Source organism: Homo sapiens, chromosome 4, assembly GCF_000001405.40.
Source record: "Homo sapiens chromosome 4, GRCh38.p14 Primary Assembly".
NCBI lineage: Eukaryota > Metazoa > Chordata > Mammalia > Primates > Hominidae > Homo > Homo sapiens.
This window is the reverse complement of record NC_000004.12, coordinates 62,410,042-62,482,130: the sequence shown is the minus strand read 5'-3', so window position 1 is coordinate 62,482,130 and position 72,089 is coordinate 62,410,042. Positions and strand designations below refer to the sequence as shown.

Sequence of the window (72,089 nt, the reverse complement as noted above, 5' to 3'; positions counted from 1 at the left end):
TATAAAATCAGCTTCACTGGAAAAGGATTCAAACTTCCTGAGTTTGACTTTAGAATTTAAGTCCAAGCCACACAACAATTTATATTGTTATAAGTTAAGGTCTCTGTGCCTGAAAAAATATTTGAATTTCCAGTTACAGTTTCATTTAGTTCTGCATTTTACTCTTCCAAATTTTGATTTGAGGACAGCAATGCAAATAGTGGTGAATATATTTAATTGTATTTTTCAAGAAAAGTATTTTTTGTAATTACTCTTTTATTCTAATATATTTTTTTCCTTCTACTGATCGTTTATTTATGCTTATCATATATGTAGTCTTCCTTTATGTGAGATACTAAAGATAAGTAAAAAGAGTCATAGATGTAGTATTCTGGAAAAATGCTAAAGTATTTCTCTTTTTCTATTTTATTATATTTTAGTTATTGGGAAGCAGAGCAATGGATGTTAAACGGTCTCAAAGAGAGGAGAAAAACACACAGAAACGTTTTTGCTGTAGTGCTAGACTGTAGCAATACAACATCAAAATGAATATTGACAAACACATTTAAGAAACCTATCGATTTCTCCACTTGATGTCATACGATGTTACTAGTGGGTTTTTTTTTCATTAAATTATCCAAATTCTGCTTCTTAGCCATAATAGCTTCTATGTTATAAAGAATTAGTGTAAATTTGCTTAACTAGCTATTAATATCATGTGTAAATATAAACAAAATATAGTCAATCCATTTGATTTTGTTGAAAATTTTGTTAATTGATAAAGTCTAAAGATCTATTTAACATTTTTTAAAATTTCCACTGCTTATTTTTTATATTTGTCATAGTATATTCTGAGCCATTTAAATAATAATAATTATCCTCATGTTTGCAATAATCCTTTCAATGTTTTCATACTACATATTATTATCTTTCTCAATTTTTTTCTTATTTACACGCATACATAATTAGCTTGGAGACAGAAAAAAACTGATACACCGAAAGATCACAATATAAAGAAGCTGTAAAAAGAATAGCCCACAAAACCAATAAATAAGTTAAATTGTCTAATTCAAAAAATTAATTCCATAGAATTGGGTTCAAACAGACAAAGCTAAAATTATCTTAGGGAAGCTTTATAATCTCCAGCTGTTTTGAAATGTCTAAAACCAGCTATTTCTGAAAGAGAATATGTGAATTTGATTCTTAAAACTTTAGCTTGACATTTTCGGATCCCAATAGGTACTAGGAGGAAGTCAACCAACAGATCCAATTAAGAGCAATAATGACACGTCCAATTCCCCACACGTGACCCACATTGTGCTTTATTTCTGGCAATAATGTGACTTGTAGCAATACAACATGGTGTTAGAAATTATGGGTTTTGGAGATAGTTAAACTTGACCTTCAGAGTCATTTCTTCAACTTTCTAATTTCATGTCTTTAAGACAAATTACTTATCCTCAGCCATCTGCTCAGTCACTTACTCTTGGAACTTTGTATTGATTTGAAGTCATTTTCCCACATTCCTGACACCAGGTCAGGCAGCAAATCCTCTTCCTTCTTTGCTAGGAATACCTCTTGAATTCTTCCCTTTCTATCGATATTAATTTCTTCTGTCACTACACTAGTCAAGGCTCTCATCACCACAAATCTAGATTGCTGCAGTAGGTCCCCAAACAGTCTCTTTCTATGTGGTAGATTTAATCCTTGTTCCCAATTCTTCAGTCCCTCTCTGGATCACAATTATGCTGCCACACCCTCTGCCATGTGACATTGTAGTACCACCAGAATGAGCAAAGAATATTTTCCCACCCCATTGATGCTTAGCTTGACCAATGAAAGGTGAAAGGAAGTGACAATAACTACTTCTCCACTGAGGCTTTAAGAGTCAGCAGGTGTTTTTTCTTGTGCTTGTGTCATTGCCATGAGAAAAAAAAAAAATGTCCCTTGTAAACCCTGGTCCCAGGATGAGACACTGTAGAGCAAATCTGAACCCAACCTGCAGTCAATAGCAAGCCCAGAAGATTTGCAATCTGAAAACAAGCTGCCTCAGCTGACCTACAAAACTATGAAAGAGAAGCTATAAATGTGTATTGTTTTGAGCCACTGATATTTTGAGGCTTTTTGTTATATAACAAAAACTGACTAATAGTCTGCCTTTAGGCTTTCTTTCCTCTGATAGAATGCACCCCTGCCAGTTTTAACCTCTTGTAATACTACTTGAACTCTCCCTTTAACTGCTCAAATGTTTTATTGTTCCCAATCACCTAATGAAAAATCCAAACGTTTTAACCTGATCATTCACAACCGAGCTACAGACTTATGTTCAAATACACCTAAAATTGAACCTATTCATTTTAGCATAAAGATGAATTTATTGTTCCAAAAGCATTTGTCATCAATTTTGTAGTCTACCCTACAGTTCATTACTAACCTCCTTTCTTAAAGCTCCTTCCCCATCCTTTCCTTTGAGTAATAAATATTTTAAAGTTTAAAAAATATTTATAAACATTGCTTCAGAACATCAAAGATATTTTGTAACTTTGTAGTAGAATTAGGCTGTTGATGTCTGTATAAGAACTAAGATGTTAGTCACTGCCTCTAACTCCTGAAATCTTGTAAGCTGCAAATGCCGAGTGACCTTTTAAGACAGTTTAAGTAACTTCCACACACATTCCATGTTTAGACTGCTCCAGGTAGATGCCATTCCTTTAACTGAGTTCACCAAGTTACCTAAATGTTTAAAATGCTACAACATGGCTGTATATCTGAAGTGAAAACAGAAATAACACAGAATATAAAGACTGTATATTTAATCTTAGTCCAGAAAATAATTTAGCATGACATTTTCTGTTTCAACTTATAAATCTAAATATTTTTGTTTTTGTTGTTTCTTAGTGTTTGGATCCATTCTTGAGACTCTCAGATCACCCAGCACTTACTGCAAATCTTAAACGTTTTCTTCCAAATCTCAAAGACCTACCCAACTGCCCCAGTCATGAATATGCTCTGCTATAAGATTTCTCCCCCTTAGTAGAATGATTCCTTTCATAGTCCACCTTTTATACAAATTTGCTGTTTATATATCCAAGTCTTCCAGCTAGACGTTAACCTTTGAGAAGTCAACCTAGACCTTTGTAACTTGAAAATGTAATTGAAATCCTAAGCATTGTTGGCAGAAGAATAGAAGAGAAAGAGCACAGTACTTGCACTCATGAAGACCTGAGGGCAAAATGTGACTCTACCAATAACCAGCTATGGTAGTGCTATTTATTTAATTCTTCACATTCTAGATTAATCTCATTTAAAAGAGTGGGAAATGGGGACAGTGTCTGTGCAGGTATTAATAACCTAAGAATTTTGGGAACGAGTATTTGCTTTAGCAACTAACCCTACTTCACTTACCTCGAACTTTAAAATGTATGAAGGTTTTCACATGCTAGGTCTGGTTTATTCTGAAAGCCCCCATGTCTACCAGGTTGCTCCAGTTTATGATTCAGATCTATTATGTTTATTACTTTTTGAACTGTTTTTCACTGCTTTTCGATGGGGGATTTTAGTTCCCCTTGACTATCTATCTCTAGCAAGTCCAATGAAAAATCAAAGAACTCAGATCCAACTGGACTGTCTCTAGAAATGTAGAACAGATAACCTAGCATCACAGCACAGAGCTATGTTATGTATCTTCCAGACTTAGAGAGTGAAATATATTCTAAATTGGAAGAAAGATTGAAAGGGAAATGAGCACACCATTTTTGTTTGATTTTAATTTAGATGGTCTTTCCTAGTGCAGATTAGAATTGACAAAAGTTATATTTTATCTAACTAGGTAACAGCCTGTAAGTCCAATTTAAAGAGGGTTGCTTTAAGAATGCTCTGTCAAATTCAAAACTCTGAAATTCGTAGTGTGATGCCACAGTGGAGGTTCGATAGCTCAGACTGCCTGCTAGGCACTCAGTAAATATATGACAACAATTGATTAAACTACAGATGCAGTTAAATGATTAAGCACCATATACCTCCTACGCCATATCTGTAATAAACAGCTGTTTGGTTACTTTCTCAAAAATCACCAATTTTAGCATCAATATGATGGCCATAGAATATATGTCATTTTTTTGGAAACTTGATGTTACGTTTTCAGGTTAAAAATGAAGTCTGACTAGCAGTCTCTGATCCAACTTTTTAACTTTCCCCTAGATGCCTGTAAGTGGAAAGGAGAAAATAATTTTACATAATGATGTCAAAACCAAATCACTAAGCTTACTGCCAAAATTAAAGAGGAACTTAAAGTAATCAAAGCCATGGAGCTTCATTGGCAAATTCAATTAATTAAACCACATTTGTGGCTCTATCAAGTGAATCAACACAAACTTGCTGTTTCTCAGAAGTAGGTAGGCAGGAAGTGGCTCCAGTCCACAGTTAATTTCTTGATCAGAAGGCAGCAGAACTGTAATCATCCGTGTAGATGTATTTTGGTGTTGGCCGGAATAACTCATAACCATTTCCTAACTATTAGCAGAATCTTTCTTTCTATATTTATTTGGAAGCTTTCATTCTCAGTCAACACTCTAAATTATAGAACACAGTGCCTCCTGGGTAGCATAGTTCCCCAAAAGTAAAGCACTAAAGAAGAAGATAAAAGGAAAAAAAAAGAAAAGAAACAAAAGAAAACAAAAGGCTATTTATTTGGGAGATTTTCATATTCCATGTAGTCAGTTGATTTAAATAAACTAATCTGAAAACATCAGGAAAGACATAGCCTCTGTCAATTAACGCCAAATGAAATTTTTGCATGTTATATAAGCTAGAAATTGTCCTAGTATTTGTGTAATACAGCTTGCCTTCTAGTGGTAGCAATACAATGACGAATTTACCAAAATCGTAAAGAACAGTAAGAAAACTATGGGTCACATGCATGTTTCCTGAGTGCAAATGTGAATTCTAAACAAAAATAGTTTCAAAACAAACAAATTTGGGGATATCAAAAAAAAAAGTCTACAGCATAAAGTAAAAAGAACATCATCTAGAAACTCAAAAGAAAAGTTTTTTATCAGGAAGAAATGTTATAGTGTAACCTTAACAAATGTTAGAAAACTTTTAAAATTGTCCTCAATATGCTATAAGGAGATATGACTGCTATGAAATAGAAGTAAGAAGCAGGAAGAATTATACACAAAGGCAAGCCAACATATGAGATTCAAAGACAATACTCTGGACTTAGAAGATAGCAGTTTGTCTTGAGGAAGGATGAAAGCCAAATCTTGAAATACCCATGAAGCAGTAAGAAAATTATTGACAAGAAATCATCATCAAAGATCTGAAGTAGAAAACACAGAAGAAATGAAGAAGAAAGATTTTGAAAGAAAATATAAGAACTCTGAAAGACAGAGAATGGAAATCTGATATAAAAACTAAGTGTTTATAAGGAATGAGCCAAAAATACTGAATGGAAGAAGAATTCAAGAGGATATAATTAGAAAGGGTTCTACCAACACTTAAGATATTAAATGTGAAACAGAACATCACTCCAAACCTAACTATGAGAAAAGTCTGGAAAACCTGTAATCCTTTTTTTTTAGCTCATCAGGGAACTGAGCTTGCAAGATAATAAGGAAAACCTAATTCCAAAGGGTGACAAACCCTTCCACGGGCTAAAGTGACCATAAAGAATACATGAGAGCCCCATATACAAAGAGTTTGTTTCCATTCTGCAGCCCTTTTCTAGAGGCCTCTATCATGAGAGGGAAAGAAACTGAGTGAACTCCCTTCGTGACACTGGCTTACAGGGCCTGCCAAGGTTTGAGAACGGAATGGTCATACCTAGAGAAGGACATCAATGGCTCAGGCTGCCCATAAATGCAAGGTGGTGATAAGCTGCTCCCCAGGAACAGGGTAGAAACCTGCCGGACCCCTTTCTGAAACAAAACAAAAGCAAGCTGCTTTTAGTGGTGGGGGGGCAAATTATCCACTCTTTTCAGGAACCTAATCATACTTTGACAGGAAAAGTTGACTATAGCAGTGGGAGGGGGAAGGAAATCCTCCCTTTCCCAGGTCCAAGGCAAAAACTGGCTTCCACTGATGTGAGTGGTAGAAGCTAACGCTATCTGCTGATTGAAGTAAGAGTGAATATCCTTTCACCCTAGGATCCAGACAAAGGTTGAATGCCTCTGAGAGAGATAGAAAAACCTGTCACTTCCCCCCAGTTCCACCCTGAAATAACAGGTCAAAGCCATCTCCTACTGGACATGCAGAAAATCTGCTTGTGCCCCAGAACCCTGCATGGATAAAACAAAAAAGCTGTTGCGACTGGAGCAAAGGCAGGAAATTCACTCACAGCCAAGATTTTTCTGTGACACAAGGGAGAGTTTGGATGCCATGGGTGGAAGAGTGAGAAACACAGCTGCTATATAAACCCTGCATTATATATAAGAGAGAGTTTGTCTGCCATGAGGGAAGGAGCAAGAATTCAGAGATGCCTCACTCCTGAGTGTCAGTCACACGAGACCTGCCTAAGACTGTGGCAGGAGCAGCAGAAAAGAGAAACACACCTGCCCCTTAAACAAGCCTTGCATCAAATAATAAGCAACAGCAATCTACCTCTTCTGAAGAGCCAGGAGCACACAGAGAGAACTCTGTGTACACAGGTGTGTAGGACTTGCTGAAAGCAGAGGTGGGAGCACAGAGTAAAACCACCTCTCACTCCCATATCCACTGTCTCTCACTCCCATATCCACTGTTATGGTTTAAATTATATCCCACCAAAACTCAAACGTTGAATCCCTACCCTACCTATCTCAGAAAGTGACATAATTGGAAAATAGGGTTGTTACAGACATGTTTAGTTAAGATAAGGTGACATTATACTTTAGCAAGAGTTCCTAATCTTGCTAATAACCTTATGAAATAGAAATAAATATAAATAACTAATAACCTTATGAAAAGGGGAAATTTGAAGATAGACACCTATGAGGACAGACCACCATGTAAAGACTGGAATTATGTTACCATAAGCCAAGGAACTATCAGAAGCTAAGAAAGAGAAGTGGAACAGGTCCTTTCCAGTGCTTTCAGAGGGAACATGGCAGGCTTCTAGCCTCCAGAACTATAGACAGTAAAATTCTGTTATATGAGTCATTCAGTTTGTGGTATTATTTTACATCCGTCCTAGAAAATTAATACACCCACACTAAGCACAAGGTAGCAGTGGCCCACTACTAGAAGAATTTGAATTTCTTAATACGCTAAGGGTAGGTATACCAAGAACAAAACCCCAACCCAGCTCCAGCTCAACTGCTGACTAGTTTAACACAACTAACCATAGTAATATCCTGAGAAGAAGAGGCGTACCCCCTGCCAGTCATAAATATTTTTACCTCACATTCTACTTTTATTTTACACATATCATCCAGTTTTCAATTAACTATTATGAGACATATAAAATGGAACAAATAGTATCAATTTTTAAGAAATAAAACCATCTACAAAACCAGATGAGAGATACCCCAGGGGTTCAAACTATGAAACAAGGACTTTAAGATAACTGTGATTAACATTCAAATAATCTAATGAAAAAAAGTGGAAAAATCCCTTAACAGGTGGTGAATTTCAGCAAAGAAATAGCAAGTATTAAAAAATAAGTCAGATCAGGCATGGTGAGTAATCTGCCTCATGCCTGTAACCGCAGCACTTCGGGAGGCTGAAGTGGGAGGATCACTTGAACCCAGGAGTTCAAGACCAGCTTGGGCAATATAGCAAAACCTTTTCTCTACAAATCATAAAAAATAAAATAATTCAAATGGAAATGTTAGAAAAAAATCAGAGATGATAAATATATTAACAGGTTTATTATAAAGCTTGGCATAGCAGTGGAAAGAATTAGTGAAATTGAGTTAGATTAATAGAAATTATTCAAACTGAAATACGGTCTTGTATTGGTTAGAGACAGAGATATGTTCTGAGAAATGCATCGTTAGGCAATTTTGTCATTGTGAGATCACAGAGTGCACTTACCTAAACCTAGATGTAATAGCCTACTACACACCTGGGATGTATGTTATAACTTATTGCTCCTAGGCTTCAAACCTGTATAGCAGGTGACAATAATGAACAATGTAAGGAAGTGTGACACCATGGAATTTATATATCCAAACATATCTAAATATAGAAAAGGTACAGTAAAAATATAGTATTATAATCTTATGGGACCACTGTCATACACATGGTTTGTTGTTGACCAAAATGTCATTCTGCAGTGTATGACTATACAAACAACAACAAAAAAATCAGCAACAGCAGAAAATGAAAAAATAAAAAGTAAAAAGGAGCAGAGCATCTAAGACCTGTGAGAATATCAAAGTGTCTACAATATATGTCACTGGAATGCTGGAAAGATAGAAAAGTGGAGTAGGAGAAACTTATGAAGACATAATGGCTGTCTATTCCCTCAATTAGAAAATGATCACTTGCAGTCCCAGCTAACTGAGAGGCTGAGGCAGGAGGACAGCTTGAGGTCAGGGGTTGGAGTCTACAATGAGCTATGATGGCACCTCTCCACTCCAGCCTGGGTAACAATGTGAGAGCCTTTCTCTGAAAACAAACAAACAAAAAATAAAAATAAAAACAAACCAGAGATTCAAGAAAGAAGCTCAGAGAATCCCAAGCACAATAAATACAAAGAAAAACACACCTGGATACATCAAATTGCTGAAAGCCAAAATGAAGAGTGAATCTTGATGGCAGGAAGGAAGGAAGGAAGGAGAGAGGGAGGGAGGGAGGGAGGAAAGGCGGGAGGGAGGAACAAAGAAAGATGTACCCAGTAACATGAGTATATACATTCTTTTCAAGTGTACATAAAACATTTACCAATACAGACAATAGCCTGGACCATAAAACAAATCTCAATACATGTCAAAGGACTGAAATCTTACAAAGTATGTTTTGTGAACTCACTGGGATTAAACTAGAACTCAATACCATAAAGATAACTGAATTACTAAATAATTAGAAATTAATCAATATACTTTCAAATAATTTATGAGGCAAAGAACAAATTAAAATATAATTTAGAAAATATTTTGAACTACATTTAACTCAAAGAAAACCGTACATACCAAAATTTGTGAGACATAGTAAAATCGTCAAAGGAAATTTATCCATTAAATATCTATGTTGGAAAATTAGGTCTCAAATCAAAATCTAAGCTTCCACTTTACCAAAAAAAAAGTATATAAAGCTGAAAATAGGCAGAAGGGAGGATATAAAGATAAGGGAAAATATAATGAAATTGAGTATATATATATATATACACGCTCAAGAAAATTAATACAACCGAAGGTGGTTCTTTTAATAGAGCAATAAAATTGATAAATCCTTAGCCAAATTGATAAGAAATATTACTGATCAAATAATTCAAAATATTGGGAATGAAAAAGGAGATATCCCAATTGCTTACGCAGGCAATCAAGGGAAAATATGGGAATGTTTTGAACAACTGTATGCTAAAAAATTCAACAGCTTAGATAATTTGGTCAAATACTTTGATTAACATAAACAAATAATGCCCACTGAGTAAGAAATAAAAAATCTTATTATAACTTTATCTATTAATTACATTTTTAGTTCCAAACAGAACCTTCTCATAAAGATATAATTTGAAAAACAATATTCTAAACTTCCCTAAACTTTTCAAGTACACTGATTTAAAACACTCTTCATGCTTCATCTTTAACTACATAAAAGAGCTACAGCTACGTAAGACAAAAAAAAAAAAAAAAAAAAAAGCTGTACATTGCAAGTTAAAAAAAAAAAAAGAGAAAGGTACATAAAAATTGTTACCTAAAAGCCAAATCTAGCTAACCCCAATGCTTGTCATCTGCGATACTAAATGTTAGGCATACATGAAACAATTTATATAGAATTTTAGAAACAAAATTAGCTTGTGGCTTAAGAATTTCATACAGAGCTACAGCAGAGATTGCTGGTTATACTCCAATATCATTTTTCCTTCTTCTATAGTGTGGTAGATAGTAAAAATATCCCCACATATTTATCCTCCTTATAGCCTTGCCTTTCACCATATAACTTACTAGTGTCCTCCCTTTCTTATTCCGGGGTTGGCCACATAACTTATGATTTTATCCAGTCTGTCATTGATGGGCATTTGGGTTGATTCCATGTATTTGCTGTTGTGAGTAGTGCTGCAACGAACACATGCATGCATGTGTCTTTGTAACAGAATGATTTATATTCCTTTGGGTATATACCCAATAATGGGATTGCTGGGTCACATTGTGTTTCTGGTTCTACATCTTTGAGAAATTGCCACTATGCAGCCATGAAAAAAGAACAAGATCATGTTCTTTTCAGGGACATGGATGGAGCTGGAAGCCATTATCCTCAGCAAACTAGCGCAGGAACAGAAAACCAAACACCTCATGTTCTCACTTATAAGTGACAGCTCAACAATCAGAATACATGGACACAGGGAGGGGAAAAACACACACCATGGCCTGTTGTGGGTGGGGTGAGGGGAGGGAGAGCATTAGGAAAAATAGCTAAGGTATGCTGGGCCTAATACCTAGATGATAGAGTGATCGGTGCAGCAAACCACCATGGCACCTGTTTACCTATGTAACAAACCTGCACATCCTGCACATGCATTCCAGAACTTAAAATAATAATAATAATAATATTTTAGTGCATTGTCCAAATAACCAGAAACTATGCCTTTATAGAGCTATATCCCAAAGAAGAGTGGACATTGCTTTTTGTCTTATGGAATGGACTGAAACCAGATAAAGAGAATCCCACAATATTTTTGAAGAAGCTATAAAGGCAAAAGCATCGGCAGCCTGAACTAAAAAAGACTGAGACTATTAAAAATATAAAAACTCTCTGGGACTCCCAACTTGCTAAGAGCAGATGGCAGGCTCAGAAAGCTGCTCAAATGCCAAGAGAGCAATGTCTTTAAAAGTAGCCAAGGAGGGTGATGAAAAAAGGAATGTATGAAAGGGGATAACCAAGAATAATAGAGCAAGATGAACAGAGAGGCCAACCCCAGGAATCAGAACCAGAGACTAATTTGTTAGGGTTGAAACAAGAGATGTCATGTGCTCATTACATGATGTGGTAAAGCATTTTGGCAATAAATAACAAGAGTTTTAAAAATGGTTATATGCTTTTATCCAATAATTTTATTTTTTGTTATGTTTCCTAAGGTAATAGCCAAAAAAAGTGAATTATATGCAAGATTTTGAAAGAAAGAGTCGTATAATACTAAAATGTTTAAACTTACACATCAGCTATAGGATGAAATATTATTCACTTAAAAACTATTATTAATGTTAAATGGTAAATATGCTTACAATGCAATATTAAACGACAAAAGCAAGAAGACAGCAAAATTGCTTATGTGGTATGACTCTATTTATTCCTTTAAGAATATTATAATATGCAAATTTAGAAGACCAGAAAGAAACATGCATGTAGTAACATTGAATGGTGGCCGGGCGCGGTGGCTTACGCCTGTAATCTGAGCACTTTGGAAGGCCGAGGCAGGCGGATCACGAGGTCAGGAGATGGAGACCATCTTGGTCAACATGGTGAAACTCCGTCTCTACTAAAAATACAGAAATTAGCCGAGTGTGATGGCAGGTGCCTGTAGTTCCAGCTACTCAGGAGGCTGAGGCAGGAGAATCACTTGAACCCGAGAGGCGGAGGTGGCAGTGAGCCGAGATTGCACCACTGCACTCCAGCCTGACAACAGAGCGAGGCTCTGTCTGAAAAAAGAGAAGGGAAGGGGACGGGAGGGGAGGGAAGGGGAGGGGAGGGGGAGGGGGAAAGGGGGGAGGGAAGGGGAGGGGAGGGGGAGGGGGGAAGGGGGGAGGGGGGGAAGGAAACATTGAGAAGTTATCTTTACCGTGCCCATGTGTATAAGTACTAGAAAGATCACTACACCTACTTGCTATTCCTAACTGACTCATAATGTGCTGTGGCATTTTGCTTTAAATTCAGTTCTTTAATGTGTCGAAACAATGACTAAAAAAAAACTTTATTTACACCAATACATGTTGTGAATATCTAGAAAAAATAATTTCAGTATGTCAAATATTTAATCGGCCAAGAAAGAATTTTAGCTCAGCTAGTAATTAACCCATTATTTTTAATATCATGGATAAGATTGGTTGTTTTGTTGTGATGGTGATTATTTTGTTTTGTTTTTAAAAGTCATCATTAAAAAGATGGGGAGATCCTTTCCCACTAGAAAAAATAGAAGGTGTGGTTTGCTTTAGTGTTAGACAATGGGAAGAAAGCCAACGGTCTCTTTTACATGGAAAAGGAGCTCTATATATTGACTTGTGATCGCATATCATAAAAATCATTAAAAGTTCATAAGTTTTACATTAAAAAAACTGAAATGGAGAAGTGGATTTTTAAAAGTAATTATAAGGGGATCAGTTTTTGTTTAAGATTAACATCAGAAGAACAACAAGAATAAATCATGATATATTGAAAAAATGAATAGAATAAACATGGGAAGGAAATTAAAATCCCAACAAGGGTAAACACAAGATCAATCAAATTTTGTAAAAGCTGAGACAAAATTAAAATGAGAAGCACACGGTAACTTCATAAAAGTTTCATTCATAAAACTCTTAGCAACTTTTGTCACAGTTGAAAAAAAATCTCATTTTTTTTTTCTTCTTTTTCAACTTTTAGTTTCTAAGGGCACATGTGCAGATTTGTTATAAAAGTATATTGTGTAATGCTGGGATTTGGAGTATGATTGAACCTGTGACCTAGGAAGTGAGCATAGTACCCAATAGGTAGTTTTTCAACCCTTGCTTCCCTCTCATCTCTTGTATTCCCCAGTGTCTACTGTTCCCATGTTTATGACCATATATAGCCAATATTTAGCTCCCACTTGTAAGTGAGAACATGCAGTATTTGATTTCCTGTTTCTGCATTAGTTCGCTTAGGATGATGGCCTCCAAATACATCCATGTTGCTAGAAAAGACATGATTTTGGGGTTTTTTTAATGGATGCATGGTTTCCACAGTGTATATGTACCACATTTTCTTTATCCAATGCACCCTTGATAGGAAACGGGGTTAGTTCCATGTCTTTGCTAAGGCAAATAGTACTGCAATGAACATATAAGTTCCTATGTCATTTTGGTACATTGATTTATTTTCCTTTGGGTATATACCCAGTGATGGGATTGCTGGATCAAGTGGCAGTTTTATTGTTGTTGTTGTTGTTGTTTTTGTGACGGAGCCCTGCTCTGTCGCCCTGGCTGGAGTGCACTGGTGCAATCTCAGCTCACTGCAACCTCCACCTTCTGAGTTCAAGTGATTATCCTGCCTCAGCCTCCTGAGTAGCTGGGATTACAGGTATGCACCATCAAGCCTGGCTAATTTTTGTATTTTTAGTAGAGACAGGGTTTCACCATGTTGGTCAGGCTGGTCTTGAACTCCCAACCCCGTGATCTGCCCACCTTGGCCTCCCACAGTGCTGGGATTACATGCATGAGCCACCACGCCTGGCTGGTAGTTTTAAGTTATTTGAGAAATCTCCAAACTGGTCTCCACAGTGGCTGAACTAACTTGCATTCCTACCAGCAGTGTATGAGCATTCCCTTTACGCTGCAGCCCTGCCAACATCTGTAATTTTTTGACTTTTTAATAATAGCCATTCTGACTGGCATGAGATGGTATCTCACTGTGGTTTTTATTTGCATTTCTCTGAGAATTAGTGTTGTTGAGAATTTTTTCATATGCCTGTTGGCCACTTGTATGTGTTCTTTTGAGAAGAAGATATATCATTTGCCCATTTTTTAATAGGGTTGTTTTTTACTGCTTGATTTGTTTAAGTTCTTTATAGACTCTAGATATTAGACCTTTGTCAGACGGATGCAAAGTTTGCAAATATTTTCTCCCATTCTGTAGATTGTCTGTTTATTCCATTGACAGTCTATCACAGAAGCGCTTTAGTTTAATTAAGTCCCACTTGTCAATTTTAGTTTTTGTTGCAATTGCTTTTAAGGACTTAGCCATAAATTCTTTGCCAAGGTCGATGTCCAAATGGTTATTTCCTAGATTGCCTTCTAGGGTTTTATAGTTTGAGGTCTTATATTTAAGTCTTTAACCCATCTTCAGTTAATTTTTATATATGGTGATAGGCATGGGTCTAGTCTCATTGTTTTGCATATGGATAGCCAGTAATCCCAGCTAAAAGGGAGTCCTTTTTGCATTGCTTATTTTTGTCGACTTTGTTGAAGACCAGATGGTTGTAGGTGTAGGCCTGTATTTCTGGGTTCTCTATTCTGTTTCCTTGGTCTGTATGTCTGTTTTTATACCAGTGTTGCTGTTTTGCTTAGTGTAGCCTTGTAGTATAGTTTGAAGTCAAGCAATGTGATGCCTCCACCTTTTTTTTTTTTTTTTCCTTGCTTAGGATTGCTTTGAGCATTAGGGTTGCTTTTGGTTCCATATAAATTTTATAATTAATAGTTTTTTTTTTCTTTTCAATTCTGTGAAGAACTACATTGGTAGTTTGATAGAAATAGCACTGAGTCTGTAAATCACTTTGGGCAGTATGGCCATTTTAACAATATTGATTCTTCCAATCTGTGAGCATGGAATGTTTTTCCATTTCTTTGTGTCACCTATTATTATTCAGCAATGTTTTACAGTTCTCCATGTAGAGATCTTTCACTTCCCTGGTTATGTGTATTCCTAGGTATTTTATTCTTTTTCTGACTATTGTAAATGAGATTGCATTCTTGATTTGTCTCTTAGCTTGAATATTATTGGTGTATAGAAATGCTACTGATTTTTGTACTTTGATTTTGTATCTTTAAATTTTACTGAATTGATTTATCAGTTCGGGGAGTCTTTGGCGAAGTCTTTAAAGTTTTCTAGGAATAGAAACATATTGTTGGCACAGAGAGATAGTTTGATTTTTTCCTATTTGGATGCCTTTTATTTTTTTCTCTTGCCTAATTGCTTCACTAGGACTTATAGTACTATGTTGAATAGGAGTTGTGAGAGTGGGCATCCTTCTCTTGTTCCAGTTCTCAAGGGAATGCTTCCATCTTTTGCCCATTCAGTATGATGTTGGTTGTGGAGGAAATGGATAAATTCCTGGAAACACACAACCTCCTAAAATTGAACCAGGAAGAAATTGAAACCCTCAACAGACCAATAATGAGTTCTGAAATTGAATCAGCAATAAAATAACCTACCAACCAATAGAATCCATGGACCAGATGTATTTACCACCAAATTCTACCACACTTAACAAGAACTGGTAGTAAATCCTACTGAAAGTAGTCCATAAAATAGAGTAAGAGGGACTTCTCCCTAACTCATTCTATGAAGCCAATGTCATCCTGCAGCCAAAATCTCGCAAAGACACAACAAGAACAAAAACTACAGGCCAATAACTCTCATGCACATAGATGCCTAAATGCTCAATAAAATACCAGCAAACCAAATCCAGCAGCACATCAAAAAGTTAATTCATCATAATCAAGTAGGCATCATTCCAGGGATGCATGGTTTATTCAACACATGCAAACCAATAACTGATTCGCCATGTATATACAATTAAAAACCAAAACAATATGATCATCTCAATAGACACAGAAAAAAAGCTTTTGGTAAAATCCAACATCCTTTCATGATAAGTAACTGTCAATAAATAGGAATCAAACGAAAATATCTCAAAATAATAAGAAATCTTATTTTCAAAACACTCTCATCTCTTGGTTCTCATGACAATTCAACCTCCAAGCATTTTTCTAGCTCTAAGACAGTACTTTGTCACCTTTGGTCTGTTTTGTCTTACTTCATTAAATGTGGAAATTGCTCAGCCTTTTCTTTTCTCAATCAACATTGTTTTGCTGAACAATACCTCCACTCCATTGGTTTGAATTATGATGTGTTTATGTCTGTGAATCACAAATATATCATCCTCTGTCCAGCCTTCATATCTGTATTCCTGAACTGTGGAAACAATAATCTTCAATTGAATGTATCTGTGGTAGCAAAACACAGTAGGTCTATAATTAAACCCAATATTTTTTGCCCCTTATCCAGTTTCTTCTCTCTTAGTTTAGGCCTCCATGTATGCATGTCAGGGTTTATAGAAACGATGATGCCCAAGCTCACTTGATGAGCTATCATTCCAATCATTGACCATTTCTTTCCAACTTTTCCTCTGGAAAGTTTCTTTAATTGGTCTACTTATTTTCATCTTTATTATACAACATTGTCCAACCATCTCTCCTAACCTCTGAATTTATCTATTTAATTATATCTCATCAGTTCCTCACATGGAAGTCAAAATTACCTTTCTGCTTTAAAAGAAAATCAATAAATCCCTAGGAAAGATTCCAGGTATTCCAGGGTAGAATAAAATAATTTCATTTGGGATAGCACTTGAAACTTTTAACATGGTGTATGAGGCCTTTCATAGTCACTTATCTTTTAAGGCTGTCTCTTGCTGCTAGTCTCATTCTCTCTTCTCTTGACATTGTAGCCATTTCCATTTCTGAAAATCACTGTGATAATTATAATATCACCACCACCACCACCCACATGTCCACATCCTAATCCCAGAAACTTTGAATATGTTATCTTACATGGCAAAAGGGACTTTAAAGATGTGATTAAATTAAGAATCTTCAGATAGGGAGATAATCCTGGATTATCCCTGGAGGTTCAATATAATCACAAGGGTCCTTATGAGTGAAAAAGGAAGGCAGAAGAGTCAGAAAAAGAGAGGTTGGGGTGATGTGATTGCTGGTTACAAAAAGACCACAAGCCAAGAAATATGGACAACCTCTAGAGGCTGCAAAGTTCAAACAGATGAATTTTTCTCTGGAGTCTTGAAAAAAAACACAGCCCTGTTAACACCTTGATTTTAGTCTAGTGATACTGACTTGAAACTTTTGAGTTCCAGCACTGTCACATAATAAATTTGCATTGTTTCAAGTCACTGAGTGTGCGGAATTTGTTACAGAAGCAATAGGAAACTAATACAGTCACCATGCTATTTCTTGCCCCAAATTCTTTATATATGCAATATTCTTCCTACCCAGAAATTTCTGTTTCTCTTTACCTGACTAGTTTTTGCTTTTTCTTTGTGCTTCAGATTAAATATTATTTACTATGGAAAAATCTCTCACCAAAAAATATTAGGTCACTGTATTCATTTCCTATTTATCACACAGTAGCTTAAAACAGTACATATTTATTATCTCACAGTTCTGGAGGTTAGAAGTCCAAAATTAGTTCCAATGGGCTAATACCGGTGTCTGCAGGATGGTTTACTGCTGGAAGACCTAGGGGACAATCTGCTTCCATGCCTTTTCCAGTTTCTAGACACCACCTGCAGTCCTTGGCCCATGGCTTCTTTCTCGCATCATTTCAACTTCTTGTTTCCATGTTCACATCTCCTACTGGTAACTCTGATCTCCTCTTATAAGGATCCATTTGATTATATAGAATCCAACAAGATAATGCATTATAATTGCCTTATCTCAAGATTCTTAATTGCAACAACGAAGTTCACTTTGTCATATAAGGCAATATTTCATAGGTTTTGGTATTCGAATATGGACATCTTTGTGGGGGGGGGCACATTATTCAGCCTATTGTAGTTGGGTATTATATGCTTATAATACTTACAGTATTATAAAAACACAGTTCATTATAAAACATCTTATAATTCTTTGTATCATCAAAATTATTTATTTGTAATAGCTTTAACATTTACTTATCTTTCTTGACTGTATTCTTATTCTGTTTGAGTACACTGGAGATATATATATATATATATATATGTATATCTGGCATATAGAGAATGAATATTTTTGGGTAATTGTCATTTTCATATTTTAAAAGTTTAAAAATATGTTCAAAGCACACAAAAACACATAGTATACATTTTTAGGTACATTTTATGAAACTTGTATTCAGAGACAATCCTTGTCACTTTTAAACCTGCAGCTACATACCTACCTTTTGATGTTAGTGTCTGAAAAAAAAAAGAATCAGGCAAAACCATGTCGTATTTAAACATTACAAAGAGAATGTGCAAGCTGTCAGAGCTGAGTTTAAGTTGGAGATAAGTTTTAGTTCACTGAAGGAGGCTAGTGGCCCAGGTTGCAACAGTAGATATTGGCTTTGAATACAGAGAAGTTGATGGGAAATAGAGGTAAAAGGGGAGAGTCCAGAATTAGGACAGAATATCAATGTTCTGAATATTCATTGATACTACATTCATTCAAACTACATTTAACAAAATATCACTTTTAATATATTTAAATTAATGTGTCATGGTTAGAGAGCTTTGCAAAATATAACAGTAACTTAATAAACAATATAAGAGTAAAATAGGCATATGAAAAAAAGACCAGATTCCACTGACATAAGCAAAAAGAATTAACACATCTTCACATGTTCATTGACTGTTCAAAAGTGGTAATATAAAGAATCACTAATACACCCTACCTTTCTATTGTGTCAAAGTACACATGAATGACAAGTTATAAATGAAATGGTGACTCTCCATGTTAAATTCCTTTACAGCCACTTTGATGAATACCATACATATCAATACTTAAAGTATTTAATGTGATAAATGAGCTTGCTTCATGCTTGTTAGCTTATCTGATCTATGTGAGATTGACGATAGCGTTATTTGCCTGAGTTAATGTATGTCTAAATGATATTTATATTTTGTTTTAATAACATGGGTGGAGAAGCCAGTCTCATACAGGTTTGTTGAACTGAATGGAAGGTGAAATTTAAAGTGATTTCAGTCCATCTCAGAGTATTTATTTTTAACTTTTATCCAGAAGAAAGCAAATTATTTTGATTTTCAAAATTCATCTTCAATCACTATCAGTAAGCAATTTCAATAACATATCCTATAAAATTATAATTAACTTTAAACTATCTTATAATCAAAGAGAACAATTCCTGATTCAAAGATTTTCCATATGTGTATCTTATTCTTTTGGAAAATTCAAATCGAATGTCTCTATAAAATTCTTAAGTTGTTCATTGATAAGTCTATTAGTCTGTTCTCACACTGTTATACAGAAATACCTGAGACTGAGTAATTTATAAAGAAAAAATGCTTTAACTGGCTCATGGTTTCACAGGCTGTACAGGAAGCATGGCCAGGGAGGCTCAAGGAAACTTGCAATTGTGGCAGAAGGTGAAGGGCAAGCAGGTACTTCTTACATGGCCAGAGCAGAAGAAAGAGAGTGAAGGTGGAGATGCTACACACTTTTGAACAACTACCCTAGTTCTCGTGAGAACTCACTCACTATCACGGGAACAGCAAAGGGAAGATCCAGCCCCATGATCTAATCACCTCCCACTAGGCTCCTCCTCCAACAGTGGATTACAAATCCAAACCATATCAATGACTTTTCACATATATGTAATATCAGCATTCTCTACTTAACTTATAATTATTAAATTATGAAACATGTTAAGGAATCGGTAGAGATGATCCTTCCAGACATTTAACTCTTGTATTCACTCTTCAGTTTATCTGCCATTGAAAGCTGTGTTGTATTCTTCTTTGCAAGGAAAAATTTAAAAAATTATAAATGCTGAATATATTTAATATGAAGACTAGTTGTCCAACTTACAGTTTGTAAAAGTTGGGACTAAATGATTTTTTTTATTTTGTAGAAATACTAAATGTTTATTCAGTAATTGAACATTTGGAACAGAATATTTGATTCCTAAACCAGCATTAATTGTTATTTATGATCAGCTTTCCATTTTACCACATAGTAATAGTCTCAACTTTAACATTTTAGCCTTTCTATAATTAACAAATGTTACTAAGTTACTAGGCACTTTTTTTTTTTTCCACAGCAAATCTCTCTCCCTGAAAGAAGCAGTGTGTTGATTTACATTCTGGCACCAGGTCCCTCCTTAATCTACATAAGAACTTCAGAAGGTTTTCTGATATCACAGCCATGTCCTCAAAACATATTCAAAAAAATCTTAAGCTGTAAACCACATTTTAAAAACTATGTAATCCTTTATACTTTTATGTTTCAGGGTTGTGTTTTCCAGCAATGAAGCTGAAGAACATATTCTTCCTTTCCATAGCTACTATGTTCAAATCATATATATGTATTTTATAAATTGTCATGTTAGCCACATCTGGGCATTTGCAAGTTGCAATGAAAAACATACTATAACTCTGTGCTCTGAGATGATCCTTCTTATCATTAGTCTGTTCTGGAACATGTCATTATGGCATCAGTGGAAAGTGGTATTTTCACTACCTTCTCTGCTACAAACTCACCCAACATTTCCAAGCAAAAGTAATATCATGGCAATTGTATATTTGTAGTCTTAGCTAAGTGCTAGTTTGTTAGAATCCTGCAAAGCACTATTGTTCATAGGAAAAATATGAAGCACCTGCTTCTAGCAACATTTTATTCAATATGCTTTCCTTCAAACTTTTTCTATTTTAAAGTTTTTTGTGTTTTGTTCATAATTACTACTCAAGTTTTGATGGTTTGTTTCTTTATTAGCCACATTATGAGCCCACAAATAACACAGCAGTTTTAGGATCCCTCTATCAAGCATGGCTACAAAAATGAATTCAGTACAAAAGAGAATATATATATATATATGTTCTCTTTAAACATATATATATATATATACTCTTTAAACATACATATATATATATATATATACTCTTTAAACATATATATATATATATATATATATATATATATACTCTTTAAACATATATATATATATATTTAGACTGAGTCTTACTCTGTTGCCTAGGCTGGAGTGCAATGGTGCCATCTCGGCTCACTGCAATATCCACTTCCTGGGTTCAAGCGATTTTCCTGCCTCAGCCTCCCAAGTAACTGGGTTTACAGGTGCCCACCACCACACCAAGCTAATTTTTATATTTTTAGTAGAGATGGGGTTTCACCATGTTGGTCAGGCTGGTCTTGAACTCCTGAACTCAAGTGATCCACCCACCTCGGAAGAGATTATATTTCTAAGTAAAATTAGTAGTAACTCTTTGGGACTTCACAGTTATTTCTACTGACATTGCTTAGTTCACTTCTGGCAATGTTAGTCTTGATCTCTGTTCTGAAAAACATCAAAGGTTAAAGAAATCCCTCACTCTTGTGTTCCAAAAAAATTGGCTTACTTCAAAGAAATACCCTTCCCCACATGACTTAGATAAGAATCACGATTGCTTTTCTTGTTCACCTGTGACAAACTAGACACAGACGTTCCACATTCCCTTTCTTGTCTCATGTTTGATTAGCTGAGTGATGTATACCCAATGGCCACTCTGGGCAAAATGCCTGCTAACTAGACTAGACACAACTTTAGTTAAGCTTCTGACCTCTCCTCAGAATCCTGAGCTTCAACCTACCCTATGCCTGAGCCATCATCAGAATGTGGAATGACTCTTCTAAGCCATATGTCCCAAGAATCAGTCCCAAATAAAGAAGTTCCCCTATGAACGGTCCAGTCATATCACCTGCTCACCACACTCCCTCATCCCTGATTCTCTCTAGCCTTATTTAGTCCTCTCGATAAAAGAAAATTCCTTTCTTCCCTACCCCTGTGACTCAGATTTTGTGGTCAGAGTCCTCCTATTGCAAGTCTCCTTTACCCTATTGCAATATTCCCATCCCCCCATCGCCAATTGTCCTTTTAAATCAAGCTTCTCTTGACCTAAGTTCAGATCAAAAACAACTGCCATTCTGAAGTATTTAGAGAAGTTTAAACTTTTAATGAAAAAGTAGTTCAGAGAAGAATGTTTAATTACCTGTAAATTAAAACTCAAAATACATAATACAAATGTCACTTCCTTATTTTACCTAATACTATTAAATTATTGATTTATAACCAGGCTTAACTAAAACATAAAATGATGTAGAAATAGCAAAGTATTGAAGATAAACAAATGACACTTTTTCTCTGATTTGTATATCCTTTTGAGTTATATTAATACTTTGCAAACTAAAATGCGTGTTGTATTATGATTCTACTGCACGTAAGTCTCTTACCCCACAAGATGAACTATAGCTGTTGCTGAGTATCCATGTGCAATTAGTTCCAGCACCTCTTTTCAATAACAAAATCTGCAGATGCTCAGGTTTCTGATATAAAGTGACATAATATTTGCAGATAATCTATGTACATTCTCCTATATAAATTATGTCTAGATTTCTTATATTACCTAATACCATGCAAATGCTATGTAAATAGTTGTTATCCTGTATTATGTAGGCAACAATCACAAGAAAAAGAAAGTCTGTACATGTACAGTACAGATGCAATTTCTTTCCTAAATATATTCTTTTCAATTTTGGTTGAATCCATAGATGCAGAAGTCACAGATATGGAGGGTAGACTGTACACCAAAACTGGTCTAAATTGTTCAGTTAGATCAGTCCATTGATCACATGCTTGTATACAGTAGTTTGTTAATTTGCTATAAAAATTCCAAACTCTTATCAATTTCTTTCTTTATCTGCTATCACACCAGCAACAAATTGAATAGCACTCAGTATGAATTCAGAAGTCCTGGGGTTTGGTTCAAAGGCAGTTATTGATGCTACATATAACTATGTCACCTATTGCATTAATGGCTGGGAGTGGGGATTTCCTGTTGTTCAATTGCTCTTCCACCCTGCTATTCGGCTTTAAGAAGTACAGAATCAAATAAGACAGGAAGTTAATGGATAAGATGTTGGACATTAAAAGTACTCCCATATCCAATAATTGGCTAAATAAAATTAACCAAGAGACTTATCCATTTTAAAAATAATTCGCTTGCTAAATTTCTTTTTTTTTTTTTTTTTTTTGAGACAGGGTCTCACTCTGTTAACCAGGCTAGGGTGCAGTGGTGCAACCTTGGCTCACTGCAACCTCTGCAGTCCTGGTTCAAGCGATTCTTCTACCTCAGCTTCCGGGTAGCTGGGATTCCAGGTGTGTGCTACCACACCTGGATAATTTTTGTCTTTTTTGGTAGAAGACGGACTTTTGCCATGTTGGCCTGGCTGGTCTCGAACTGCTGACCTCAAATGATCCACCAGCCTCGGCCTCCCAAACTGCTGGGATTACAGGCATAAGCCACTGCACCTGGCTCATTTTCTAAATGAATTTTGAAGATAAGAGAGAAATAGGTATGAATCCTGTATCTTTGAAGAACAATAAGTGAAATTCTAATCCATGTTTTGTCAGACTCATTTCTAGAATTTTGCATATTTTCCTATGTGTTTTAATGTGATTTTTTTTTTTACATGACATTATCTCATTGGCATATTCCTTCAGCAACTAAAAAGTATAACCAGTTGGTAGGAAACTAATCTGAGTATCAAAGGTAAAGAATTTGCTACACAATCTATTTAAGAAATTTTATTATCTAATCCTCAACATTGAATAATTTATTTCATCCCTGAAAGATAGGCTTAAGTAATTTAACATATAGAATCTATACAGTTGATATCCTACTGGGGAAATTACTTGAAATATGTGAATGTTCTTGAGGGACAATATTGAATATAGTCTGTTAATATCAACAACAATTTCAAATAGTCATACAGGTACTTACCCAGGACAGAGAAGATCTACTAACTTGGCAAAGCAAATTTTTGAACTCACGGCCCACTTTTTAGTAAGTGACAGATTAAGTAGTCGCAATGGGACTGAATTAACATTTTTACTATTTCTTGATACATAAAGTCAGAAAGCATATGAATGTCCACAAAATATTCGCTATGAATAAAGTAGAATGTAAATTTGTACTCAAGTGCTCTCAACTCCATTCACACAATCCCTTCCTTTCCTTCTAATCCTTCTTTCAAGACCACAGCACAAAATAAATGGTAACCAAATAAAAAAATCTCTTAACTGCGGTACTGATTCCTCATTGATAAGCAGAACAAAAAGTCATCAACTATGATGCCCTCATATGTGCACTGTGTATAATCTGAGAGTTTATTCAGTTTGTACTTCAATTTCATTCAACTGTCAAGCAAAATAACTGCAGGCACCTACAACATAGTAAATATTCTTCTTCCTTGAATATGCGATTAATATTACACATCATCTTAGAATATCATTCAATAAAAAAGATTTTTGACAATAGCTTCTTCTGCTTTCTCTTTAAGCATAATGTTTATTATTAATTTTACCATTGGTTTTACATTTTCATCAGGAGTTTTTGCTATTGAATGAAACTTTCCATGCTTCTCCTACTTTGTTCTCTTCTATACCACTGGCAACAAAATTAATCAATTTACTGAAAGAAAATTATTTTATGCATGTTATTTTAAAAATCCTTTCTTAGTGTACCAGAATAAAAATACCAATGGCTTTAAAGCAGGGATCCTATGTTCACAGATGTCGCAGGTCAAATGAGTTTCCAACTTTTTCTTTCCAGTTCTCCCCACCTCCATCCCTGCGATGAGAGAGTATCACCACCACCACTATCACCACCACCCCACCAGAACGACATGGCATCTAAGTTCTCCTCTCTTGTAGGGGTGTAAAAGTGTCTCAGATTGTAAAATGATGAGTCACTGGGATGTGGGCAAAACTAAGGCAGAATGTCTAGGTTACAAAACAGTTTTACTGCAACCAGGTGTCCAAATCAAAGGGCTATAGTTAACATGTTCGTGGGCCTCACAATGGGAAACAAAAACGAAGCTCAGTAATTAATCCAGATTGATGCAGGCTTCTGGTGCCTAAAAGCAAAAGTATTTTCTTCTTACTCCTTACTCCTCAGACAAAATAAGGGACTTTTGAGCCCTTCATTTTCTGCCTCCTTTCTTTCTCTTTTCCTTCTCTGTCTTTTCCTTCCCTTCTTTCATCTTCCTCACCATTTCTTCCCTTTTTCTTTCTTTTCTTCCCTTCCAGAATGAGCTTAGATTTTTTGTTCATGATTCTGAAATGGATGATTACCCTTACTCATGTGGTCCAGGAGTGGGGAAAATGCTCAGAGTACAGGCCAGAGACTTCACAAGGAATCAGAAGAAACACACTAATCTATACTTCAAGTAGTAGTTCTGACAGATGTTTATTCCTCTGTTTGGCAAGGCTTTATAACTCAAAATGAACTGGGGAAGAGTGGTAAATGAATTTTCAGTCAAATATAATTCAAATTTTTTGGATATTCATAAACATACTACCTATTTGCACTTTTCTTTTCTTGCCACATCTGTGAAATCATGACACTTGCAGGTTTATTTTTCCCTGCATATACAGATTTGCATCTCATATTTACCACTGGAGACCAGTTCACTCTTTGTTTATGATGTTATTTTGGGTTGCACTATCTATGTTACTCTTAAATTCATCACTTTTTATGCTTCAATGAACCCCATTTTAGTTGTGAGTTCATTTTTGAGAATTGGGGATATAATGTAGCCCAAGCATGAAAACAAAATTATGAATTTAATAATGTTGACAGTAGCACAAAAATGGCATGAAAATATATTAGGGTGAACAAACTGTATTCTGTTAGTTAAATATTTGAAGACAACCAAGCCAATTTGCTCCTTAAAAAGACATGTAGAACTTTAGAGGACAAAATAATCAGTAATTATATGAGTAATGGGATCTTTATGCAAATAAAAATTAATCTTACATTGCAGATTTGTTCAAGGCTGTGAACAAAATAGTTTCAAGGATTTTTCCTCTTCAAGCTGACAGACAGCCTCCAATAGGGCTAACACCATACTTCAATACTTCTCTGGCTGTCAGAACATCATGTCTCCTCTCACATTTCTTGTCTCTAAATTCATTATACATTATACATATTTTTCACCTTTTTCCTCTGAGACATAATACACATGCACACATACACACAGACATATACACATATAATAATTATGAAATAAATTAGAAGGACCCTTGTGTTTTGACCTCTTATCATAATTTAAAGCAATTAATAAACAGCACAGGACCATAAAAACTTATCTTGACCTCAGAGTGCTTATCTCTAAGAGAAGCCAGATAAAACACAGCAGTAGTGTTTATTTGTCCACAGTTGACATCTTCTCCATGGAATTTGCAATGACTGCATCCTTACTCAAGATGGATGCTGTGTTATCTTAAGACCACAAAGAAACTGAAGGAAAAAGACTGATGCTACAGGAAAAAAAAAATATTGCTGATTACAACAACAATAATACTGCATATCCATTTAGAAAAATGCCTCTGGAAAGATCCAAAATTCACCTGTCTGACTCACACTCAGTACTATAGTAATTAATCATAAATGTTTATACATAAAAATTATTTGATGAACTACTTGAACATAAATATTTGGCAAATTAATTTTGTTGCAAAAATAACTGTTTCCTACCTTAGAACCAATACACACATTTGTTCATACTAATTTCAATCTCCTTCTCTTCTTCTATTAGTCTTAGTAAGACTAATACTACCTTTCCCTTCTACTGGTATGTTGTAAACATCAAATGAAAAAATGTGCAATTAGTTTGAAAGTTGAAAGTAGCTGCATAAATAAAAAGTTTTGACATAAATAAACCTTTGTTCAAATAAATGAATTAAAGATCATATTTGAAAATATGAGATTACTCAAATTAATTCATGATAAAAATTAATAATTCATTAAATTAATAATATTTAATCTTAATATTAAAATAAAAGGCTAATTTCTTAGAATAAGCTTAAATATATGTTGAAGAGAGTAATCATAGCATCGACATGTAATTATATATAGATTTTTACATTAATACTTGCAATACCTGTGTGTGAATACAGTGACTATACATAGATTTTTTTCAGCATGGATTTAACACATATCAGGAACAGGATCCTATTCTACTTAACAATACTTGTCCTGACTCTCTGCCCATGCTATGTAGTGGAATGCTGACATGGATGCTACTGAAAAATTTACTGTACTAATATTTTTATAGACGGCAGAGGGAAGGACAGCATTTACTGAGTCCTCACCGTTTTGGTTTGTATTTTATCATTAACTTTATATGTAACATTGAGTGAGACCCTAACTTTATCTAGTAGAGTTTACGGGAGGATGAGTTATATATCTTGAAACTGATTGGTAGAAAGGGGTAAACATGCTGCAGGAATTGCCTTTATAGCAGGAATGGTGAGGCAAGCCCTGTGTTGCTGCCTTTGAAAAGTTAACAATGCTGATAGTTTCCACGCTCACCAGCAGACAATTCCTAAGCAAAACTTGCTTTCCATTGTTTGAAGACACCCTATTCTCAGTATAAGGTTTTTAATGTGTTTGGTTTTATCCATTTGGGCCTGCTACAAATTATGAACTTTCCAACATCTCTTTTGTGTTTGACAGAACTAAGAATTCTCAGTTCCATTATGATGTTAAAATGATGTCATCTGTGTTAACAGTCAGCCATTATGATAACTATGCTTCTTACACCTGAGAAGAGGGACATATTTCAAACTTTCTGGCTATCATTTTGAAGAACTACAGGATTCCTAAGGCAGTCAGTCCAAAGAATAAATGATCTGAAAAGGTGGATATTTTATCAAACTTTAAAAAATAGCATAAAAGGAAAACAAAAGGGGTGCTGCTATTGTGACAACTGAAAAAATATAGACTCTGACAAATGTAGACTCTCCTAAAAGGATAAACTATAAAGATATTTTTAAATACTCATCATATTTCTTTGTATGTATAGTTTTAAGTAGCATGGTACTGTTAAGGTACTGTTCTCTGACTCCAGACAGAGAACGAAGAAATCCTCTACGAGCCCCATGGGTTCACAGAAGTCTATCAATCACTCTGTCAGTCTTCCGGATCATAATTCAAGTTGCCTTCCCCAATTTTGTTGGATATATCAGATCTACTCCAGCTCCATGGGTAATTTTTCTCCCTAATGGGTTTGGAATTTGTTCTTTATTATCTTTCAGCTAATGTGCTGCTCAAAGTTTTTGAAAATGGTAGTAAAAATGTCATTCATTAGTTCTCTGTGTGTGTGTCTATATGCATATATAATTTGTATGGGTGTGTATAATGTGTATGTGCATATATGTAAGTATATATAATTCACAAACAGTTGTCTTACTATCATGGCACAGGGAATTTAAAGGTATAGATAGAACAGTTATTTAGTACTACTTATGTTAATTGTGAATATCATGGTTTCTTATGTTTATCTTAACATAATTGTTTTATATATGTATTTGTCTATTTTAAGAGTCTTTACAAATAGGAAAAAATAAGTCTATAGGGTTTCATGTTGATGTAGACATTTGGCAGCTGTCTAGGCATTTGATCAATGAAGACTCACGGACCAAAAAATTGAGCTGAACATTTACCAAAATTCAATCAGCAAAACAGATAAACATGTTGAAAAAGTCAAATTAACTCTTGGATATATTTGCAAATGAAATTTATTATTTCATTCAACAAACCTATATTATGCATGTGTGTAAGGCCTTGGATTGCCATGGATATGCATACAAAGCAGACTCAGTCCTGTCCTTAAGTAAGAACAGTAAAAAAGGTAAAGAAATATGTTAAATGTAATAGTAGAGGCATATATAGGCACATAAGATATGAGGCCATGATGAGACTGCAAGATTCAAGAAGACTTTGAAAAACTGAAAAATGTGAGAATTAAACAGAATATTAAAGATTAGGAAGACTCCCAAAGTGCTGGGATTACAGGCATAAACTGGTAGATCACCTGAGGTCAGGAGTTCGAGACCAGCTTGACCAAAATGCTGAAACCCCGTCTCTACTAAAAATACAAAAATTAGCTGAGTGTGGTGTCAGGGGCCTGTAATCCCAGCTACTCGAGAGGCTGAGGCAGGAGAATGGCTTGAACCTGGGAGGCAGAGGTTGCAGTGAGCCGAGATCCCACCATTTGCACTCCAGCCTGGGCGACAGAGCGAGCAAGACTCCTTCTTATAAAAAAAAAAAAAAAAAAAAAAAAAAAAGATTAGTAAGCATTACAGATAGAAGAGTCATAAGTGAAAAAAAAAATTATAGTTTGTGGGAGGTCCATAAGCTTTTTAAATATTTCCCACTACAATTTCACTTTCATGGGGAGTAGGACTCCTCATCATTTTGGTTACCGTTGGGTGCCAAGTACCTAGAGCAGTGCCTGATTCATAGTAAATGTTGGTTGAATGAATGATTGAATTAATAATTAAATTACAAAATGCAAGTCAGACAAGAGAAACATGAGTTTGGATTAGGATTAGATCACAGAGTATCTTTAAGTGTTCCTTAGTGACACTTTTTATCTACTTTGTCTCCTTTAGTCTCCTCTCAGCTCTAGGAAATCTAATGATAGCATAGTATGTTGTAATCAACATTTCAATTCACATTTCCCTCTAGACTTTGGCCTCATAATGTGAAATTTTCTTGATGCAGTTTCCCATCACAACTTTCTCTGTGTCCACTTACCATGGGATATATTTTTGAAGATAGGAACTGATTTAATTTGCCTCATATTCTTCATGGAAGAAAATCTTTCTAGATACAATTTTCACTCAGCCACAGCTAGCTGGAAAGACCACGGCTTATGCCCATTGGGGTTAAAAGCATTGTGTTCATATCTCAGTTCTGACATGGCCCAGGCTTACAAGTATGAAATAATTATCTTTAATATGCCTAAGTCATAGGTTTGACTAAAGCTTAAAGTAAATAATGTATGCAAAAAATCTTGTAAATTTTAAGGCAGAAAACAAATGTAAAGAATTATCAATTTATTAGAGTCTATATGGTCTTGAAACCAAGAAAGTAAATAATATAATAATTTCACGTATTATCATTGCTATTTTTGCAAATCATGGATAAGAATTTTTGGTTAAAATCACATCACGTAGGCATCTCTCTTTTCCATCTATATTAAAACTGGCATTAAACTAAAACCACAGCGATATCAAAGATTATGATTTACTCTCAAATAACTCTTAATATGTTTGTTCCTTAATCTCAAATTCGGAAGGAATAACATCCTTTGATCACTATATAAACGTTTTTTTCAGTTAATCCTTATAATAACTAATGCTAGAAGGCAATAATCATCATCATTCATACTTTATATAATGAGGCAATTGTGAAACTTGCACAAGGTCAAATGCACTATCCCTGGCTTCATAATCTTTGGGCTTTTTAGCATATAGTGCCTCCTCTCTCCCCTATGTTGCTTAGGTAATGAATCTGAGACAAAGTTATTGAAAAGACATACTTGTCATTATAATATAAACAAAATAAGTATATAATAACTACTCTCTTTATTCTGTACCAAAATAGAAAAAAAAATATTTGTTCTATGAGCAAGGTGGATAATTTTTTTTTTTTGAGGCGGAGTCTTCCTCTTGTTGCCCAGGCTGGAGTGCAATGGCAGGATCTCGGCTCACTGCAACCTCTGCCTCCCAGGTTAAAGCAATTCTCCTGCCTCAGCCTCCCAAGTAGCTGGGAGTACACGCATGTGCCACCATGCCCAGCTAATTTTGTATTTTTCATAGAGACGGGGTTTCACCATGTTGGTCAGGCTGATCTCGAACTCCTGACCTCAAGTAGTTCCACCCATCTTGGGCTCCCAAAGTGCTGGGATTACAGGCATGAGCCACCGTGCCCAATGTGAGGTGGATAATTGTTATGTGGATTATGCTTAATTTGTTAGTCTCATACTACTAATTTACATGTTTATTATTTTATGTGCATATATGTCATGTATTGCACTTATATGTATGTAGTTACATGTCTGTATATACAGCTTATATGTGTGTGCATAAATGTGTGTGTGTCTCTGTGTATTATACATATAATATATCCATATGAGCACATGTATATGTACTTACACTTACTTCACAAACCTCCATCTCCTTCCTTCACTCTACATATGGAAAGTTCTGTTTTTTTATCATTTTAAAGTAAAATGATAAGTCATTTTATTACTTGTATTAAGTTTACTTCTTCCTGATCTTATGTATGTTATTAAAATGAAAAATGGCCTTTTAAATCAGATACACAGCAAATTAGATGTAATAAACATATTAACATTAATTAATGTAATTTTTGTGGACACATCCTTCTGAAGAGAACAGCTGTAGTGGTCTGGCACAATGAGTAAGGCAGGATATTATGAAAAGGGTGCTTGAGATCTACATATAATCTGAAGTTTGTGACACTATCAGAAAGGAAGTCTAGTGGCTAAGTTACCATGGCTTCCTACAGAAATGAAGTCACAAACTCTCAAAATCATCATGTTGAGTGGTTAACACCTATGAGATTTCATGAATTTTCCTGTGTGTTTTAAGACAAATGCTATTATACTATATATACTATATATTGTTTACTATTTGTAGATGTAATAACACCCAGTTAAAATGACTGCTTGTATTATTTTAAATTACATTTAATAATGACCTTATTTATTTCCTTTTCTTTAAGGATGATCAGTGTGCTTTTTTCCTATTTTTAAAGACAGCAAAGTGGAAAACTGGTGGATATTATAAGGACACCCTAAAAAGTACATTGTTACTATGACAATGAAAAGGAGAGCAAATGTCCAAACTCTTCTTGGTAAAATTCCATTTTTCTGTTTGAAATATTTTAGTTCCCTGCATTAAGTGTAAGCAAATATTCTTCATGTAACATTTTCAACTGAATTAAATATTTCCATTTGATTTACATGCATGAAACAAATACCTACTATGTTCTTGGTAATTCAGGATAAAAAGATGGCTACAATATCTCATCTGGTCTCCACCACGTTGTAGCCTATGGAAAAATTTAGGAACTGATAAACTCAGCACAAAGTAACAAGTAGCATGATAGAAACTGGCACAGGACACAAAGCACCTAATGCTCCTGTTCCTCTTCCCTCATGTCCTCTTCCTCTAACTTATTTCATTTTTTAGGTATAGTGATATAGATACGTTACAGAAAGGGCCATAGAGGAAATCCAGGATTTAAGGATCCTCCAGTAATATAAGTTAAAGCCATTGAGAAATATAGATGACTTGAATTATGTAAAATGAAGTAAATATGCCATGATTCCAAAGTTACATAATATTTCTTATAGAAGTTATATAATAATAAATATGTTGATTATTTATTGCTATACAATAATATTATCACAAATTTAGCAGCTTAAAACAGCACACATTAATTATCTCTCAGTTTCTGTGGATCTGGAGTCCAGGCATGCTTTATTTATCTGAGTCCTCTGCCATGCTGCAAAGTGTCAGCCAGGACTGGATTCTCATCTGGAGGTTCAACTGGGTAAAAATCTGCTTCCTCTCTTATGTGGTTGTTAGCAGCATTTAGTTCCATGTAGTTATAGGACTGAGAGGTTCAGTGTGTTTGCTGGCTGTTGGCTGGGGCAGACTACCTCCTAGAGGATACCAGTAGTTCTTTACTATGTGAGAGTCCCCTGTGTAGCCATTTGCTTTCTCACAGACAGCAAGGGAGAGAGAGAGGCCGATAGACAGGCACTTTGGGCTTATGTAAAATAATCACATGCACATAATCACACACATCCTACCACCTTTTATGTATTTAGTTGGTTAGGAGCAAGTCATGGGTCCCACCCACGTTCCAGAGGAAGGGTGCCTATATAACATATGACACTATATGTTAGGCATCATAATACCACCTTCATAGTTGCTCTGCCACATTATTATCAATAGAAAAGATGTAAGTCCCACCACAACAGCTTGGAGCCATGGTCTAAACTAATAAAAAATTAAGATGCTGTATTGGATTTAATAGTGCTAAACCTCCTGTCATCAGGTACGTCATCTTTATTAGGAAAATAATGAAAAAAAGTGGAAGTATTCGTTAGAGCTCTGCAGAGACAGAAGACTAATAGAAAATGTGCATGCACACACACACACATATATGAGAGAGAGTTTTATTTTAAGAAATTTAAAAAATTGGCTCACATTGATTGTGAAGTCTGGCAAGTCTAAAATCTGCAGGCTGGGCCAGCAGCCTGGAAACCCAAGAAAGAACTGATGCTCCAGTTAAAGTCCAAAAGCAGTTTGCTGGCAGAATTCCCTCTTGCTCTTGCTCAGTGGAGGTCAATCGTTTGTTCTATTCAAGCCTTCAACTGATTGGATTAGGTCTGTTTACATTATGGAAGGCAATCTGCTTTATGCAAAGTCCACAGACTAAAATGGAAATCTTACATTTAACATGAGTAACATCCAGAATAACATTTTAGCAAATATCTGAGCAGCATGGCTCAGTCAGATTGATACATAAAGTTATCTATCACAATGTTTTTAAGATTTTTAATAAACATTACCTGTAACATATTTGTACTTCAATGTGTTAAGCACTAATTTCTTTATAAATATCAATTCATAACACCTTCTGAAGTAAATACATTTATTACAAATTCTATTTCCTAGATAAGGACATTAAAGGACCCAGAATTTAAGTAATTTGCCTGTCATTCCACCTGTGAATGGTGAAGACAGGTTATTTGGTCCCAGAATCCTGCCCTTAATTAGTAATCTGTGCTACCTATTGTCATGCATAGTATTTGCAAAAATACATACAACGAACTACAGTTTATTTTTGGCAAAGGAAGCCTTTAGATCTTTAAAAGTACTAGCTGAATGATCATATATAATCACATATAATCCTAGTACAACGTGCAGGTTAGGTACATATGTATACATGTGCCATGTTGGTGTGCTGCACCCATTAACTCATCGTTTAACATTAGGTATATCTCCTAATGCTATCCCTCTCCCCTCCCCCCACCCCACAACAGGCCCCATTGTGTGATGTTCCCCTTCCTGGGTCCATGTGTTCTCATTGTTCAATTCCCACCTATGAGTGAAAACATGCGGTGTTTGGTTTTTTTGTCCTTGCGATAGTTTGCTGAGAATGATGGTTCCCAGCTTCATCCATGTCCCTACAAAGGACATGAACTCATCATTTTTTATGGCTGCATAGTATTCCATGGTGTATATGTGCCACATTTTCTTAATCCAGGCTATGATTGTTGGACATTTGGCTTGGTTCCAAGACTTTGTTATTGTATATATCACATTTTTCTTATCCATTCATTCATATGGACACTCAGGTTGTTTCCATATCTTGGCTATTATGAATAACACTGCAATGAACATGGGCATGCAGGTATCTCTTTGAGATACTGATTTTATTTCCTTTAGATATATACCAGGAAGTGGGACTGCTGTATCCTATAGAATTTCTATTTTTAATTTTTTGAGGAAACTCGATACTGTGTTTTGTAATGGCTATACTTATTTACATTTACACCAACAGTGCAGAAGGGTTCCCTTTTCTCTGCACTATCACCAACACTTATCATCTCTTGTCTTTTTCATAATAACTATCCTAGATGATGGAAGATGTATCACTTTGGTTTTGATTTGCATTTCTCTGATGACTATTTAAGTACATTTCTACTAACAAACATTCTGATCATGATCACATAAGTGATCTCCAAGGGGTTCCAGACTTTCCCTACAGCTCTTGCCTTCTGAGCTCTTACCAGAATGACTCTTAACAAACAAGGCTTTTCCTAGCCTGCTCTCCCAAATTACTTCAGCCTTTATTTATTACCCAGTTTCAAAGCCACTACCATTTTCTTTGGTTATTTGTTACAGTAACAGCACCAATTTCTGCACCAATTTTCAATCTTAGTCTGTTTTGTGCTGCTATAACATAATACCAGAGACTGGGTAATTTGTGAAGAAAATAAATGTATTTCTCACAGTTCTAGAGGCTGAAAAGTCCAATATAAACATGCTGGCATCTGGTAAGGGTCTTCTTATTGCACCATTCCATAGTGGAAGGCAGAAGGGTGAGAGAGACAAGAGTAGGGGAGGAAAATCAGAAAAAAAACTCACTTTTGTAGTCAATCTACTCCTCTGATAACATTAATCTATTCATGAGGGCAAATCCCTCATGATCTATACACTTTCCATTAGTCCCCACCTCTCAACATTGTTAAGAGGTGCACTGGGGATTACGTTTCCAACATACAAACTTTAGGAGACACACTGATACCGCAGCTCACAGTTTACAAATATTTTCCTCATTCCATAAGTTGCTTTTTCATTTTGTTGACTGTTTCTTTTGATGTGTAGAAGCTTTTTAGTTTGATGTAGTCCTACCTGTGTTTGTTTGCCTGTGCTTTTGGTGTCATATCCCAAAAATTATTGCCAAAACTAATATCAGGGAACTTTTCCATATGTTTCTTCTCAAAATTTTATGGTTTCAGATCTTACATTTAATTCCTTAATCCGTTTTGTGTTAATTTTTATATACGATATAAGACAAGGGTCCAATTTCATTCTTTTGTATGTGGATATCCAATTTTTATAATACCATTTATGAAAGAGCATTTCTTCACCCCATTTTGTATTCTTGGTGTCCTTGTCAAAGATGAGTTAATTGATCACATACATGTGGTTTATATTTGAACTCTCTATTCCATGGGCCTATATGCCTGTCTTTCTCCCAGTATTATACTGTTTTGATTACCATAGCTTTGCAATATAGTTTGAAATCAGGTAGTGCAATACCTCCACCTTTGTTCATTCTCAAGATTGCTTTTATTATTTGGTGTATTTTGTGATTCCATACAAATTTTAGAATTTTTTTTCCATGAAAAATGCCACTGGTATTTGGATTGGGATTGCAATTAATCTGTAGGCTGTTTTGGATAGTGTGGATATTTTAAGACTATTAATATTTCCAATCCACTCACACGGAATATCTTTTCATTTAGTTGTGTCTTCCCCAATTTTCTTCATCGATGTCTTATAATTCCCAAAGCAGAGTTCTTTGCTTTTCTTGTTTAAATTATTCCTAAATATTTTATTCTTTTTCATGCTTCTATAAATGAGATTATTTTCTCACCTTCTCTTTGATATAGCTTATTGTTAGCATCTAAAAATGCAACTGATTTTTGTGTGTTGATTTTGTATCCTGCAGCTTTACTGAATTCATTTATTAGTTCTAACAGTTTTTGTCAAAGTCTTTAGGATTTTCTTTGTATAACATCATTTCATTTGCAAACAGACAATGATAACTTCTTCCTTTCTGATTTTGGTGCCTTTTATTTCTTTTTCTTGCCTAATTTCTCTGGTTAGAACTATGTTGAATAGAAGTATTAAGAGTGGGTACCCTTGTCTTTTTCCTGATCTAAGAAAAAAATGTTTCAAATTTTCACCATTGAGTATGATGTTAGGTGTGGCCTTGTCACATGTGGCCTTTATTTTGTTGAAGTACAAGTCTACCACCTAGGCAGGAGTCTGCCCCCTCAAAATGGCCCTCCTAGGTCTTGGGATCCACCAAGATTTCACAACCTCCTTCCTGAATCCCAAAACTCCCACAAAGGAACTTTTGTCTATGGATGATTGTGAAATAATTGTTACTCTGGGAAGAATCAACCAGGAGACTTTCTATTCTGCCATCTTGCTGATGTCACCTTCTAGATGATCCCATATTTCTAGTGGTTCAGTCTATGGAAACCTAAAATTTTCTCTAGAGGAAGAAAGTGTCATCCAATACCTGGAATTATTTCTACAATCTTCAAACTCCCTCATTAGCATGTAATACAGGTAACCAGAAACATTAAAACATGACAGGATCAATGAGAAACAGTAGAAACAAGAAATAACTGAAGCAGATATACTAGTATTCCAGAGATTAGAACTACCAGACATAGAAAATTTAAAAACAACTATGCATTTCCTTTATGGAAAAAAGCTAAATGTAAAACTTTTAGCAAGAAACTAAAACTATTAAAAATTGCAGTGTATATTTTTAAAAAATCAATAAAACATTAGAGCAGCTAAAAAATAATCTGATTTAAGAAATTTATGGTCAGGTTCAACCAAGGCTAGAATAAAGAAAAATATTTGAGAATAGTTGAAGGATAAAAAAAGTCAAAGAGAATTCAAGAACAGAAATATAGATTAAAAATGTATGTAAAAAGAAGCATAAATATATACAGATGCACACAAATAATTACAAGTTAAACTGGGGAAATCTGAATAATGTCAGTTGATTTTATTAATGCCAATACTTTGTGATATTGTACGTTAGTCCTGTAAAATGTTACCATTGGAAAAACCAGGCAAAGTGTACCAAAAAAAATGTGTTGCATTATTTTGTACAACAGCTTTGGAAATTACATCTTAATTTAAAAAATGTAAATTAAAATTGAAATTAAAATTTTAATTTTAATTTAAAAATTTTAAATAATAAATAAAATGAAATAAATTAATTGTAAATAATGTGAACAGGAAGAAAAAAAGACAAGGTACAAGACATAGAAGATATAGACAAAATATAAGACATACATTTAGGAATCCAGAAAGAGAAGATAGAGAAAGAATGGAAGAGAAGCAACATTTGAATCTAGAAATGTTGAGAATTTTCAAAAGGCATTGAAATCCACAGACTAATATTTTCCCAAAAACTTCAAACTCAATAAATAGCAACAATCACAACAAGTTTATTCCAAGATGTATCAAAGTAGACCTGCAGAAATATAAATACAAAGAGAAAAATCTTAAAACATGGTTGCCTGGGATAGTGGGATAGAAATAGATGACATTCAAAAGAACACCAGTGAGACTGATAGCTAATATATTAATAAAAAACATGGAAGCCAGAAGATAGTCCAATGATTACTCCAAGGCAGAAAAATAACTTGCAACTAAAATTTTATTTTCAGTATGTTTTTCTTCAAGGAAAGTTTGAAAATATGTTTTTATAAAATAAAAGCAGACTTCCAGCAGTAGTCTTACATAAAAGAAAGTACAAGAGGAAACGTTTAACATAGAAGAAAAATAATCTGATAAGACATACAAGAACACATACTTAAAGACTCTACTTATATAAGTAAAAATGTAATTAAAAGCAATTAAGTAATTACCATACAAATCATAATACTGGTTAAATATCAGGATATTGGGTATATCCTGGAATGGAAGGGAACAACTATCAATAAGACTGGTTATGCAGGGGGTTGTTAGTGGACTTACAATGTTGCCATTCTTGTCTTCATAGGTGGTTATAAGTGTTTAATACTAATTGATTATTCAGACAGCTGTTTTGTATAACTTTTCTTATGCATGTTATACTTCACAATAAAAAACTTAAACACATGAAGTATAAGATGGTTAAAATAGTGGGTCACACATACTTAGAAAAGTAAAAAAAATGGTAAGAAAATAATATTCTTTCAGTTAAGAGTTATACACACAATAATGTTGTCTAGTCAATCAATACAGTTGCTAGAACGGGCTTTCAAATACAACTTTAAGCTTCCTAAGGACAAAGTTAAAAGAGAAATACAATATTTAACAATGTATACAATATCTGTGTGATAAAGACTAACTTAATTTGGTAGAAGTAGTAAGGCTGTAAAAGAAATATTTCTTATATATTATCAATGTATAGACAATGTATAGGATGAAGTATTTACACGATAGTTAATTAAATATAACGATTTCACCTTAATGTAGGCAGATAGCATAATGCAGTTGAAATCTCATAAACACTTACACTGAGGTTTATGACATATTAGAAAAAAATGTGTCAAATAGTACAATGAGATTCAGTACTAATAGAGAAACCCACAGTGAAGTATGAGACTATACAAGCAAACGAATACTAAATAGGAGAGTATGAAATGTGATCCTCATGAGTTTAGACTTTAGAGTGTAATAAGGTGATTCTCAATGTGTGTGTGTGTGTGTGTGAGAGAGAGAGAGACGAGTGAGAGGCAGACATTGTGTACATGTGTGGGAGGGTAGTGAGTGGGGAGAAACATGAAGGAGAAATAACGGGCATATTCCCAATTTAGGAACTTTCCAAAGCATAAAGGTATGCTTAATAAACAAGTACTATTTTTCCAAAAATAAAGACTGTAGGAAGTAACAAAACATACTCTTTTTTTTTTTTTTTTTTTGAGACGGTGTCTTGCTGGGTCACCCAGGCTGGAGTGCAATGGCGCCATCTCTGCTCACTGCAACCTCCACCTCCTGGGTTCAAACATTTCTCCTGCCTCAGCCTCCCAAGTAGCTGGGACTACAGGCACATGCTACCACACCCAGCTAATTTTTTTATTTTAAGTAAAGATGGGGTTTCCCCATGTTGGCCAGGATGGTCTCCATCTCTTGACCTCATAATCCGCCCGCCTCGGCCTCCCAAAGTGTAGAGATTACAAGTGTGAGCCACTGAGCCCGGCCTTGAAAAATATTCTTAATTAGTAAGGCAATATACAATGTAGTATGAAAAATCATTGTGGGATATAATCAAGCTGTAAGGAAATATCAAATATGTTTAAAAATGAATGTAATTATCATAGTGATCTTTTTAAAACCTGCATGAAACCATAGTAGTTCACTGCTTAAAACCCACAGTTACCAGTAAGAACTTGTAACATGGCTCAAAATCCCTTAAGATCTAGCCCTTGCCTACCTCTAAAGCCCCACCCTGTGCCGTTCTTTCCCTTTCTCCATATGCAATTCCTCTGACCAAATATGACCTCTTTGAATATTTGTTCTTGCTGTAAAACCCGTTGTATATGCTTTTTTCTTGGCTGGAAACATCTTCCAAGCTTCAGGTCTCATTTTAAACTCCTTGTGAATCTCCAATCTCTTCTTAACCTCCACCACCACCACCACCACCACCACCACTCCCCCACCAGACCAGCTCAGCTGCACTATGCAATTTCACTTAACCTCATCTTCAATAAATTTATGTCATATTATAATTAAACATTTTTGTGATTTGTAAGCTCTGTTAAGAAAAAAAAAATTCTCCTTTGCTTATCCTAAAAATCTTAGTTCCTATCACAGGACTTGACATATAACAGGAGCAAAACAAATATTTGTTGTAGGAATAAGTATTTTTTTTTTTTGAGACAGGGTCTAACTCTGTTGCCCAGGCTGGAGTACAGTGGCGTGATCTTGGCTCACTGCAACCTTTGCCTCCTGGGTTCAAGCGATTCTCATGCCTCTGTCTCTCAAGTAGCTGGGATGAGAGGTGCACGCCACCATGCCTGGCTCACTTTTTGTATTTTAAGTAGAGACAGGGTTTCACCATGTTGACCAGGCTGGTCTTGAACTCCTGAACTCAAATGATCTGCCCACCTTGGCCTCTCAAAGTGCTGGGATTACAGGCATAAGCCACTGCACTCAGTTTAGGAATAAGTATTCTTAAGCTCTTATTGTAATGATGAAATGGAAAGATAATTTAAAAAAAAGAGTCTGAAGACAACAAGAAGAGGTAAAGAGACTTTTAGTGAATACAAATTAATATAAATAATAAAGCCAGAAGAATGATGCAAAGAAAGCATAAAGGAAAAGGAAAATAAATCTCACTAAATGGTACAGGAAAAATGTCACTGTGTAAGTAGTATTTTAAGTAAATCTAAAGGAATGTGAAAGGCAGGCTTAAATTGTAAAAAATAGAAGCAAGGGATGCTACTGTGGTAGACAGAATAAAGGCCCCCTCCCAAAGATGTCTAGGTTCTAATCTCCAGAAGTTATAAATTGGTTACCTTACATGGCAAAAAGGACTTTGCATATGTGATTGAATTAAAGGTCTGGCGATTAGGAGATTAATATGGATTATCATCGTCGAACCAATGTAATCACAAGGGACCTTATTAAGAGGGAGGCAAGAGGATCAAGGTCAGATAAAGGAGATATAACAATGAAAGTGGAGGTTGGAGTGATGCACATGGAAGGTGGAGAAAAGGGCCACATGTCAAGAAATGCAGAAAGCCTCTAGAAGCTAAGAAAAGCAAGGAAATATATTCTTCTTCTGGATCCTCCAGAAGGAATGGGGGAACTTCCTCAATTTGATAAAGAGTATCTACAAAAAAAAAAAAAATTGAAACAACCTCAACAACAACAAAAAAACCCTACAACTAACATCACACTTAATTATGACAAACTAAGGAATTTTTCCCTAAGATCAGGAAAAAAAAGGCACGGATATGCTTCTCACATCTCCTATTCAACATCATACTGGAAGTCCTAGCTAATGCAATAAGACAAGAAAAGGTAAAGACATACAGAAGGAAGGAATGAAATAAAATTGTCTTCATTCAGAGATGATATGATTGTCTATTATAGATAATACACAGAGCTTCTAAAAGATAAAATGGGAAAAAATTTAGGTAAACTTGAGTTTAGCAATGAGATTTTAGATACCACATCAAAAGCAGGATTCATGAAAGAAAAAATTAATAAGCTGGACTGTACTAAAATTTAAAACTACTCTGAGAAGAACACTGTTAAAGAAATAAAAAGATGAGTTACAGAGTGGGAGAAAATATTTGCAAAACATATCTGATAAAAGACTTGTACACAAAATATGCACAAACTTTTAAAACTCAACAATAGGAAAAGAAACAATCCAATTGAAAAGTAGGCAAAAGATCTGAGCAATCACCTCAGCAGACAGTATACACAGATGGAAAATTAACATATGAAAAGATGCTCAACATCATATGTCATTAGGAAATTGTGAATTAAAACAATGTCATGCACTACATGCCTATTAGGGTGACTAAAATCTAAATCCCTGAAAACAGCAAATGTAGATAAATATGTGGACAAGCAGGAACTCCCAGTCATTGCTGGTGGGAATGCAAATAGTACAACTCCTTTTGAAAAGTTTGACAGTTTTTTCAAAACTAAATATGGTTTTAGCATATAATCAGCAATCATACTCCTATGTATTTGCCAAGTGAGTTGAACTCTTGCATCCATACAAAACCCGCACACAATTTTTAATGTGAGTTTTATTCACAGTTGCCAAATTTGGATGCAAGCAGGATGTCCTGCAGTAGGTAAATGAATAAATTATGGTAAATAGAGTCTTATTTTGTAATAAATGTAAATGAGCTATCAAGCCATGAAAAAACATGGATGAACCTTAAATACATATTTCTCAGTAAGAGAAATCAGTATGAAAAGACTACATACAATACAATTCTAACTATATGACATATTGGAAAACACAAAACTACACAGGCAGTAAAAACATCAGTAGTTGCCAGGGGTTAGGAAAGGAAGAAAGGAAAGGATGAATAGGCAGAGCACAGGACATTTTTATAGCAGTGGAACCATTCTCTGCTATGCTGTAATAATGGATGCATGATTAAGCATTTGTCAAAAGCTATTGAACTGTAAAACACAAAAGTGAGTCCTAACATAAACTACTGACTTTAGTTAATTATAATATATCAATATTAGCTCATCAATTGTAACAAATGTTTCACATCAATGCAAGATATTAATAACAAAAACTGTTGAGGACAGAGGGAATGGGGTCTAGGGCAGAGTAAATATGACCTTTCTGGACTTGCTTTAATTTCTCTGTAACCCTAAAAAAGCTCTGAGAAAGAAACTTTAAAAATTTTGAAAAAAAACATTTGACTAAAGATTGCTTAAAAGAAACAAATTTGCTGCCTAATGTATTGTTGTCACCAGGCAAAAAATAGACTTTAAAAAAATGGCTCATTTTCTACTTTTTATTTTGTTTATGTTTCTATTCTAGTCTATTTCTCCAACTCAAAAATGTTCTCCAAAAGTATTTTGGAACAGTTGTCAACTTATTAATAGAGGTAGCATTTCTGACATCAAGTGAGAATCAGTTCTATATTTCAAAGTAGAGCACAAAAAGGCTTGAATTCCTTAAGGATTCCACAAATGGCTTTGATATGGTTTGGCTGTGTCCACACCCAGGTCTCAACTTCAGCTGTATCTCCCAGAATTCCCACATGTTGTGGGAGGGAATCAGGGGCAGGTAATTGAGTCATGGGGGCTGCTCTTTTCTGTGCTATTCTCATGATAGTGAATAAGTCTCACAAGATCTGATGGGTTTATCAGGCATTTCCGCTTTTGCTTCTTCCTCATTTTTCTCATGCCACCACCCTGTAAGAAGTGCCTTTCACCTACCGCCATGATTCTGAGGTCTCTCCAGCCATGTGGAACTGTAAGTCCAATTAAACCTTTTTTTTTTCCCAGTTTCGAGTATGTCTTTATCAAAAGCATGAAAAAGAACTAATACAGTAAATTGGTACCAGTAGAGTGGGGCATTGCTGAAAAGATACCTGAAAATGTGGAAGCGACTTTGGAACTGGGTAACAGGCAGAAGTTGGAACAGTTTGGAGGGCTCAGAAGAAGACAGGAAAATGTGGGAAAGTTTGGAACCTCCTAGAGACTTGTTGAATGGCTTTGACAAAAATGCTGATAGTAATATGAACAATAAGGCACAGGCTGAGGTAGTCTCAGATGGAGATGAGGAACTTGTTGGGAACTGGAACAAAGGTGACTCTTGTTATGTTTTAGCAAAGAAACTAGAAGCATTTTGCCCCTGCCCTAGAGATTTGTGGAACTTTGAACTTGAGAGAGATGATTTAGAGTATCTGGCAGAGGAAATTTCTAAGCAGCAAAGCATTCAAAAGGTGACTTGGGTGCTCTAAAAAGCATTTAGTTTTAAAATGGAAACAGAGCATAAAAGTTCAAAAAATGTGCATCCTGACAATGCAATAGAAAAGAAAAATCCATTTTTAAGAGGAAATTCAAGCTGGCTGCAAAAATTTGCATAAGTAGCAAGGAGTCTAATTTTTTTTTTCCTTTTTTGGAAACAGAGTCTCACTCCGTCACCCAGGCTAGAGCTCAGTGGCATAATCTCCATTCACCACAATCTCCCAGGGGTTCAAGCAATTCCCCTGCCTTGGCCTCCTGAGAAGCTGCAGACACTCAATGCCAGACTGTGAAATCAGCCAGGAGGGAGACTGTCCCTGCAAAGCCCAGGGGCAGAGCTGCCCAAGACCATGGGAACCCACCATTTGCATCAGCGTGACCTGAATATGAGACCTAGAGTCAAAGGAGATCATTTCGGAGCTTTAAAATTTGACTGCCCTGCTGGATTTCGGGCTTGCATGGACCCTATAACCCATTTGTTTTGGCCAATTTCTCCCATTTGGAATAGCTAGATTTACCCAATACCTGTATGCCCATTGCATCTAGGAAGTAACTAGCTTGCTTTCGATTTTACAGGCTTATATGTGGAAGGGACTTGACTTTTCTCAGGTGAGACTTCGGACTGTAGACGTTTGGGTTAATGCTGAAAAGAGTTAAGACTTTGTGGGACTTTTGGAAAGGCATGATTGGTTTTGAAATGTGAGGACATGAGATTTGCGGGGGCGGGCAGGGGCAGAATGATATGGTTTGGCTGTGTCACCACCCAAATGTCATCTTGAATTGTATCTCCCAGAATTCCCACATGTTGTGAGAGGGTCTCTAGGGGAGGTTGTCTAATCATGAGGGCCAGTCTTTCTCATGCTATTCTCATGTTAGTGGATAAGTCTCACAAGATCTGATGGATTTATCAGGAGTTTCCACTTGTGCTTCTTCATTCCTTCTTGCTATGTGGCAAGAAGTGCAGTTTTCACATCCTAATGATTTCATCTCCTTTGTCCCAACCAATCAATGACCCCAATTTTCCAGGCCCTCACCCTCCATAATCCCCTTAAAAACCCTAGGGCTTGAGGATTCTGTTCACTTAGTGGCCTATTATTAAACTCTTTCTCTTCTGCAAACTTTGTTTTCTCAGTGTATTGGTCTATTGCTGTGCAGCAGGTACAGGAAACTGGCAATTGTATCGCAACATTATGGGAAAAGATGTCTGTGGGATAGGAATCCACTAAAGATCTATCCCGTGAGTTTCTGGATCCTTATGCCTCATCTTAATTTCCTAAACTATAGTTTATAATGCAATAGTATATCATGAAATTATTTTAGTGAGCCTAGTTTTATGTTACCTTTGCTGGGAAAAGAATATAATGCAATGGCATGAAATGAAATAGAATAGATCAGAGTTTAACACACATGCATGTGCATATATGTGCGTGTATGTAAGTTAATACTAGGTCGTGCTGCAAAAGGCATTACTATTTTGGGTCTAACAAAACATTTTGAAAGCCAGCTAACCTACATATTACATATTTTTAAGTTTTTGCAGCTTATTTCTTTCTTTATTCAGAATCCAGAAATAAGATTGAGAAAAAGAGATAGGCAGAGACACCAATGCATGTGACAGTGCCAATAAAATAAGCAATTTTCTTAAAACAAACACATTAGTTAATATGTGTTGCATTTTTAGATATTTAGTTGTTCATAGATATAAAGTGGTTCTACTGATATGTTGAATAACAGCAGATAATCAATGACCACTTATCAATAATTTATTCAGGAATGAACCAGCTGTGACCCACAGGCCAAATTCACTTACAATCTGTTTTTGAAAATAAAGTAGAATGCCATTTCTCACCACTTCTATTCAACATAGTATTGGAAGTCCTAGACACAGCAATCAGGCAAGAGAAAAAAAGAAAGTGCATCCAAATAGGAAGAAAGTCAAACTATCTATCTTTGTTTGCAAATGACATAATTTTATATCTAGAACACCCCATAGTCTCAGCCCAAAAGCTCCTCCAGCTGATAAACACCTTCAGTAAAGTGGCAGGATACAAAATCAATGTACAAAAATCACTGGCATTCTTATATACCAACAACAGCCAAACTGAGAGCCAAATCAGAAAGGCAATCCCATTCACAATTTCCACTAAAAGAATAAAATTTTGAGGAATACAGCTAGCCAGGGAGGTAAAAGATCTCTACAAAAGATCTCTACAAAGAGAATTACAAAACACTGCTCCAATCAGAGAAGACACAAACAAATGGAAATACATCCCCTGCTCATAAATAGGAAGGATCAATATCATTAAAATGGCTACACTACCCAAAGAAATTTACAGACTTAATGCTATTCCTATGAAACTACTAATTACATTCTTCACTGAACTAGAAAAAACTATCTAAAATTTGTATAGAACCAAAAAGATACAGAATGGCCACAGCAATCATAAACAAACAGAACAAAGCTGGAGACGTCACATTACCTGACTTCAAACTATGCTACAAGGCTACAGAAACGAAAACAGCATGGTACTGGTACAAAAATAGGTGCATAGACAAATGGAACAGAATAGAGAACCCAGAAATAAGCCCAAACATCTATGACCATCTGATCTTGATCAATGCTGACAAAAGCAAACAATAGGGAAAAGACTCCCTGTTCAATAAATGGTGCTGGGATAACTCACAAGCCATATGCAGAAGACTGAACTTAGACCCCTTCCTTACAACATACACAAAAATCAACTCAAGATGGATTAAAGACTTAAATGCAAAACCCAAAACTATAAAATCCCTGGAAGACAACCTAGGAAATACCATCCTGGACATAAGACTGGGCAAAGATTTCATGACAAAAACATGAAAAACAATTGCAACAAAAGCAAAAATTGACAAATGGGATATAATTAAACTTAAGAGCTTCTGCACTGCAAAAGAAAGTATCAACAGAGTAAACAGGCATCCTCTAGAATGAGAGAAAATATTTGCAAACTATGCATTCAACAAAGATCTAATATCCAGCATCTATAAGTAACTTAGTTTTACAAGAGAAAAATAACTACATTAAAAAGTGGGCAAATGACATGAACAGACACTTCTCATAAAAAGACATACTTTCAGCCAACAAGCACATAAAAAAAAAACTCAATACCAGTGATCATTAGAGAATTATAAATCAAAACCATTATGAGGTACCATCTCACATCAACCACAATGGCTATTACTAAAAAGTCAAAAAATAAGAGATGCTGGTGAGGTTGTGGAGAAAAAGAAACACTTATATACTGTTGGTGGGAGTGTAAATTAGTTCAACTATTGTGAGAAGCAGTATGGCAATTCCTCAAAGAGCTAAAAGCAGAACAACCAATCAACTCAACAATCCCATTACTGGGTATATATCCAGAAGAAGATGAATCATTCTGCCAAAAGACACTTGCACACAAATGTTCATTGCAACACTATTCACAATAGCCAAGATATGGAATCAACATAAATGCCCATCAATGACACATTGGATAAATAAAATGTGGTACATATATACCATAGAATACTATGCAGCCATGAAAAATAATGAGATCATGTCTTAAGTGGGAAAACAGGTGGAGCTGGAGGCTATTATCCTTAGCAAACTAATGTAAGAACAGAAAATCAAATACAGCATGTTCTCACTTATAAGTGGGAGCTAAATCATAAGAATTTATGAACACAAAGAAGGAAACAACAGACACTAGGATCTACTTGAAGGGGGAGAGTGGGAGAAGGGAGAAGAGCAGAGAAGATAAATATTGGGTACTAGACTTAATACTTGGATGATGAAATATCATGTACCACGAACCCCCATGGCACGTGTTTACCTATGTAACAAACCTGCACATGAACCTCCAAACCTAATATAAAAGTTAAAAAAAAAGAAAATAAAGTTTTCTTCTAAAACAGCAACACGTTTTATTTACATATTATCTTTGGCTACTTATAGGCTATAAAGGCAGTGATAAGTAGTTGCATCTGACTGCTTAGCCAACCAACCCTAAAATATTTACTTACATGAACCCTACAGAAAAAAAATGGTCAATGCCTGGTTAAAACAAATACTATACTTCACTGGCTATTAGATTTTGGCACTTGGGCAAGTTTGGAAAAATGGAATATATTTTCTTTTAAGAAAATGGGATATATTAATATAAGAGAAAAAACAAATATAACTTGGCCTTTAAGCAAATCGACAACACTTTCAAACAATTTGTTAAAAATAAAAAAAAGTATGGTATCATTTGTTAAATGCTTGCCTTTTGCTTCACTAATGTTTCCTCTAGCAAAACTTTTTTTTTCCTTTTTTTTTTTTTGAGACGGAGTTTCACTCTTGTTGCCCAGGCTGGAGTGCAATGGTGCAATCTCCGCTCACTGCAACCTCAGCCTGCCGGGTTCAAACGATTCTTCCGCCTCAGCCTCCTGACTAGCTGGATTACACGTGCTTGCCACCACGCCTGGCTAATTTTTTGTATTTTTAGCAGAGACGGGGTTTCACCATGTTGGCCAGGCTGATCTTGAACTCCTGATCTCAGGTGATCTACCCGCTGGGTCTCCCAAAGTGCTAAGATTACAAGCGTATTATATCTCCTTTTGCGTGCGAGAAAAGTGTGGTTTAGGGAGATTCAGAACTTAGCAAAATTTACTTAGTATATAATTTACCTAGAAAGCAATGCAGATGATACAAGATTTCAAGCCTGCTGAATTCCAAAACTATATTCTTAACAACTATAATGAGTGGTTACACTTTTGGTCCTGAACTATGAAGTGTCTCATCAATACACATAATCCCAAGTAAAAAAATAAAATTCAAATTAGATGCCCCACAGAGAATGAGTCCATTGTAACTTCCTTATTAAACAAAAAAATACACATTTATTTATTTGCATTGCAAGCATTCTCCTTGATAGAAAAGAAAAATGACTGAGACTATAGCTCATATAAGATTAATTAAGTGGTGTTATACAATCAGTTACCTACTGTCAGGGTGAATAGAGAAAGAATATACAACCATAGTAACTCATTAAAAATGGAATTATGCTTTGCCATCCTCCAGTTGTGCATCCTTAGCCAACACTATTAAACTGTCTGAGCTTCAAAGCTTTCATCACCAAAATGAGTCTAAGAAATTTGCCCTTGCAGAGATGCTGTGAGGATTTAATAAAATTGTGATACAAAACGCATAGAAACTAGTAGACAATAAATATTAAATGATTATGAAACACATTGGTTATATTGGAAGTATAAATTCCTTGCAACAATGTTTATTATAAATTGTACACATTCTCTAGTGGTATTGCAAAACAATAGGCTTTCATTTCTCTGAAATAATATAGGTCTGCTTTTCCTATCCGAGCAGGTAGATTTTATGAAAGTAGGCATCAATAATTGCTTGAAGCCTTGTCACTTCCTCCATCTAAGTAGTAGTAGTATCAGTTTACTGGACATAGATAAAGGCTTAGTGCTGACCTTACACTCCATGCAGGTTATGCATGTCTAACCTTGGCTCCCACCATTCCAGCTCATTGGTGCAAATGTTGTGTACTTAAAATTCTCAAGGGTTCTTGTCACTAACCTCATCCATTTCCAGAAGCCCACTTCTGTGAACTCTTTCCAATAATCTACCACTATTTCCTAGAAAATAAAATAGCTTGTAAAAAATAGAGTTTTAGGGTAAAACTTTACCTTTTAAAATCTTTACCTTTTAAGGTAATGGCTTAGTTAAAACACGGTCTCAAACCTAGTAGAAATAGCATTTTCTGCTAATAAATCTGTGCCACATACAAAACATACATATTCTGCACACATACTGTAAAAAAAAATTCTGTCTCTGTAGTTATTCTTTCAAAATTATTTTAAGTCCAAGAAAACTGTCATTTTCCAAATGACTGTAATAGGCAACAAATGCTACTCTATTATTAAAAGGCAAGCAACCCACTGCTTTATCATTGTCAAGATTCTTCTTCACTAACATTTCCTAAGCATTTACTATGCATTACTGTGTCCGGAATTGGTTCCTTCCGGTGGGTTCCTGGTCTTGCTGACTTCAAGAATGAAGCCTCAGACCCTCACAGTGAGTGTTACAGTTCTTAAAGATGGTGTGTCTGAAGTTTGTTCCTTCAGACATTCAGATGTGTCCAGAGTTTCTTCCTTCCGGTGGGTTGATGGTCTCACTGACTTCAAGAGTGAAGCCGCAGACCTTTGCAGTGAGTTGTTACAGCTCTTAAAGTTGTCACGTCCAGAGTTGCTTGTTCCTCCTGGTGGGTTCATGGTCTCCCTGACTTCAGGAATGAAGCCGCAGACCCTTGGGGTGAATGTTATAGCTCATAAAGGTTGTGCAGACCCAAAGAGTGAGCAGCAGCAAGATTTACTGTGAAAAGCAAAAGAACAAAGCTACCACAGCACAGAATGGGACCCAAGCGGGTTGCTTCTACTGGCTCCGGTGGCCAGCTTTTATTCCCTTGTTTGGCCCCACCCACATCCTGCTGATTGGTCCATTTTACAGAGAGCTGATTGGTCCATTTTACAGAGTGCTGATTGGTCCGTTTTTACAGAGTGCTGATTGGTGCGTTTTCAAACCTTTAGCTAGACACAGAGTTCTGATTGGTGCGTTTTTACAGAGTGCTGATTGGTGCATTTACAAACCTTTAGCTAGACACATAGCGCTGATTGGTGTGTTTACAATCCTTTAGCTAGACATAAAAGTTCTCCAAGTCCCCACCCGACCCAGAAGCCCAGCCAGCTTCACCTCTCATTACAATGCATTATACTGAGACAGCCAAATGCCTAGGCAGATAAAAAGAGGTCCCCAGAGAATCTCCAGCCCGCCCTACAAGTGTTTACATCAGATGCTTTTGAGCAGCTGAGGGAACCTGCCCAGGGCTTGTCTGGGCATGCCCACAGCAGACTGGAGCCCCACCTGTGCACTATGGGAAGTGGGTGGAACCATGGGGAATTCCTGCCTTATGCAAGGGAGGCATCTATTCTCTTCAGCTTTTGTGGTGACCTGGGAGTCAATCTGTGAGGTGGAGGGCCTGTTAGCAGGACTGCATTTCACTTTGCTGAGTTTTATTTTCCTTTTTTTCCCTTTTCACCCAATAAAATCCTGCTGTACTCACCCTTCAATGTGTCCCCATGCCTAAATTTTCCTGGTCGTGTGACAAGCTCCTAGTTTTAACTGAACTAAGGAGCAAAATTCTGCAACATTATTTAATATTCATTAAAATTCCATGAAGTGCTATTTAATGTATATGAAAACTAAGGCTTAACCATTCATAAGTTACCCCAAGTTTTACAAGTAGTAAGAAGAGTAAAAGGGATTAAGAGACAGCCTTATAGCCTTTTCTAACACTAAAGCATCTGCTCTTATATATTAAGAAATTATATTTGCATTTCAGTTGTGGTCATTTGGGATAGTATGTTCTTCACTTGCAAATAACTATTATTAAATTCAATGTGTGAAAGATTAGCAAACTTAAAAAAGGCCTATTACAACGACAGAGGGACGAAATTACCAAGATATTTATGGCTACTTTCACTTCATCAGATATGCAAAACAAAGTATGGTTTTAGGAGGTCTTTATAACAACTTCTTTTATACATTGACCAATGTATGGCATATAAAGGTCTTTAATATGAAATGAGACTTGTTAACAGCAAGCAAAAAATTTTACAAATCTTAAATCGAATGAAGACCAGCTTATTTTGCTTCTATAAGGCAAAATACTTTCACATTTGGCTCTCTGTTGACCTTCTGAATTTCAGTGGGGACCCAGGTACAACTGAGTGTGAATCTTGTCTTATGTGAAGCTCAACTCTGGCTTTATGTCATCATTCTTAATTTCATGAACCTAATATATGCTTGTTCCCCATTTCCATTTACCTTAAGCTTCAAAACAAAAGCAAATCTTATACTAATGGGTGTTTAAGTGCTGTCTTTCCAGGGCATATTTGCATTTTAAGCTTGGTAATTCTAATTTACAACACAAGACTTTTAACTTCTTTTCTTCTGGTACAGGATTTTTTTGACATTATGAGGTAATAGGACACGTAACTTATACAGTTAGCTGTTTCAGGAGACTAGTGCTATGGCCATAAAAAAGCACTGGTGTTTCACTGGGAAGTTTAAGGGAGGAATAAGCCAGATAAATTGTCTGGAGTCTTAGTCTTAGGAGCTGTGAACAGTGATAGAACCCTGTCCCTCCTGGATCCAGAGTCTAAATTGCACAGCCCAGGCATTTCTTCCTTCTTCCCTCCAACCTTCCTCTCTAACTCTTTGTCTTAACACAGCCATGTATCTTTAAGTGTGAAGAAGTCCAAATCTATAGATTTGGAAACCAAAAATAAAATTCAAATCCCACTCACCAGGCTGTCATTTGAATGAGCCTGCTCCTCCGCCAGGGCACCCTAAAATTTAACCTGAAAGACTGGTTCATGCCATGAAGTGAAGTGAGGGTTGAACATGCCTCATTTTATCCCTCCAGCATTAACATCAACACAGTCCTTAAGTCTGATAAGAAACATTTATAACCTATTATCTCTAAAGCCTGCTACTTGGAGGCTTCATCTGCATGACAACATCTAGGCCCCCACAACCCCTTATTGTAACCCAGACATTTCTTTCTATAGATAATAACTCTTTGAACCAAGTGACAATTAGAATATGTTTAAATCTACCTATGACTTGGCTGCCCCACCTCTGCACCACTGCTTTGAGTTGTTCTGCCTTTTCGGATTGAACCAATGCAAATCTTACTTTTATTGATTTTTATGTCTCCCTAAATAGTGTAAAAGCAAGTCGTAGCCCTCGACCTCCTTGGGCATAGGTCGTCAGGACCTCCTGAGACTGTGCCAATGGCGCATCCTTAACCTTGGCAAAATAAAGTTTCTAAATTAATTGTGACTTATCTCAGATACTTTTTGGTTTACAGATTACAGATTTTCTATTCACCCAAAAGTATTTTTAAAATATTGTGACATTTTTATAATAGCTTATGGCTGATTTTTATTTTGTCTATTTACAACTGGCTATGATCGTTGTAGTGAGTCAATACGTGAGTAGCATACCCTGTCCCTACTAATGCTGCTGTTATTGCTTTCTACGCTGCTTCTGAGACTAATCATTTCAAAACTCAACGCATAACTTATTTGCTGAGTGTATATATTAACATAGGGCAAAAGTAAAATTTCTATTTTTTTTGCTGAAGTGTCACTTGTTGCTTCATATTTATAGATGAATTAAAGATCAAATTATTACTTTTTATAAATCATAACTGAAAAGTTTTACCCTCAAAGAGATCGGTCTGACAATATATAAAATGCAGGATCATGGACTAAAAGTGAAAATTATACTGTGCTCTATGAGGTCACAGTGTAATTCCCCAAAGTAGTTATTTTTCAGTTTTATTCTGAGACAGTATAATTGATTTAATAAATTTGATCAATACTTGTTTGTTTCTACTACTTCTGATTGTGAATTTTTTCAGATAATTTAGATTACTGTTTAGTTCAACAGTGCAAATATTTTCATAAAAAATGAAAAGCAAACAAACTTAGACAAACTGAAAACTATAAAATTAACTTTACCACTGAAAGCTCAGGAATAAGCCCTAAATATATTTTCATAAATATCTCTACTTCCTGTTTAAAGATGAATAATCTTTTAGCTCTTAATTCCAATTACTCCCACATTTAATTTATGCCATGTTCTTAGGGCCTTGTCCAAACAAGCATCACTTCTCAATTCATTATCTTCCTAATCAAAACCCTGCCACCTCCCAATACCTGCTATTCAAGTCCCTTCAGACATTAATAGACAATCCTAGTGAGGAAGGAGAATAGGGCCTGGAGGCAGGGAACCTAAGGACTTCCTAGAACTAAATCAAGCTGAAACACTTCAGCTATGACAGGAAATAGCCTCTTCATTTACTTAGAGTGTACACCGAGTAAATGACTTTGTAACTTCACTTTAGCCACTTCATTTACATAGGGCGTGCACCAAGTAACCAATGGAAAACTCTAGAGGGTATTTAAACCCCAGAAAATTCTGTAACTGGGCCCTTAAGCCACTTGCTTGGGCCTACTCCCACCCAGTGGAGTGTGCTTTCATTTTCAATAAATCTCTGCCTTTGTTGCTTCATCCTTTCCTTGCTTTGTGTGTTTTTTCCAATTCTTTGTTAAAAACTCCAAGAATCTGGACACCTTCCATTGGTAACATATTTTAGCAAGCCAACTAAGAGGTAAGCACAAAGTTTAAGATTTATTTTTCTCCTTTTTCTTTCTGCTCCATACATGGGAATCTCAATCTCTCTCTCTCTCTCTCTCTCTTCCTTTCCCACTCAGGACCCTTGATGGGCGTGCAACAATTTTCAAGCAAGTTTCAAGTTCACATGAATTCAGTATAACTTTACTAAACAAGCTGGTTTTAAAATTATTCATAAAATAAAAATAGAAATGCCTTCAGAACTGTCAGCATACATTTTTGTCTGGATTCTATATTTGTCTCTTCTAGATATTTTCAGGTGTCGGGGTTTGGCATAGAAGGTTATTTACAGATTCAATGCCATCCCCATCAAGCTACCAATGACTTTCTTCACAGAATTGGAAAAAACTACTTTAAAGTTCATATGGAACCAAAAAAGAGCCTGCATCACCAAGTCAATCCTAAGCCAAAAGAACAAAGCTGGAGGCATCACACTACCTGACTTCAGACTATACTACAAGGCTACAGTAACCAAAACAGCATGGTACAGCTACCAAAACAGAGATATAGATCAATGGAACAGAACAGAGCCCACAGAAATAACGCCGCATATCTACAACTATCTGATCTTTGACAAACCTTAGAAAAACAAGCAATGGGGAAAGGATTCCCTATTTAATAAATGGTGCTGGGAAAACTGGCTAGCCATATGTAGAAAGCTGAAACTGGATCCCTTCCTTACACCTTATACAAAAATCAATTCAAGATGGATTAAAGACTTAAACATTAGACCCAAAACCATAAAAACCCTAGAAGAAAACCTAGGCAATACCATTCAGGACATAGGCATGGGCAAGGACTTCATGTCTAAAACACCAAAAGCAGTGGCAACAAAAGCCAAAATTGACAAATGGGATCTAATTAAACTAAAGAGCTTCTGCACAGCAAAAGAAACTACCATCAGAGTGAACAGGCAACCTACAAAATGGGAGAAAATTTTTGCAACCCACTCATCTGACAAAGGGCTAATATCCAGAATCTACAATGAACTCAAACAAATTTACAAGAAAAAAACAAACAACCCCATCAAAAAGTGGGCAAAGGACATGAACAGACACTTGTCAAAAGAAGACATTTATGCAGCCAAAAAACACATGAAAAAATGCTCATCATCACTGGCCATCAGAGAAATGCAAATCAAAACCACAATGAGATACCATCTCACACCAGTTAGAATGGCAATCATTAAAAAGTCAGGAAACAACAGGTGCTGGAGAGGATGTGGAGAAATAGGAACACTTTTACACTGTTGGTGGGACTGTAAACTAGTTCAACTATTGTGGAAGTCAGTGTGGCGATTCCTCAGGGATCTAGAACTAGAAATACCATTTGACCCAGCCATCCCATTACTGGGTATATACCCAAAGGACTATAAATCATGCTGCTATAAAGACACATGCACACGTATGTTTATTGAGGGGCACTATTCACAATAGCAAAGACTTGGAACCAGCCCAAATATCCAACAATGATAGACTGGATTAAGAAAATGTGGCACATATACACCATGGAATACTATGCAGCCATAAAAAATGATGAGTTCATGTCCTTTGTAGGGACATGGATGAAATTGGAAATCATCATTCTCAGTAAACTATCGCAAGAACGAAAAACCAAACACTGCATATTCTCACTCATAGGTGGGAATTGAACAATGAGATCACATGGACACAGGAAGGGGAATATCACACTCTGGGGATTGTTGTGGGGTGGGGGGAGGGGGGAGGGATAGCACTGGGAGATATACCTAATGCTAGATGATGAGTTAGTGGGTGCAGTGCGCCAGCGTGGCACATGTATACATATGTAACTAACCTGCACAATGTGCACATGTACCCTAAAACTTAAAGTATAATAATAAAATAAAAAAAGAAGGTTATAAAACTATAAACCCAGCCAAAACAAAATGATCTTGCTTTACATGCCTTTTTTTTTTTAAACAAATGAGAGTAATTCAGCATTAGCTAAATCTCCTGAGTTATTGGCAAAAACACCTATGTATTTAACTTTGAGAATCTTGCTTAGGTTTAGGTGAGCACCTGATGTTCACTGGCTAGTAAAAACATGGGTTAACAAGGAAATAACTAACTTTAAATGATAGTGTCTAATATCTCAGTTTACAGAATTAGTCTAGATAAACTGTTAAAGTGAAAGAATTGAGTACAGTGAATGAGATAAATGTTTTCAGTAAACTTTTTGTGTAAATTAAAATCTTAAAATTATTTTTAATGCTTATTGAATATTTGGGTCTTTTCCAATTAAGAAAGAGTTGTGATATGGGGAAATCTGTTCCTAAAATAGTGGCATTATTCTTATCTATAAATACTCATATCTGATAGTTCAGGATTTCTTGCTTTTTAGGGTTTCAGTAAACCTTTAGGTTACTAAGGATAAGAATTCTAGTAAACACAAAATTCTGTATATACAATGTGCCAGAAAGGATTGTGTTATTAGTGAGAAAAAGAATAATTTTGTCTAATTCAGAAGTTATCTAAAAGTTAGTTCAAATTATAGATTTGAAAAGATTATTTATGAAACAATGTAGTAACGAACCAGTAAGTAGGGAAGAAAGATGTGGAAACAGTTTAGATAATAAAATATTCTTTAAAGCCTGATAGAGAATTGACTTCATTCTTTACTTGCTTTCTTTGTGCATTTTGTCCAATTCTTTGTTCAAAATGCCAAGAACCTGGAGACCCTCAACTGGTAACACTAGTTACCTGATGCACTGCCTTCTTTCACTATTATGTGTAATAAATACTGGCCTCAAGTTCAACACTTCCACCTCTTTGCATTACACATCCATCACAACCCTCAAACATTTATTTAAATGCGTTATCCTAGAATTGTTCCCCCATAATTTATGTCATAGTGGCCAAGTTCACTAGACCTTTTTCTTGGTTGGCTTGTCTTAGACTTCAATACCATTCTTACTCCATTAATAATACTTCCCCCCTCAACTTTCCTCAAAATACTTTTCTTTCTTCTCCTCTCTGTCTACCATTTTCTGCATGTCTACCAGTTTGTTTTCCTTTAACTAGAACCTGAACTCAGATGATAGATAGGTAGATTAGATAGATAGATAGATGGATAGATAGATAGATAGATAGATAGATAGATAGATAGATAGATAGACATAGATATATATAGCGATATATACAGGTGATCAGGTGATTGCTTTTTCTTTTGAGCTGTGGACGTACATGTCCAAGTTGATAACTTAATGGTCATTTGGATAAACCTTAGACCATTCAATCTCAATATAGATAGTCTCACTACGTATATAAAATCTGTTCTTTTTGGATATTCTTGTGCAATAAGAGAGTTGAGAATTTTCCTCCAGTCATCCTTTCCCTCATTCTCACTTCATCAAGTTCTCTCAAGTCTAGATTCTCGTTCTCTCTATACTGCTGTACTTTCACTATCCCACAATCATCGCCTAAGTTCAGTTCCATTAACGTTTTTGGCTTTCTACCTTTGCCTTCAGCCTAAAATATTGCTACTTTCTTCCTGGTTTCAACACCTGTCAACCTTTTATTCATGCCTGAATTTGATCTTGATTTTTAACCCATCATTGTCTCTCCTATTCCTTCAGTATAAAATCCAAGTTAATTAACATACCTATGCCAACTAAACTTCTCACCTCATACTTCCTGTGATGGTTAATGTTGAGTGTCAACTTGATCGGACTGAAGAATGCAAAGTATTGCTTCTGGGTATGCCTATGAGGGTGTTGACAAAGGAGATTAACATTTGAGTTAATGGATGGAGAGAGGCAGACCCACTCTCAATCTGGGTGGGCAACATCGAATCAGTTGCCAGCATAGCTAGAATAAAGCAGGCAGAAGGTGTTGGAAAGAGCAGACTTGCTGAGTCTTCCAGCCTTCATCTTTCTCCCCTACTGGATGCTTCCTGCCCTCTAACATCAGACTCCAAGTTGTTCAGCCTTGGGAATCTTGGCTTAAACCAGTGATTTGCCAGGAACTCTGAGGCCTTCAGCAACAGACTAAAGGCTACACTGTCAGCTTCCCTGCTTTTGAGGTTTGGAGAGTCCAACTAGCTTCCTTGTGCCTCAGCTTGCAGATGGCTTATTTTGAGACTTCACCTTGTGATTGTGAGTCAATACTCCTTAATAAATTCCCCTTTATATATACATGTATCCTGTTAGTGCTGTCCCTCTAGAGAACCCTGGCTAATACAGATTTTGGTCCCAGGATTGGTTTTAGAGGAAGAGAATTTTAAGGATGGATTTCTTTAGTTGGTTTGGGGGTTTCTGGAGTTGGCTGCTTAATACGATTAGACCCAAAAATGCTAAGGACTCTACTTCTAATAGTATGGAGAACACTCATAGTCCTTGGCATAAACTGTTTAGAGATTTAGGCAAAATAAATGCATTTGATATTCCTGATTCACTACTCATGAAAGGCAAGGAGTTTAGTGACTCTGTACATACTTTTGACCATATTGGAGAACCAAGAAATGTAATGAAGTTGGCTGGTTGTTCCTAAGTTCACTGGACAAAGTGATGAAAGAAAAGGATGAGCTAAGAGCATCTAATTCCCAGCTCCAGAAGCACATACTTGAGCCTCAATCTTCTAAGATTGCCCTGAGTGAGAGTCTTATCTCCTGTAGGCAAAGGGCTGAAATAGTGAAAAATAGGACACAAACTCTTATCATGAGAGTGGCTGACCTGCTATGAAAGGTGCACACTCAGTCTTGCCAAGTGTCTACTGTTAAATTGAGGGCCTTGATTGCAAACTAATGGCACCCTGCAACTTGGAATGGGGACATGAGGGAGGACACTAATGAAGCTGGTGACACTGAGCTTGTAAACTCTGATGAGCCCTGTCTGTCAGAGAAAACAGCCTCCCCAACCCCAGTGGTGGCAACATCCTCTCTCCCACCCATGCTGCCATCAGCCTTCCCACCTTTGTCTGAGGAAATTAACCATGCACTGCCTGAGGCAACAGTGATGGCCTGCCCTGAGGCAGTTACCAGGAAAGACAATGCCTATTCTCCTCAGAAATCCCCCAACACCCCAACTCTCCTGTTTGCTTCTAGGCCCATGACTAGACTTAAGTCCCAGGAGGCCCCTAGAGGTGATGCTCAGAGTGTTACCCACAAGGAGATGTGCCACACTCCAAAAGAACTCCTTGAGTTTTCTGATTTCTATAAGAAGAAATCTGGAGAATAGGCATGGGAATGGATATTAAGGGTGTGGGATAATGGTGGAAGGAACATAAAGTTGAATTTATTGATATGGGCCCACAAAAGAGGGATCCTGCATTTAATATTCCAGCTCAGGGAGTTAAAAAAAAAAGGTTATAATAGTTTATTTGCTTGGTTAGCTGAAAAATGGATCAAAAGATGGTCCACTATGAGTGACCTGGAGACGCCTGTTCTTCCTTGGTTTACTATAGAGGAAGGGATTCAAAGGCTTAGGGAAATTTGAATGCTAGAGTGGATTAGTCACTTTAGACCTACTCATCTCAGCTGGGAGGGGCCAGAAGACAAACCCTTCACCAATACTTTGTGAAAAAGATTTGTGAGGGCAACACCTGCAGCTTTGAAAACTCTGTGATTGCTCTTCTCTGTATGCCAGATCTTACAGTGGGAACCACAGTCACTCAACTACAAAATGTAAATGCAATGGGAAGAATTGGATCCCAGGGTGACTGGAGCCAAGTTATAGCACTCAACCATCAAAGCAAAGGTGGGTATAGTTACTGTAATGGATGCAGAGGCAAAGCAGCAATCAGAATAATCTGACTCACATGGAATTCTGGAGTTGGTTAATTAATCATGGTGTTCTTAGAAGTGAAATTGATAAAAAGCCTACTACATTCTTACATAATTTGTATAAGCAGAAAACTTCCATGCTGAGTGGACAAAAGACTTATTTGAATTATAAATAGAGACTCACAGCTCCCCAATCAATTTCCAGACTTGAACCAGTTTACAGACCCAGAATGCCTGAGCAAAGAGAAGATGGGTCCCCTTGAGGGAGGACCCTACTATGCTACCGAAAATTTATACTGTTAATCTTTCTCTCATTCTTCCCCAAGGAGACCTCCAGCCTTTTACCAGAGTAACTGTGCACTGGGGAAAGAGAAATAATTAGATTTTTAGGGGACTATTGGACACTGGATCTGAGCTGATGTTGGTTCCAGGAAACCCAAAACGTAATTGTGGTTCTCTAGTTAAAGTAGGGGCTCCTGGAAGTCAGTTAATTAATGGAGTTTAGCTCAGGTCTGACTTACAGTGGGTCCATTGGGTCCCAAAACTAAACCTGTGGTCATTTGCCCAGTGTCAGAATACATAATTGATATAGACATACCTAGCATCTGCCATAATCCCCACATTGGCACCTGACTATTAGGGTGAGGGCTCTCATGTGGGAAAGGCCAAATGGAAGCCATTAGAGCTGTCTCTACCGAGAAAAATATTAAATCAAAAACAATATCCCATCCCTGGAGGGATTGCAGAGATTAGTGCCATCATCAAGGATTTGTAAGACACAAGGGTGGTGATTCCCACCACATCCCCATTAAACTCACCTATTTGGCCTGTGCAGAAGACAGTTGTATCTTGGAGAATGACAGAAGATTATCTCAAGCTTAACTAAGTGACAATTCCAATTGCAGCTGCTGTACAGATGTGGTTTTATTTCTTGAACAATAAGACATCCCTGATGTCTTATAAACAATATCCTGGTATGCAGCCATTGATTTGGCAAATGTCTTTTTATCCACCCCTGTCCAAAAGGCCCACCAGAAGCAATTTGCCTTCAGCTGGCAAGGTCTGAAATATACCTTCATTGTCCTACCTCAGGGGTAAAGCCACTCTCTGGCTTTGTGTCATAATCTTGTTTGCAGAGATCTTGATCATTTTTTGCTTTCACAAGATATCACACTTATCCATTACATTGATGACATTATGCTGATTGGATCCAGTGAGCAAGAAGTAGTAAACACACTGGATTTATTGGTGAGATATTTGAGTGCCAGGAAGTGGGAAATAAATCTGACTAAAATTCAGGGACCTCCTATCTCAGCAAAATTTCTAGGGGTCCAGTGGTGTGAGGCCAGTTGAGATATTTTCTATCCCATCTAAAGTGAAGTATAAGTTGCTGCATTTGGCCCCTCCTACAACCAAGAAAGAAGCACAATACCTAGTGGGCCTTTTGAATTTTGGAGGCAAAACATTTCTCATTTGGTTGTGTTACTCTGACCCATTTATTCAGTGACCTAAAAGGCTGCCAGTTTTGAGTGGGATCCAGAATAGAGGAAGGCTCTGCAACAGGTCCAGGCTGCTGTGCAAGCCGCTATGCCACTTAGGCCATATGACCCAGCAGATCCAATGGTGCTTGAGATGTCACTGGCAGATAGAGATGCTGTTTGGAGCCTTTGGCAGGCTCGCATAGGTGAATCACAGTGGAGGGCTTTAGGATTTTGGAGCAAGACCTTGCCATCTTCTGCAGATAGTTATTCTCCTTTAGAGAGGCAGCTCTTGACCTGTTACTGTCTTTTAGTAGAAACTGAACATTTGACTATAGGTCTTCAAGTCCCCATGTGACCTAAACTGCCTATCATGAACAGGGTGCTTTCTGACCCATCTAGCCATAAAGTGTGTCATGCACAGCATCATTCCATCATCAAATGGAAGTGGTATATGTGTGATTGGCCTCAAGCAGGTCCTGAGGGCAGAAGTAAGTTAAATGAAGAAGTGGCTCAAATGCCCATGGTCTCCACTCCTGCCTTCTCTCCCCCAGCCTGTATTGATGGGGAGTTCTCTATGATCAGTTGACATGTTCTGCATGATATGCAGACGCCACCTGAAAGTGGACAGCTGCAGCACTACAGCCCCTTTATAAGACATCCCTGAAGGACAGTGCTGAAGGGAAATCTTCCCCGTGGGCAGAACTTTGAGCAGTGCACCTCGTTGTGCACTTTGCTTGGAAGGAGAAATGGCCAGATTTGTGATAATGTACTGATTCATGGGCTGTAGCCCATGGTTTGCCTGGATGGTCAGGGACTTAGAAGAAATATAATTGGAAAACTGGTGACAAAGTAATTTGGGGAAGAGGATGCACTTCTCTAAGTGATCAAAAACTGTGAAGATATTTGTATCCCATGTGAGTGTTCATCAACAGGTGACCTCCACAGAGGAGGATTTTAATAATCAAGTGGATAGGATGACTCATTCTGTGGACACAACTCAGTCTCTTTCCCCAGCCACCCCATCATCACCCAGTGGGTCCATGAACAAAGTGGACGTGGTGGCTTGGATAGAGGTTATTTATGGGCTCAGCAACATGGATTTCCACTCAGCAAGGCAGACCTGGCTACAGCCACTGCTGAGTGCCCAATTTTCCAGTAGTAGGTACCAACACTGAGCTGTCAATATGGCACCATTCCCCAGGGTGATCAGCCAGCTACTTGGTGGCAGGTTGATTATATTGGACCTCTTCCATCATGGAAAGGGCAGAGGTTTGCCCTCACTGGAATGAACATTTACTGCAGATATGGGTTTGCCTATCCTGCATGCAATACTTCTGCAAAGACTACCATCCATGGACTCATGGAATGCCTTATCCACCATCATGGTATTCCACACAGCATTGCCTCTGACCAAGGCACTTACTTTACTACTTAAGAAGTGCAACAATGGGCTCATGTTTATGGAATTAACTGGTCTTACCATGTTCCCCATCATCCTGAAGCAGCTGGATTGATAGAACTGATTGGAAGGCCTTCTGAAGTCACAATTACAACATCAACTAGGTGACAATATTTTGCAGGACTGGGGCAAAATTCTCCAGAAGGCTGTGTATGCTCTGCATTAGCATCCAATACATAGTACTCTTTCTCCCATAGCCAGGATTCGTGGGTCCAGGAATCAAGGAGTGGAAGTGGAAATGGCAAGGATGCAAACAGGTCCAAGCTGCTGTGCAAGCTGCAGCCTGGACCTGTTTGGTGAGCTTGATGGTGAGCCTGGACTCACCATCACCCCTATTGACTCACTAGCAACATTTTTGCTTTTTGTTTCCATGACACTACATTCTGCTGGCCTAGAGGTCTTAGCCAAAGGGAGGAATGCTGCCACCAGGAGACACAACAATGTTTCCATTAAACTGGAAGTTAACATTGACACCTGGTTACTTTGGGCTCCTACCTCTAATTCAACAGGCTAAGAAGGGAGTTACAGTGTTGGCTGGGGTACTGACCAGGACTATCACAAGTAAATTAGTCTACTACTCCACAGTGGCGGTAAGGAAGAGTATGCATGGAATACAGGAGATCCCTTAGGGCATCTCTTAGTATTACCATGCTCTGTGATTAAGGTCAATGGGAAGCTACAACGACCCAATCCAGTCAAGACTATAAATGATGGAGACCCTTCAGAGTCACTCTACCAGGTAAAAAACCACTACTAGAGGTGCTTGCTGAAGGTAAAGAGAATACAGAATGGGTAGTAGAAGAAGGTAGTCATCAATACCAGCTATGACCACGTGACTAGTTGTAGAAACGAGGACTGTAATTGTTATGAGTATTTCTCCTTATTTTGTTAAGAACGTGTTTGTGCATGTATACACTTGTATTAAGAAAATATTTTCATTTTACTTCCTTTCCTTTTCCTTTATCATGTGACATAAGATTTATTGACTTTATAACTGCATTCAAGTGTTGTTAACTTTATGTAATAGCATTTAGGTTAAGGATTAGTGCACATCCTGTTATATGAAGGATACCTGTACTGTGTTTGGAGTAATTATCACCTTATTATTGTCTTTATTTGAAGATTACGTATGATTCAGGAGATGTGTATGGGTTCAATCTGAAAAGGTGTGGACTTGTGATGGTTAATATTGAGTGTCAACTTGATCAGATTGAAGGATGCAAAGTACTGATCCCAGGTGCGTCTATGAGGGTGTTGCCAAAGGAGATTAACATTTGAGTTAGTGGACTGAGAGAGGCAGACCCACCCTCAGTCTGAGTGGGCACCATTTAGCAGCTGCCAGTGAGGCTAGAATAAAGCACGCAGAAGAATTTGGGAAGAACAGACTGGCTGAGTCTTCTGGACTTCTTCTTTCTCCCATGCTGGATGCTTCTTGCATTCAAACATTGAACTCCAACTTCTTCAGCTTTTGGACTCTTGGACTTACACCAGTGATTTAACCAGGGGCTCTCAGGCCTTCAGCTATAGACTGAAGGCTGCACTTTCGGCTTCCCTACTTTTGAGGTTTTGGGACTCGTACTGGCTTCCTTGCTCCTCAGTTTGTAGATGGTCTATTGTGGGACTTCACCTTGTGATTGTGTGAGTCAATACTCCTTAATAAACTTCCCTTCATATATATATCTATCCTATTAGCTCTGTCCCACTAGAGAAACCTGCCTATACACTTCCCAATAGAAAGTTTATTTTCCAGCCAAAAAAACATCCTCTGTATTTTATGATTGAATGTCACTTCCTCAGGACTCTCTGTTTTTACACATTCTCTGCTGAAACATCTCTCTTTCTCTGGCTAATTACTTTTTATGCTTTGGGCTTAGAAAACCAATTACCAAATGTGGGAACCTATCTCTGATCTACAGTGCTAGATAGGTCCTCCTCCCTGCTCCCAGAGCACACTGAACATGACCACTTTTACAGTATTTATTATTCACTGCTGTAAGTATTGATGTTCTTCTGAATCTCCTCTGATAAATTTCTTTGGGACATGAAATGTGTCCTATTCTTTGCATCTACTATGCCTAGTAACCTTGGCTAATCTCAAATGTTCATGGAAAAAACAGTATTTTTGTTTATAATAAAAACAAATAGACAATCAAATTCATCACAAATTGATGCATTAATAATAAAACAACAGTGTTACTTATCACCCAATATGGTAAAACTGAATTATGGACAAATAATCAATCTTTGAAGGAGAATTTTGAGGCCCCAAATATTTATGAGCAGGGTGTGATTTGGACTTTAAAGAGAGTATACTCGTTAGTGTCCTCTTTCTGATGAAGCCAAAAAGAATAATAGAAGAGGAATGAATTCTTGGAAGGTGGAATCAAGGGCCATGGAAAACAATAGAGAGCTGCACCTGAGCCAAAACTGTGGCCCTAAGAGGGAAACATTTTCTATCTCCAAGGCCGAGGTGTAGCATAATATTCATTCAGCAGGACCTGAGAACCACTGCTACAGGCTTCTCATTCTTTTGCTTTCTAAATAGTAGTGTCTTTCTCAAAGTCTGCTAGACTTTGTAATATACAGTGACTAAAGATTTTGCAATATATTTTTCAAAAATCAAGAGACATGCCAGGAATAAAAGGCCAAAATTCTGACCTTTCTTTTGCATTTCTTGACAAAATGAAGGACAAAATACATAAAAATTCCCCCTACCTCACTGAATTTGTACTTGACGTGGCTCTCTGCCTGAAATGTTCTTCTCATAAATATCCACATTACAAATCCCCTTACTGTCTTGTAGTCTGCGTTCAGATGTAAATTAATCAGAGAAATCTTCCTCAATCACTTGTATAAATTAGCAAGACACACCAATACAACTTCACTTCCTATTTGATTACCATGGTGTATGCTTGGACTGAAGTACTTACCACCATCTAATTTTTGTTTTTGTTTATTTTTGTGTGCCTACCCTCTCTTTGCTGTAAGGGCTGTGAGATTCAGGACTTTGTTGTATTCGCTGCTATTACCTCAGTGCCTAGAAGAGTGATTGGCACAAAGTAGGAACTCAGTGTTGAATAAACGATTGAATGGGTTATAAACATTAATTCCTTAATAAAAAGACCTTTTTCTCCTTTCTTTATGTAGCAGTCCAACTGATCCTTGAAACATGTAAAGCATATCACATCACTCACCACTACACTTAGGCCACTTATATGCACAAATGTTTAAATGCCTTATTAACTACTTTTAATCATATTGGCCTTAATTCTATTTCCTCACCATTCCAAGGTTTTTTTGTTTGTTTGTTTTTGTTTTGATCTCAGGGCCTTTTTTTTTTCTGAAACACACTGCTAGATTTTCCATGGTGGGCTTGTTATTGTAGTATGAATGGCAAATATCTCAGCATACATATCACGGCCTCAGAGTTTCTTCCCTGAAGTATTCCACATACACCTTCATATATACAAGCAGATGGGCACACACATGTGCAAACACACACATTTCTCAGTCTCCATGCTAGGCTCATCATTGCATTTATCAAAATCTGAAATGTTTTAATTTATTTGTTCCCTGGCTTGTGAGTTGTTTTATCTTCCACTAGGCAATAAGCCCCATGAGAGCAGGAACCTTATCTGTGATTCATCTTATCTATTTCATTCACCATCAAGTTCCCAGTACCTAAAACAACATCTGATGTATGGAAGACACTTAATAATTACTGAATGAACAAATGAACCTTACATTCAGCCTAAATTTTAGTGCATTAAGACATTTTACCTCAATTTTCTACATGAATATCATTTAGTTGACAACGACCTGTGTTCCAGTTGTAGGTCTTTGCAAATCCTATGGACCTCAATATTAAGTGGACTAATTTATGGTGACCCTTTAATTTCTAAAGTTTTATAATGCAACAGTCAATTAAATATCAAATGTCATCTCAATTATGTATATTGAAGTATTTGCTATAGTTAGTGTTTAGGAAGTTCAATATTCCACGGACTTACTCTTTAAAGGAGAATAAAGTAATATCAGTGTATCTTATATAGATATGGCTAAAAATGTGTTGTTACTGAGCAAAGCATTTAAGCTTTACTGTTGTCAGCACTATCCAAAGAAAAGGAATTCCTACTTAAATAAACTTTCCAAATCTAGGCAACCTAGCTCTAGGCTTAGCATCAGCTGGTTGGTTGAGTCAACCTCAATAAAAGATGACTGTTTCTAGAAAAATTGGGAAAGTAAGAGTCAGACAAACCTGTATCAGTTCATGTTTTAGCCACTGTAGGTAAATTACATAATCTTTTCAACTCTCTCCACATCGTATCCAAGTGATCATAATATGTGTGTTGTAAGGGCTAGAAATATGTTTAATATGCATAACATAACATACCATTTGTAATGTATTAGATGCAAAATAAGCTCTATAGGCTGTTATTAAGATATTGAGTCATATGATGGTAGGAAATTTTTTTATTAATGTTTAATAGGATTGTTCTTTTCAAAACATAATATAATGGTGAAAATGGAAATGTATTTAGATGTAAAGAAAGTTATGCAGAAGTTTTCTTAAAATATCAGCAAAACGTGATCAATACTAGTTGCTAGTAATATGTGTACATATTTGACCTGTGTATGAGAATGAGTCCCAGATCAAATGTAATTAGTAACAGTTGATAATGAAAATATTATTTTAAAACAGGGAGATTTTTCAGATAAGAAATGTCAGAAATGAATATATTACTGTAAACACAACAACATAATTGTACCATTTATTGAGTTCCTGCAATTTCACTAGGAACTCTATGTCTAGTTCTATGTATAGCTGCTATTTAAAAATACTCAAAACTAGGTAATTTTTAAAGAACAGAAACTTACCTCTCACAGATCTGAAGTCTGGAAAGTCCAAGTTCAAGCTGTCAGCATTTGGTGTCTGGTAAGGGGCTTTTGGCCATGTCCTCAACATGGCAGAGAGGGTGAACATTGTGTCCTCACATGGCAGAAGGGCAAAAAGGACCCAGGCTAGTTTTCTCTAACCTTTTTATAAGGCACTAATCTATTCATGATTTTGGAGCCCTTGTGACTTAATCAATTCCCCAAAAGGCCTCACGTCTTAAAACTAGTACAATGAAGATGAAGTTTCAACATGAATTTTGGAGGGAACATCATTATTCAAACCTCCAAGGAGGATGTAGTATCTTAATTTTACAGATTAAGGACATGAGGGTTTCATTCTGTGACATAACATATGCTTTCCAAATATAACCATAAAATTAATACAAAAGTTAATTAAACCAAAATAGCTTGAATAGATTTTTCTCTTATAAAAATAAAAAATGAATAGATACATACCTGTAACCATGTGAGATTTCTTAGCTTATTTGAAATCTATGAATCTATGCATACATTCAATAAAGTATCTAACATGATATTATTTAGTGAATTTTAGGTGAAGTATTTATAATATGTTTGTTTCGCAAAGCAATTAGAAACTGAGTCTGTATGACTTGTTGTTCTCTTTACTGCCTTGGGTTAATTTCAAGATGGTAATCTTTGGGGTTCATTGGCTTCCTCCCTGATTCTCATTAAGTAATTCTGTTCTAAATCTCTGATTATGGTGCAACTTCTAACTACTCAAGGACAAGAAAAAGATTAGATACTTGCTTGATTTAGAAACACAAGAACCCCAAGGAACTAACCTAAACTTTCAGTGCCTAGAGTAAGGAGATTTGAAAGCCTGTCACATCTAGGAGACATCTATCAGAAAAATACATGTATCAAAAGTCAGGCATTATAAGCTTATAGAAATCCACCATAACCAAAATTATTTTAGCAAAAATTATTTTCACTAACTACATTTTAATGCTTCTCATATCACAGATTTCTAAAAGTAAAATAGTATAAACTATTGAATAAACCCTTTTGTACTTCTACTTAAGACAAAATATGTAGCAAATGAGCTCTTTGACACGGCATTAATTGATATTATTTTACTTGAATTTCATAAATAATGAACTAGATATTATATACCTCAAGGCAGAAACATGTCTTTGCAGGTTTTATATTTTCTATGACATCATATACGATCCAAACTGTAAATAGAGTTGAACCAAATGTTCCCCCATTTAAAGCTGGCCACAGCAAAGATTTCAGTTTTATCCCATAATATATTAACATGCTATGGGCAAGAGCACAACCAAACCTTATAAAAGAGGCACCTGTGGTTTTTAAATTAAGCCCATTTGCTGTAATTAGCCAGCTTTATTTTTCATAAGCCCACTTTTTTCATTGTTTTTTAAACTATCCCTGTGGTGGTCATAAACACCATGCAGTTTTTATGGGGGAGGATTTTGTTTCTCAAAACCCCAGGTGAATTGAAATCAAATCACCTAGGCCACTACTAAAGGAAAGAAATAAAAAAAGAAATTGCGGGCTCTGGTTAACTCAGCTCTAGTTGTAGGCGATTCAATCTAAATAAAATTGACTGGCATTAATGCAGTTCTGTCTTGTACAATCTCAGTAGATTTACCTTTCCCTTGGAGGTTAATTTCCAGCATGGTTATTATTGATTCACAGCTTACATTTCTGCATGATTAACCCTTTAAAAATAACTGTGCATCCAAAAAGAAACACAATTTGAAATAAAATCTCAAGGAATTCCATAGAATAATTGTGGCCATTTAAAAAAATTTGAAATATATTTAAGAATAGCCAATGATGTTTAAAATCAATGCAAAACAATTACAGATTTGATACATATCAGATAACCTTTTTAGAATTATTTGAGCTTTCCTTTTTTTCCAGATGTACTAAAATTTTTCTCAGAAATTCTATGATGATTTAGCTAAAAATATTTTACATATATTGCTTTGCTTAGCACTAGTCATAAAAAGAGAAGCATTTGCTCTTTTGTGTATCAGAGCAAGATTTGCAGAAGTTTTATCATGGGCCTTTTTTCTTGTAAAGCAAAAAAGGCATAACCAGAAATGACAGACACTTAAAAAAAAAGTTCTCAGACTAGTATATGGTAATTTCAATATTCTAATGAAAAGAATTTGAGTAAAAAAAGCATTCCTACTATTCTGGAAAACTGGCAAACGCCCCTGTTTATAGTCAATAGCTGATATGGGTAAGAAAAAATATAAATACTGTACTTGATTCTTTCAAGTCTATTTGTTCTTTGATGTTATTGTACAATGACTCTTAATAAGAGCACTATGTTTCACAGGTGGCAAGGAAAATAGATATATGTGGATGATCTCATATAAGAGTGTATTTAAGCATGAAAATTTTATCAAGGACACGAAAATGATCAAACTTGATCAGCATAATTTCAAATCTAAAAATTGATTAAAAGGAAATACATAGAAACTTTGACACAGTGTATAGAGCACACGAAGATATTAATTTTACTGGTGTTAAATAAATCATAAATTTAAAAAAATCTCAATTCCAAGCTAAAGAAATAGATACCCAAATCATAAAGTATCTACTTGAAAAAATATTTTCCAAAACTACTAAGTATAATTTGTTGTTTTAATCTATTCCGAAAATAGTTTGGCATTGCTAATAGAGTGGAAAACATAGGTAATCTGTAACACATTCATTCCATCTGTATGATATGCCCTAGAGAAATTCATACTCTTCATCATAAAATATCTATGTACGAAGATGATTACAGCAGTGTGGTTTCTGATAGCAAAGTAATGAAGACACCTCAGATGTTGTCGCTAATAGAATAAATTAAAATTTTGTGATATAGTCATATAATATTGTACAACATACATAAAAAGGCCTAGTCATATAATGTCATTGATACAATGTTTAAAATTTATTAAATACTTAACACAATGTTGAGTTGTTTTAAAAGTAGGCTACAAAATAAAACATACAGTATAAGTTCATTATGTGAATTTTTTAAAAGAAAAAATATACCATATTGCTTATGGAGCATATGTAGTTGATAAAGATTATGTAACAATGAGATAATAATTTTTATAAATTTAAAAATTAGCAAATATTAATGTTAGTAAACACTTACTGAATTGAGGAACTAAGAAGTAATCCACAGTAGGCTTCTTCGTGTGAATTTAGTTCATAAATGTGTGTTATATTTCACAATACATACTTTTAAATGGATAATTTCAAACTTAATTATTGAAGGGAGAAAATAGCTATGCTATAATATTAAATATGATAGCATACAAATTTTATTTCCTTTGTGCATGCATGTGTGTACATATATGTCTCTGTGTGTATTTACATATATAGTTATATAAGATGGGAAAAAGGAAACAGAACAATGGAAGAAAGAACTGGTGAACATCAGGTTACTTCAGGTTACTTTTTTGTAAGGGTTAAAGCAGAGTGACCTCCTTATTACTCTGATGCAGGTAGATTGGAATCTTCTGTTTCTACGAAAAACTGGTCTGTTTGGGGACCTCTCTGTTTCCTTAAAGTTTGATTATGTGGCATTTAACATGAGTGATGCTTTTTTGGTTTAGTCTTGTCTACTGGAGCCTAGTGCAGGAGTTCGGTCCAAAGCAATGGCCTCCCATAATTTTTCTTTAACACTTTCAAATTTCTACTCCCTCGGTAGCAGAGAAAACTGTATTTACTTTAGCTCTTACTCGATCTTTAGTCAAGCTAAACATTCGTCTTTTGGAATAATTGTTCAGCTTCTCTTATTTTTATTTCTCACTAAACCCCTGCTTCTTTCTAAGATGATGTCCAGACGAATGTAGGCAAAAGAAGTCATGTAACTTTGCTGAACAGAAGTCAGTCATTGTACCAGCCAAGTAACCTTTGGCTACTCTGTGCTCCACAGCAACATTCCTTGTCTGCCTGGCTCTCCCTGTTAGTGTTTAAAGTGGGTGTCAACAGATGACACAACTCATGACCTTACTTCCCTTCAGTCTATTCTCAGTAGCCCTTCTGGTTGACATGACTTCCACATAACTCTAACTGTCTAAAATCATTTTCGAAGCTTTGCCATATTTTCCAACCACCTGCCCCACCTGTAGCCTCTGCTATGAGCACTGCACATCCTTTCAATGGCCTACCCCAGTTGGCAACCAGGCACTCAAGCCAGCACAGCACCATATAACCACATGAGTCTTACATGCAAATTTGACTCCCTCTTCTTCTCTCTGCCTACTCGTCAGCTCTGTCCCCTTAAATAGCCACCTCATTTTAGTTCAATTCTAGTCTGCCTTCAGTGCTTTTTTCAGCTACTCTGTATATTTGTAAAGTAACCCTTTTCCCCTTTTTGAGGCTTAGCCCTTTGGCTTGGATTGGAGACAGGAAAGTGAAGGGGCACTATTAGCTTGGATCCTGAACACCTCCTCAATCTCTTTGTCCTCTTTCTTTTTCTCTCCTTTCCTTGTCATGTTTCCTCAATTCTTGGTCACATTTCTAACTTTTTCCCAACTCTAACTTCTGAAACTTTAATGAAAAATAGGGTATGTTATTTAAGTTATTTAAAAAAAAAAAAAAAAAAGAGCTGGGCACAGTGGCTCACGTCTGTAATCCCAGCACTTTGGGAGGCCGAGGCGGGTGGATCACCTGAGGTCAGGAGTTCGAGACCAGCCTGGCCAACATGGTGAAACCCTGTCTCTACTAAAAGTACAAA

The 72,089-nt window shown here is 36.1% G+C and overlaps 3 annotated features.

The window, feature by feature from the left end:
• Positions 42,664-43,863: an enhancer, noted in NCBI's record as "CDK7 strongly-dependent group 2 enhancer chr4:63303986-63305185 (GRCh37/hg19 assembly coordinates)". NCBI's record gives its function as "activates an origin of replication core promoter dependent on BRD2, BRD4, P300/CBP, MED14 and CDK7 cofactors, with strong dependence on CDK7, by STARR-seq in HCT116 cells {active_cell/tissue: HCT116}" and the evidence as "EXISTENCE:reporter gene assay evidence [ECO:0000049][PMID:35650434]".
• Positions 50,305-50,494: an enhancer, noted in NCBI's record as "active region_21592". NCBI's record gives its function as "activates an Ori minimal core promoter by ATAC-STARR-seq in GM12878 lymphoblastoid cells {active_cell/tissue: GM12878}" and the evidence as "EXISTENCE:reporter gene assay evidence [ECO:0000049][PMID:35858748]".
• Positions 50,505-50,564: an enhancer, noted in NCBI's record as "active region_21591". NCBI's record gives its function as "activates an Ori minimal core promoter by ATAC-STARR-seq in GM12878 lymphoblastoid cells {active_cell/tissue: GM12878}" and the evidence as "EXISTENCE:reporter gene assay evidence [ECO:0000049][PMID:35858748]".